This window comes from Lactuca sativa, chromosome 3, assembly GCF_002870075.4.
Source record: "Lactuca sativa cultivar Salinas chromosome 3, Lsat_Salinas_v11, whole genome shotgun sequence".
NCBI lineage: Eukaryota > Viridiplantae > Streptophyta > Magnoliopsida > Asterales > Asteraceae > Lactuca > Lactuca sativa.
In genome coordinates, this window is record NC_056625.2 from 166,425,631 (window position 1) to 166,497,719 (window position 72,089).

General features: G+C 39.6%; 4 protein-coding genes and 1 pseudogene across 4 annotated transcripts; all 5 read left to right on the forward strand.

Moving 5' to 3' along the window:
* The first annotated feature begins 20,020 nt into the window (after positions 1-20,020).
* LOC111889987 (elongation factor 2-like) lies at positions 20,021-24,363 on the forward strand (annotated as a pseudogene).
* Positions 24,364-26,942: 2,579 nt separating this feature from the next.
* Positions 26,943-27,782, forward strand: LOC128132854 (glutathione S-transferase T3-like). Its single transcript, XM_052769849.1, has one exon. It carries the CDS (start codon positions 26,943-26,945, stop codon positions 27,780-27,782), a length of 840 nt encoding a protein of 279 aa, XP_052625809.1.
* Positions 27,783-41,503: 13,721 nt separating this feature from the next.
* Positions 41,504-45,842, forward strand: LOC128132658 (elongation factor 2-like). Its single transcript, XM_052769439.1, has 3 exons — positions 41,504-42,268; positions 42,824-42,982; positions 43,077-45,842. Exons 1-3 carry the CDS (start codon positions 42,232-42,234, stop codon positions 45,533-45,535), a joined length of 2,655 nt encoding a protein of 884 aa, XP_052625399.1. The 5' UTR covers positions 41,504-42,231; the 3' UTR covers positions 45,536-45,842.
* Positions 45,843-48,462: 2,620 nt separating this feature from the next.
* Positions 48,463-49,260, forward strand: LOC111879744 (glutathione S-transferase T3-like). The gene has a single exon (XM_023876179.2). The coding sequence runs from the start codon at positions 48,463-48,465 to the stop codon at positions 49,258-49,260; it is 798 nt and encodes a 265-aa protein (XP_023731947.2).
* Positions 49,261-63,403: 14,143 nt separating this feature from the next.
* Positions 63,404-67,322, forward strand: LOC111879760 (elongation factor 2). The gene is made up of 3 exons (XM_023876195.3): positions 63,404-63,748; positions 64,304-64,462; positions 64,557-67,322. Exons 1-3 carry the CDS (start codon positions 63,712-63,714, stop codon positions 67,013-67,015), a joined length of 2,655 nt encoding a protein of 884 aa, XP_023731963.1. The 5' UTR covers positions 63,404-63,711; the 3' UTR covers positions 67,016-67,322.
* Positions 67,323-72,089: the final 4,767 nt, after the last annotated feature.

Here is a 72,089-nt window from a genome sequence, read left to right on the forward strand (position 1 = left end):
ACTTGGGGTTCTAACTACTACACACTACCCCTCACAGTCGATCATGGCACCGAATCGACTGAGCCAATCCATGCCTACAATCATGCATACCTCCCCCATGGGAATCGGAATCAAATCTATCGGAAATGACACCTTGAAAATCTCCAAGTCACACCCTCGATAAACTGAATAAGAAGAAACCCCGTGTTCGTTGGCGATAGACACTCGCAACGGACACTCTAACTCGCCCACTGGTGCACTGAACCCCCTACTAAATGTCTAAGATACGAAGGACCGACTCGCCCCCGAGTCAAATAAGACCAAAGCAGGTAAGGAGTTCACTAAAAACGTACCCAACCATAGGTGCAATAGATAAGAATGCAACAGATATAGAAAAACGAGATAAGGATAGAAACATACCAGCAACCACATCTGGTGCTACTCTGGCCTACTCCGCTGTAAGCTGGAAGGCACGACCCTGAGCCTTGGAGGCTCTGCCCTGACTAGTCTCCCATCCGTGATCCTCAAATTAGTCGGCGTTGGAGCCTGCGCCGACTTGGCGGCGAGTAACGGGCAGTTGGCCTTCAAATGGCCAACCTTATCACAATGGTAACATAACCTCATACTCTGAACTGGAGCGGCCTGGCGACAGTCCCTCGCGTAATTCCCCTCCTTGCCACACTTGTGGCATCCACTACCAGCTCGACACACGCCCGAATGACCCTTGCCACACTTTCCACACGTGCGGCTCTGCTGACCCCCAGTCCTAATATCAGCGGTCTTATACCGCTTCGGCGCCAGATGAGAATGTGTCGGGGCCTGCCGCTGTTCTCTCAACTGTTGTTCAATCTCCAACTCACACCGTCTGGCGGCCTCCTGCTACTATAGAAGAGTATCACATCGCTGGGTAGACACAAACTGACGGATATCCGTCTTGAGCATGCTTAGATAACGGGTCATCTGAGCCTGCTCTGAAGCAAACTCCGGGCAAAACATCGCCCTCTTAGTGAACATCTGGGTGATCTCCGTCACCGACTCCCTATCCTATCTCAAACTCAAAAACTCCTGTGACAATCTCTCCCGTTCAACCTGTGGAATGTAACGGGCACGGAACATATCCCTGAACTACTCCCAAGTAACAGCAACTCTTTGATCATTAGAGTATGCCCCAGTCGCAAGTCTCCACCAGTCCTTGGCCCCAGAACTAAGCAGGTTCAGAGCACACCTGACCTTCTAGTCAGCAGGACACGAGCAGGTGAAGAAACACCCCTCCACATCTGAAATCCACCTCATAGCCTTGATGGGATCCTGCGTCCCATCAAAAGTAGGGGGCTTCGTGTTATCGAAGTCCCTATACTGAAAACCTCTACCAACTCCTCCCCCGTCGCTGATGCAGCTACTGCGGCAGCTATCTCCACAAGGGCTGCATAGCGTTCATCAAAATACTCCACCATGGCGGTCTTAATCGATCCGAACATCTCCGGTAAATGAGCCCGGAATGCAGCAGCGACCTCATCATGCAGGATTTCCCGAATCCTAGCATCCAACTCCTCTGTACCCATCTGCACCACTGGCTCAGGTGCTGTCGACCCCTCCTGGCCTCCATCCCATGATCCTGATCCCGAACCGGATCCAGCCACGAAGCGTCTCGTCATCACCATTCTGAAACATATCACAAGATATTAGATAATTCATATAAATCTTTGGGAGCCAACTCCCTACTAACCCTAGGGATTGCGACTTACTTGGCACGCGTATAGGTTCTGTGCTTTCAGTAGCATGGGCCCCTACTACCTTCCACACCTACCCATATTCGTCCTAAGTATCCCCACAACACCCTAACAATATGCACAACATGGCGAGCGCTCAACCCTCACTCCTAGAGGAATGCTAAATATCTCATAACTGACCTCCCGGTCTCACTCAATCCCTCCTATCCATGAAACTTCCGCCAACCCTGCAGCACTAATGTATGCTAGCCATACATAACGTTGGATCCTATAGACTTTCGAATATCTAATCCTACCCCAAGCTCCCAATCAAACAAGAACATAACATAACGCCAAATCAAACATTCTCAGGCTATAAGATCTTAATTAGGTACAACTGTGATGCATACATTAGATAACTACAATAATGATGTTAATCTCACATAAGGAAACCCTAGGCTATCAGGCATCATATAATCAGGCAATTCTATCATGCAATTCCTGAAGATCCCTAGCCTAGTACTAGCATGTTGTTCTAACATATCACGATATCAAATAATTGTATGGTATTTTGGGGTCTACTTACTGGCTCCGGCTGATCGTACACCCTGCATCCTCCTTTACTTATTTTGAAAACCATTTAAAAATCATTTTGAAAATCTTTCCTTGATTTGAGACTGGATTCACACGAATGTTCCTCCAATTCACTCAAACCAAGGCTCTGTTACCAACTTGTAACACTCGAAAATTTAAGCCAAATTCTTAATTTTTAAAACACGTCAAATTCATCAAAACATTACAACTTTGTTTCCAAAATACATTTATATCAGAGTTTTACCAGAAACATAACATAATAGGAGGAGTTGTACGATCATGTCTTCGCCTTGCCGCGATCCCCAGAGGTACCTGAAACAATAAACTGAAACTGTAAGCCCGAGAGCTTAGTGAGTTACCCCCAAAATAACGATACACATACAATCTGTATAACCATGTCACACCATAACATATCATAACAAACTGAGCAGAATAGTACATAACGAGTCCACAGCTTTACAGACTGGAATACCCTTGGGCCCACAGTATGAGTCTGGAATGCCTACCGGGACCTCAACTCACATTTGGATTGCCACCGAGCCCTCAGTACGAGTCTGGAATGCCTACCGGACCCTCAGCTCATATCTGGAATGCCACCGAGCCATCAGTACGAGTCTGGAATACCTACCGGGCCCTCAGCTCATATCTGGAATGCCCCTAAGTCCTCAGTATGAGTCTGGAATGCCTATCAGGCGCTCAGCTCATATCTGGAATACTCTAGGGTTTGTTGGCTACTGCACAGATCAGTACAACCTCAACCCATCACAAATAACATATCACATGTAACAGATAATGCACATACAGGAAATCAATCAATATCATAGGTAGTCCTACAAACCTACCCTCAAGTGTATCAAACTAGCATGCATAACTAACTCATACTCAACATAATACAACTACTAGGATATCATATCCAATGGGTTGGCCTTGGTGCCTTAGACCCCTTAGTATAGTGAGGATAACTCACCTCGCAACTATCGTCGGAAATAAGAAAGCTCAACTCCCGGGTCCAACACGAACTCCACCACCTTCCAGAGAGTGATGACTAATGAAATCCCTCAGCTTCCCACGAGCTCCTTCCCTTGCTTCTTCAAGTGCTTCCTTCTCCAAGGTTACTCCTTCAAGCTTGGACACACCAAAGAACACACACACACACGATTTAGGGTTTGAGAGGGACAAGAAGCAGTAAGGGGAGGCTGGTGGAGGCCAATGATCCTTTAAATATGGTGTAAAACCCCCAGAATTTAGGGTTTCATCTGTCAAATCCTACTTGCCGAGTCCCTTAGTGGACTCGCCGAGTAGGTCACTAAACATGCATTCCATTCCCACTGGTACTCGACAAGTAAGGCAACCAACTTGCCGAGTAGGATATAAGACCAATTATTCTTTAATTAAATTCATACCTGGAATCGGGAGGTTACACAAATACACCCACACCCACCCCCACAAACATACCCACAACCATAAACACACACACACACCCACAAACTCACAACCACCCCACCCCTACCCCCATACACACATACATACACACACACCCAACACCACTACCACAATCACCAACCTACCATCACCATCACCACCACCACTACCCCATCATAAACACCACTACCCCAAAATACGACCCAAAAATTTTTGTTTTAATATTACTAAAAATCACAACATCAAACGTTATATATAATAAAACCATGGAACGAGTAACTCAAAGTCATAGTAACAGGATTCAAAATAAGGACTGTATCAATCATATCAAAATATCAGAGTAAATTCCTAGGCTAAACTGAAGCTGTGGTGTGTGCCATGTCATCATCCCGAGCTCTTCCCCTTACGCGCAGAACTACCTAAAACCAAAACTGAAACTGTAAGCACAAAGCTTAGTGAGCTCCCCCAAACTACCACATACCATACACTAACATATAAAGCACATATTGGGACTTGCCCACTGCATCGGACCGAAGTCTGGAAACTGCATCGGACCAAAGTCCGGAAACTAACCAGGGCCTTTCCCTCTGCATCGGATTGAAGTCCGGAAACTAACTACATCGGATCGAAGTCCGGAACTGACTGGGACCTCGTCCCCTGCATCGGACCGAAGTCCGGAACTAACTGCATCGGACTAAAGTTCGGAACTGACTAAATCATAACATGGCATAAACATATCAACTAGCATGAACACATATATTGCATACTGCATCGGACCAGAGTCTGGGACACATAACACAAAACATGCTTGAATCACAAAGACATCAAGCAATCTAACTACTGCCTCGGACCGAGGTCCTGAACTACTGCTATCTAAACCGGCCGGTATTGTGGCCGTAAACCAGTTCCTACTGGAAGGAAACTCACCTCGGAATGTTGACTGCTGAAAAATCAAGTGAAAGATCCCCGACTGCTGTCCCGGCTGCTCTCCGACTATCATGACAAATCAAACACTAAATCAAAGGGGAATCTTTGGATGGGTAAAATGACTATTTTACCCTTACTATGGTGTGGGTCATAATCATGGCCCAAACCCTTTAATTCTTTCTAAGTGCTCCACTGGCCCATTAAAGGCCCACTAATGACCCAGTTATACTGAATTGGGCCTACTTCACATATGGCCCTTCATAAGCCCAAAACTGGCCTTGGCCCATAATCTGACTCCCGCTAGCCCACTAAGGCCCTAGGTCCAAAATACAGCCCACACTGAGGGACTCACATAAGCTCAAACTTCTAAAAAAACCCATCTATTTCCAAGAAGATGGCTAGATCTCATGCATGGCTTCATGAAAGCCTCAAAGATTAAAACTTTACTGCCATAGGGACACTTTGAGCTTCAAGGATAGCAATCCCAAGCTCCAAAACGAAGTTGCATGATAAAGGTCCTTCCTTTGGACCTAAAAGGTCCAAACTTCCAAAAACTCCTAGATCTAAGCTTACAAGAGGAAAATTGGGAGCTTTATACCTCTTTTGGATGCCAAATGAAAGAATGATCCCAGATCCTTGAGCTCAAGGTACTCAAGTTCTTCTTCCACTTCTATTTTCTTCTTCCAAGCTCTAGGGTTGATTGTTACAAATCTACCCCACTTGAATCAGACTTCATCCTTGAAGTCCGCTGCTACTGAATCTGAAAACAATTCCGGATAGTGCTCCTGCATCTCCTTCTTGGATTCCCACGTCCACTCTGAACCCTTCCGGTGTTGCCACTGCACCTTCACTAGTTGAACCACCTTATTCCTCAAGGTCCTTGTCTTCCTATCCAAATCGCAACCGGTCTCTCAATATAATTCAGGTTGCTATTAACCTGTATATCCTCTAAGGGTACAACTGCTAACTCATCCACCAAACACTTCCTCAACTGGGAAACATGGAAAGTGTTGTGGATCTGGCTAAGCTCTGCCTGAAGATCCAACCGATAAGCGACTCGACCCACCCGGGCTAAAACCCTAAAAGGACCGATGAACATGGGGACAACCTGCCCCTCTTTCAGAACCTGATAACACCCTTCCAGGGTGACACCTTCAGGACGACCATATCGCCCACCTGAAACTCCAAGTCTGAATGCCTCGTATCGGCTTAACTCTTTTGCCGACTCTGTGCAGTCTGCAGTCTGCTACGGACCTGCTGGATCAACTCCGTGGTCTTGAGCACCACTTCGGTGCTACCAATGACTCGATGACCGACCTCACCCCAATAAATAGGGGTCCTGCACTTGCTCCCGTAGAGCATCTAAAAAGGAGGGCGGTCAATACTCGCATGATACGTATCCCAACTGCCACCGAAGTCTAGGACACATGCTCGAAGCATGTCCTTGAGAGTCTGAATCGTCCTCTCGCTCTGCCCGTCCATATAAGGGTGGAAAGCGGTGCTGAAATGGAGACGATTACCCATCTCTTCGTGGAACCACTTCCAGAATCTGGAAGTAAAACGGACGTCTCGGTCTGACACTACCGAAACAGGCACTCCATGCCGTGCCACAACTTCTTGCACATAAATATCGGCTAGCTTCTCAGCCGATATGCTCTCCTGAATCGGTATAAAATAAGCACTCTTCGTTAACTGATCCACAATAACCCAAATCGAATCTACTCCATGTGCGGTCCTGGGAAGCTTAATGATGAAATCCATGGTGATATCCTCCCATTTCCACACTGGAATGTCTAACGGCTGCATTGTAACAACGTAATTTTTCAAAATAATTTTTCATTTCTTAAAACATATTTTCATCCAAATCCAACCATAAAAATCCCATGTATCATAATCATAATACAAAACATGTCAAATCCCAAGATCAAATAAATCCAAATCCGATTGCGTGTGTGTGTACGAGTCATGTCGGCGCCTTCCCACGGTCCTCGCTAGTACCTAAAACACATAACACAACAATTGTAAGCATAAATGCTTAGTGAGTTCCCCAATATAACACTTACACACATACGCCCTTCCGGTCCATGTGTCTCAGGGGACTTCCGTCTTGACCCGGTAAACCTTCCGGTCCCACCCATGTCGACCTTCCGGTCCATAACTCCCTGACCTTCCAGTCTACATCATAATGCCTTCCGACCCATAACATAATGCCTTCCGGACCCAATCAAGCATAGGATACATATCGTATACAAACAGGAAACTCATAACATACAATGCATATATCTTATAGCATACCAAACCTTCTGGTCACACATAGGTACCCTTCCAGGTACAGTATAGTGAAAAGACTCACCTCGTATGATGTCTAAGTCTCACGTGCTTAATATCTCTGAATCTCGTAACCTCGACCTAGCCTCGCCTAATCACATCAAATAATCATTCTAAACCATTAACAGCTCTCAAGGCTATACTATATGCCTTCTAAAATTCCACAAAAGGGTAAAAGACCATTTTACCCCTCCCTGACCTAAAAAGTCCACATGTTGACTAAAACCCTAAAAGTCAACAAAAGTCAACAGCAAGCAGTACGTGGGGCATACCAGCTCCTGTACGCTGGGCGTACTCTTGCCTTCCAGAAACGGGGTACGCAACCCCTTACACGGCGCGTACAGGGATTACACCCAACATAATGCCCAGTTTCTTTGTTCAGCATATTCAGGTATTAGACGGTTAAGACTTGCATCCAAACTTCAGATCTGACCCCTCTAATATGTCTTAAACCATAAAGTTGGAACCTTTAAGCCTTTGCATGGCTATAAAGATCACTTTGAGCTCAAAACACCTTTCCTCTTTCCATAATGAGACTATAACTCATGCATGCCACAAGATCCACGTCTAAGACTCGATTTTTCTGACTCCTCAACACATTTTACACTAGAAAAGGTCAGATCTAAGCTTACGGAGACTCTTTGCACATAAAGTCTCCAACTTTGAACCAAAACCCTAACAAATGTTCCTTTTATAGTGCAAGGCCACAATTTAGGGTTTTACATCTGGGCCTACATGTTCCTTTTATAGTGCAAGGCCACAATTTAGGGTTTTACATCTGGGCCGGTTACCCCCGACGTAACCTTGGGTACGCCCAGCGTACCCGAATGAACACGCGTATGAATGAAGCGCATGAGTACATGCGGTGTACGCCCCAGTACGCCCAGCGTACTCACCAAATCATCTTTTCAATTTCAAGGGACTAAATGCCAACTCTCTAAAATAGAAGGGCCATAAAGCTAACCTGGAATTCGGGCTGTTACATGCATCTTGCCGTGGGGCCTTTGGTCCTCTGCCTTGACCTTCCTGCAGGTCAGGCACCTCTCCACGTACCAGGCGACATCCCGCTTCATGCAGGGCCACCAATAATCGGGTCGAAGATCTCTATACATCTTTGTTGCCCTGGGTGGATGGAAAATCGAGACTTATGGACCTCTTCCATCAACACTTGCCGCACACTGCCCCAGTACGGTACCCAGACTCTCCCATGAAGGGTCAGCAGTCCTCGATTGTCATAGTCAAAGGAAGCTATTCGACCCATAATCCTCGCACACTTCCGCCTCTCCTCCTTGAGGCCCTCGGCCTGTGCCTCTCTGATCTGTTCCAATAATGGAGTAATCACTGTCATTCTCAGACATATATCCCTAATCGGGGCTGCTGCCGCCCTGCGGCTCATGGCGTCGGCCACTACGTTGGCCTTCCCTGGATGATAAAGGATCTCACAATCGTAATCCTTCACCACATCTAACCACCAACGCTGCCTCATGTTAAGGTTCAGCTGATCCATGAGGTATCTCAAGCTTTTGTGATCCGTGTAGATGGTACAACGGACCCCATAGAGGTAATGTCTCCAAATCTTGAGAGCAAACACTACTGCCCCCAGCTCTAAATCATGCGTCGGATAATTAGCCTCGTGAGGCTTCAACTGTCTCAAGGCGTAAGCTATCACATGGCCTCGCTGCATCAACATTGCTCCCATACCGGTGATCGAAGCATCTCAGTAGACTACGAAATCATCTACTCCCTCTGGTAGGGTAAGAATCGGTGCCTCGCACAATCTCTGCCTGGGGGTCTCGAATGCTGCCTGCTGCTCAGGCCCCCAGCAAAACACCACCGACCTCTTAGTTAGTCGGGTGAGCGGTACAACTATCTTGGAGAAATCTTGGATGAATCTCCTGTAGTACCCTGCCAAACCTAAGAAGCTCCGAATCTCAGATGGAGACCTCGGGACCTCCCACTGCATCATGGCCTCTATCTTAGCCGAATCTACTAGTATACCCTTCTGATTGACGAGATGCCCAAGAAACTGCACCTCACGCAACCAGAACTCGCACTTGGAGAACTTCACGAAAAGTCTCTCCATCCTCAAGGTCTATAGCACCTCCCTCATGTGCTCCTCGTGCTGCTCCTAAGTCTTGGAATAAACCAAGATGCCATCTATGAATACTATCACAGACCGATCTAGCATCGGCCTGCATACGCGGTTCATGAGGTCCATGAATGCGGCTGGAGCGTTGGTAAGCCCAAACGGCATCACTACGAACTCATAATGACAATAGCGGGTCCTGAAAGCAGTCTTCTGCACATCCTCATCCCTTACCCGCATCTGATGATACCCTGAGCGCAAATCAATCTTGGAGAACCAAGATGCTCCCTGAAGTTGATCAAACAAGTCATGTATCCTCGGGAGTTGGTAACGGTTCTTCACTGTTACCTTATTCAACTCCCGGTAATCTATACACATATGGTGCGACGCATCCTTCTTCTTCACGAAAAAAATCGGTGCTCCCCAAGGCGATCTGCTCGGCCTAATAAAACCCTTGTCTAGCAGCTCTTGCAGCTGCATAGACAACTCCTGCATCTCTGGGGGAGCCAACCGATAGGGTGCCTTGGCTGTTGGAGCCGCACCTAGAATCAGATCAGTCCTAAACTCAACTTGTCTCTCGAGAGGTATTCCAGGAAAATCCTCTGGAAATACATCCGGGTAGTCTCGCACTACCGGAACATCGTCAGCTGTTGTCTTGCCCTTCTCCCGGGCATCCAAAACATAGGCAATGTAACCGACGCAACCCTACTGGAAGTAGCGCCTCGCTCTCACTGCTGAACAAAGAACTGGTACGCGTTGTGGCGTCTCGCCCTAAATCACTAAGTCTCCCCCACTGGGAGTGCGAACCCTCACTAACTGTATCTCACAATCAATCATCGCCCCATTGGGGCTCAGCCAATCCATGCCTACTATGACCTTATTCCCTCGCACGGGAATAGGGACCAAGTCCACCGAAAAATGCTCATCGAATAACTGAAGAGAACATCCTCTATGTACTATCGCGACCCTAAAAATCCTATCATCTGCGATCTCGACCTCAAGTGGGCAATCCAGCTCCCCTGGAGCTCTGCTAAACCTCTTGCTAAGCGCAAGCGAAACGAATGATCGGGTAGCCCCCGAATCAAACAATATTGTGGTTGATATGTCGTTCACTAGGAACGACCCTATATAAAACATATAATCATAAGAAACAATCAATAATAAATGCATAGATAAGGGAAAAAGACGTACCCATCACCACATCAGGAGTCGCTCACGCCTCCTCTGCCATCAGCTGAAAAGCCCTACTCTTTGCCACCAGCATCTCAACTTTGCCCTGTCGACCGTCTATAACCATCAAGGTAGCAGGGGCAGGTGCTGACACCTTCCTTGCTGCAGCTAAACTCAGACACTGGGACTTTTTGTGTCCCCTCTGATTGCAATGGAAGCAAATAAGATCTGATGTCATGGTGGCGGTCACAGTAGTTGTACAATCCCTGCTCAGATGCGCAGTCTGACCGCACTTTTAGCAGCCGGCACTCCCTGCCTTGCACGCCCCATCGTGAAATCTCCTATACTTGCTACACCGACCGTGGCTCTGCTAACTCCTGGATCTGTGATCTGAAACCTTGGGCTTTTTTCCTGAACTCCCTATACCCGAAGCTGTCTCCGGCTTCCTCTTCCTTTCCAACTCAAGGTCTATTTCTCTTTCCCGAGCCCTATCGATCATGTAATCCAGCGTTTTACAGCTGGATCGGCTCACAAATTGGCAGATATCACTCTGCAACATCTCATGATAACGGTTCTTCTTCATTTCCTCATCATCTGCGTGTTGAGGATCGGGAAGTGACCTATCCATAAACTTGGCGGTAATCTCCACCACTGTCTCTGTCGTCTGGGTGAGGTCCTGAAACCCCTTGGCTAATTGCTGCACCTCTATAACCGGTGCGAACTCAACTCTGAACCTGGCAGTGAAGTCAGTCCTGGACATAGTATCCAAAGCTGCGTCATCTCCAATGACATGTCCAACCTCCTCCCACCAATCACGTGCCCTATCCTTCAAAATACAGGACGTTAATATGATCTTGTCCCCCTCAGGACACCTACTAGTGCGGAATGCGTTGGCCACATCCGCCAACTATCTGGTACTCGCCATGGGGTCCCGCGCCCCGTGATAATCTAGAGCTCCACATGCCCGAAACTCCCTGAAAGTAAGTGTGCGCGACCCCATCATGACCGCCACCACAGCACGAAATGTGCCCAACTTCTCCTCCATCAACTCTAGTATACCCTCCTTGATCGAACCAAAGATCACGGGAGTTTGTTCAAGAATGATACGGGTCACATCTGAGGTGAAGAATTCTCTAGTCTGCTCATCCACATGCTCGGCCCCCGAGGTGGATCCTGATCCCTCGCCGGCTCCTGAACAGCCGACTGCTGGCCTAGGTCGCAAAACCACCATACTGAAACACATCATAACAAACATCAGAAACACTGATATATCTCGAGGGATCGCTACTACTACAGGTTTCCCGGTCTCGTCTAAGCCTTCCTTGATTCGAGTACAGATCCTCTGCTTCCAGTAGTATGAGCCCCTACTACCTTCCACATCTATCTGTACCTTCCTCAAGGACCGCCTCAACTCCACCAAGCCACTATTACTGCTGCTGATCTCTTATACTCTCATCCTAGGCTTGCCCTAGGGAAATCTCTGACTCAACCAAACCATTCCTCAGCCGCTGAAGGTCTCCTTGTAACGCCAATTAGTCATCACCTGAATACCATCACATGTGACGAGGCTCAGATAATCCTTCAAGTAAAAGACTCATCCCTACAACGGTTAGAATCAAACGAGAGCTGCGCAATAGGGCCAAATCCAACACTCTGAGATTATTCAACCATGATCACATGTGACGTGACGTATTCACCTAATGGCTAACTCCCATTATTCGGAGTCCCACAAAGCACAAAGCAAGCAGCATTCAGACATAGGAAACTACTCAAGAAAATCTATCCTCAAAACAAGAAACTATACTAGCATACAATGCTAAGCTCATGCTATCAGGCATAATCTAAACAGTCTATTCTATTGCTATCTACTCAATACTAGCATGCAATTCTCATAAAGCTGAAACACATAAAGCATGCACATAAGGCATCATCCTAGATCCTTAGTCCTATTCTAGCATGTTGTTCTACTGAATCTGAAACAGATAATCATAATGTAAACTTATATGGGTAATTTGGGAGTACTTACTTGAGCTCGGCTGATCGCATATACCACACCCTTTTTATGGTTTCAAAACTCTTTTCTTTTTAAGTTTCTTTCTCAAAAATTCTTTTGAAAGCATTTTTCTTTAAAAAAATCTTTTACTATTTCCTTAGTTTGATTTCAGTCACACCCGAAAGTGTATCCGAATCCCTCAAACCAAGGCTCTGATACCAACTTGTAAGGACCCAAAATACGACCCAAAATTTTTTGTTTTAATATGACTAAAAATCACAACATCAAACGTTATATATAATAAAACCATGGAACTAGTAACTCAAAGTAATAGTCACATGATTCAAAATAAGGACTGTATTAATCATATCAAAATATCAGAGTAAATTCCCAGGCTAAACTGAAGCTGTAGTGTGTGCCATGCCATCATCCCGAGCTCTTCCCCTTACTGGCAGAAGTACGTAAAACCAAAACAGAAACTGTAAGCACAAAGCTTAGTGAGCTCCCCCAAACTACCACATACCATACACTAACATATAAAGCACATATTGGGCCTTGCCCATTGCATCGGACCGAAGTCTGGAAACTGCATCGGACCGAAGTTCGGAAACTAACCAGGGTCTTTCCCTCTGCATCAGATCGAAGTCCGGAAACTAACTGCATCTGACCGAAGTCTGGAACTAACTACATCAGACCGAAATCTGAAACTGACTGGGACCTCGTCCCATGCATCGGACCGAAGTCTGGAACTAACTGCATCGGACTGAAGTCTGGAACTGACTGAATCATAACATAGCATAAACATATCAACTAGAATGACCACATATACTGCATACTGCATCGGACCAGAGTCTGGGACACATAACACAAAACATGCTTGAATCACAAAGACATCAAGCAATCTAACTACTGCTTCGGACCGAGGTCTGGAACTACTGCTATCTAAACGGACCGGCATTATGGTCGTAGACTCGTTCCTACTGGAAGGAAACTCACCTCGGAATGCTGACTGCTGAAAACTCAAGTGAAAGATCCCTGACTGCTATCCCAGCTGATTTCCGGCTATCATGACAAATCAAACACTAAATCAAAGGGGAATCTTTCGATGGGTAAAATGACTATTTTACCCCTACTATGGTGAGGGTCATAATCATATCCCAAACCCTTTAATTCTTTCTAAGTGCTCCACTGGCCCATTAAAGCCCCACCAATGACCCAGTTATACTAAATTGGGCCTACTTCACATATGGCCCTTCATAAGCCCAAAACTGCCCTTGGCACATAACCTGACTCCCGCTAGCCCATTAAGGCCCTAGGTCCAAAATACATCCCACACCGAGGCCCAATACTCAAGGTCCAAACTCACTTTGTTACCCGGGGCGTACTCCAGAGTACGCTTAGCGTAATTGCTTGATGGCGAGTACGCTGGGCGTACCTACACGTACGCACAGCGTAATACCCTGATAAGCTCTTTCTCTATTAAGTGCTTAATATTCCGAGTCAGAAGCTACAATCTTAGAGCCAGGTCTTATTCCATGTCTTAAACCATAAATATGCTTACTTAATGGCTTACAAGACTCACATAAGTTCAAACTTCTAAAAACACCCACCTATTTCCAAGGAGATGGCTAGATCTCATGCACGGCTTCATGAAAGCCTCAAAGATTAAAAATTTACTACCATAGGGACACTTTGAGCTTCAAGGATAGCAATCTCAAGCTCCAAAACGAAGTTGCATGATAAAGGTCCTTCCTTTGGACCTAAAAGGTCCAAACTTCCAAAAACTCCTAGATCTAAGCTTACAAGAGGAAAGTTGGGAGCTTTATACCTCTTTTGGATGCCAAATGAAAGAATGATCCCAGATCCTTGAGCTCAAGGTACTCAAGTTCTCCTTCTTCCACTTCTCTTTTCTTCTTCCAAGCTCTAGGGTTGATCATGACACTAACCATCTTCATTGAATAAGCATTACCAAAAAGGGGGATAACTTAGATGTGTTTGTTTTAAATTGGCTTTGATTCTGATTGTACGATGGTCGAGAGTTTTAGAGGTAGATGGTGCTGACAAAGGCAGATGTATGGTGGCTTGCAGTGAAAACAACGAATTGGAGATGGTGGGAGGTATGATGATAGATTGTAGTGCATTGTGATAGAGTTGCATAAATGGTTATGGCTGGTGGGGGGAGGTTGCTTGTTGGGGTTGAAGTTAGGGTTTTCTAGAGAGTGTAATATTTTGAAAGGAAATGGTTTCAATTACACCGTTGATGGAACAATGTATAGATAAAGATGCATAGGATTTTTTGTTTATGTCTTATCATAAGTGTGTTTGTTTGTGCTTAAAAAGTAGTACTTTTATGGTATTTGTTTCTAATTGGTTTCATGTATTTACTGTAACATCCGGGAATTCAGAGTATATTTTTAACCTTGCTTCTCCTTCCAATTGTCAAGTATAATCCATAAAAGAGAAATTGTCACAGATGAGTACGCTGGGCGTAGAAGGGAGTACGCTGCGCGTACTCATGTGATTAAGTTGGACGCGGTATCCACACGGTACGCTGGGCGTAGTGTTCCCAGACTCAAAAACCCTAATTAAGAGAGAGGCCTTATATATAGAATGAGAGGGTCTCATTTCCAGCCACATTCTTCAGTCAAAAACCCTCTCAAACCCTTATACACCTGTTCTCAAGCTTGCTATGGCCTTGATGAGCTTATATGTGTTCTTGTGGACTCTTGGGAGTTAAGAAGGAGCATGGAAGAGAATGGAATTGAAGTCTAGGCTTTGGATCTGAGCTTTCCTGAGGCTAGAGCACCAGTTGAAGGTATAAAGTTCCAAGCTTTCCCTTTCTTTTGTGTTGTGTATATTAGGGTCCATTTTAGGGTTTTTGGTCCCAAAGTTTGAAGCTTTGCGAGTTGTTAAACTCCAGAGCCCTTTTAGCCGTCCTTTTGAGTGATTTTGATGGAGTTGTTTCACAAAAATAAGATCTTGAAGGTTAAGATCAGATCATGCATGCATAGAGAGCTTAATGAGTAAAGAAAAGGAGTATTGTGTGTGTTGTGATCACTTCAGCCATGCAAAGGCTAAAAGTTTACGACTTTATGGAATAAGGACTGTTAGGAAGCCTAGATCCAAGATATGAGCTACGGTCTTAACGGATTAAGACCCATAAAATGGATTTAGCATAAAGGAGGTTACGCGCCGCGTAATATCAGTACGCCCCGCGTACTGGATTGAAGCCCCCGATCAGTCCTTGGGCGTTTGAGCGTACGCTGAGCGTACCAAGGAGGTACGCCCCGCGTAACCCCTCTGTGGGATTTTGGACTAGACTTGATATTTGGGCTTTGAGTATTGGGCTTGAATCCTTGAGCCTGCATAGTTGAGCATATGAGCAGAGAATTAATCGATGTTTTGGGCCTCATGTTGGGCTTATCTTGTAGGGTGAGATTAGGCCTTGGGGAAAACCCATTTATTATTGGACCTTGGTGGGCCCAATGGGTTATGGCAAGAATGGGCCGGTATATGGTCTATCTTTAGACCTAGTAAGCGAAAGGTTGGACTCAGTTCCTAATTAGGTTAATTGTGGGAGTTGACACAGAGTTAGAGATTGGTGTTTAGCAGCAGCGTGACTAGAGGTGGATTCTTCATGCAAGGTGAGTTTTCTCACTATACTATACCCGGAAGGGGATTTTTATTGTGTGACCGGAAGGTCGGATATGTTATGAGTTATATGCATTGTGAAGGTCGGAAATGTTATGAGATGTATGCATTGTATGTGATAAGTCAATCGTTTATATGTGTTATGTATGATATGCTTGATATGGGCTGGAAGGCATTATGATATGGGCCTGGAAAGGCGTATGTGCGTAAGTAGTATTTTGGGGAACTCACTAAGCACTTATGCTTACAGTTGTTGTGTTATATGTTTCAGGTACTAGTGAGGACCGTGGGAAGGCGCCGACGTGATCTGTACACACTGACAGAAGAATTGTTTTATGATCTTGGGATGTATTTTTGTTACGATGGAATTTGTTAAACATGGGATTTTCCAATATTAAATGATGGTTTATGTTGTTTGAAAAATGAAAAATTGTTTTGAAAAATCTGAGCATTACATTTACATGCATCACTATTAAATAAATTTACACCATCCAAATTAGATCCAATGGTTATAATTTTACCTTCTTATTTTTAAGACTATGTCCTTAAAATTTGATGGACCCCATTATTATATATGCATTATAAAGTAGTAATATATATATATATATATATATATATATATATATATATATATATATATATATATATATATATATATATATAGGGAAAACTACAATAAAGTCCCTACATATTGGCCTCATAATCGATTTAGCTCTTATATATTTTTTTATTCAATGAAGTTCCAAATACCGGTAATCGTATTCAACTTAACCCTTTGACCCGATCAACAGGTCATCCAACTTTCAAAAATTATATTTTCGGCCCAGATTTCAAAATTTATTACAAATTTGGTCCAAATTTTACATTTTTGGCCCATATTTTATATTTTTTTACAAATTTGGTCCAAAATTTACACTTTTTGCCCAAATTTTAGAATTTTATTATGAATTCATCATAACTTTAGTCTTTTTTACAACTTTTTTTTCTCAAAAGTTTGTTTCTAATTTGTTTTTTCTTTAAAACTCATATTTATACAAAAAAAACATATTTTCACATAAAAATCTTATTTTTTCTATATAAATTTTTTAAAAAAAACTTTTTTGCATATGAAATATCTAATTATAAAAATAGGTTTGGATTATTTGTGTGATTTCTCTTAAAAATCAATTAAGAAATTAAAAGTAACCCTAAATTATACTATTAAATTATAGTTTGTCAAAAACTAGTTACACTAGTTACCCTAAATTAAAAGTAACCCTAAATTATACTATTAATATACATATTTTAATATGTGTTCTATTTAATGTGTATTCTTTTTTCTATGAGATTTTAATATAGTTGTTTATATGTATTTTTCAATCTGTTGCATCTTCGTAAATTAAATCATACCTTCGATCACATATATATGACAAAAGGTATGTAAAGTTGTTCTAATCTCATATATGACAATCCATATTGATTTCAGTAGGAGTTGTAACTATCAATGTTTGTAATACTTTTTTACATTTGTTAAATGTCATTTTCTGCCAAAAACCTCCTTATCGACAAATGACAATTGCTCCATTCTAGATAGTTATTTTTTGTTATTACAACAAACAAAATTGACACATGAATCTGATTTTACAAAGAAGTTTAAATAAAGAAATCCAAAGTGATGATGAACTATATGTATGAACATGTATTCAGGGATAAACAAAAAAATATGAAGTTTTCAATATGTAGCATCTTCTATTATTTAAACGTTTCCTATAAATGTGATTAAAGAACAAATAAATAATATTAAAATGAGTGTAACTAGTTTTTGACAAACTATAACTTAATAGTATAATTTAGGGTTACTTTTAATTTCTTAATTGATTTTTTAAGAGAAATCACACAAATAATCCACACCTATTTTTATAATTAGATATTTCATATACAACAAAGTTTTTATATAGAAAAAATAAGATTTTTATGTGAAAATATGTTTTTTTTTGTATAAATATGAGTTTAAAGAAAAAACATATTAGAAACAAACTTTTGAAAAAAAAAGTTGTAAAGAAAACTAAAGTTAGGATGAATTCATAATAAAAATCCTAAAATTTGGGCAAAAGGGTAAATTTTGGACAAAATTAGTAAAAAAAATTTAAAATCTGGGCCAAAAATGTAAATTTTGGACCAAATTTGTAATAAATTTTGAAATCTAGGCTGAAAATGTAATTTTTGAAAGTTGGATGACCTGTTGACCGGGTCAAAGGGTTAAATTGAATACGATTACCGGCATTTGGGACTTAATTGAGTAAAAAATATATATATAAGAGCTAAATCGATTATAAGATCAATATGTATGGACTTTATTGCAGTTTTCACTTTAAACTTTGTATAAATGTTTTTCACATTTAACATATTTTTGCAACTACTATTTAAAATACGAACAAAATGTCAAAAAAATTAATTTAGTTGGAGTTAATTTTAAAAAATTAAAAAATTAAAAAAAAAAAAAAAAAAAAAAACCTCTCTCTCATCTACTTTTCTCCACCATCATTTCCTTTGAATATAAAAACAAACATCACTTCCCCATTCTGCCACAATTCTATAATCTTTTCTCTCTTTCTCATCCACTTCTATATTCTGCTGAAACCACCGCTCAACACCGCCACCACCACCACAAGAGCTAGAGTTTTTAGAACACTTTATGCCGCTGTCAACCCCTCCTTCACTGGTCCACACCACCACCTCCTTATTCAACAGCTTCATTGCTTTGATTCTTCAACAATCAACTTCGAACAAGATTAAATAAAAAGACTATAAAAGATGCATGACATTGGCACTTTGCTTCTTGAAACTCTTTGATTCAGTAGCCTTCCCCTTTAGGAACGGATAAACGGTTGAGATTTGGGAGCCTCCGATTCAGCAGTCATCGACATTCTTATTAATAACGACATCAAATTTGCATCAATTTGATTGAACCCACTATGTTACTTTCAAGGTTCATCTCCCAGTCTTCTTAGAAAAACTACATTTTTTATCTATGTGGTGATTGTAATCTTTGTTTCTTGAATTACTATGAATATTTGTACATTGAATGTACTATGAGCCTATGAATATTTACTTTTAGTTATGAATCTGCGATGAATTATTGTTTTTGGTCTTGAATGTGTTATGAATATTTGTTTCATGAAATGCTATGAATTTTGTTTCTTGAAAATACTATGTTTTTTTTAACTACTATGTCCATTTGAATTTCCCTTGTAAACATGAATCTTTTGTGAACCTATATAATATGTAATATGCTTTGAAGCATGCATTTTTTTCCCTCATTATTGCCAATTTCATTTATCTCATCATTTGCAATTTCATTGATCTTCGTCTCGATATCTCTCTAAACTTTGAAGATCCTCTTGCTCTGTCAACATCTCTATCCGATGTTTTGACCTCTACACTCACATCATCTCATCCCCAAATTCTTAACTATTAAGTATGTTTAAGTTATTTAACCTAACTTTGTTGTCTATATTTGTAAATCATAAATTACTTTTATGAAATTTTTTGGGATATATTATATATTTACGAAAATGTGACAGAGTTCTTTTATGGAATAAGCATCTCTAATAAATAAAAAAACTTTTTACCATTTGTCACATTTATATTGATTTGATCACATATCATTTTGTGGTTGTTTTCAATTAAAAAAATTTCACATGGCAGTTTGTGATTGTTTCATTTTTATTAAATGTATCAATTGCAATAAATATAATAATAAAGATATTTTAATTTCATTAATTGACTTTCCTGCTAATTTTAAATTTTCTTAATCAAAACTCATTAGTTTTCTTTGTTTATTTATTTAAATTATTTGTTTAAATTTAAAAAAGAAAAACACTTTAATTTTAATAATTCAATATTTTTTATTTTTCTTATAAATTCAACTATGTAAGACATGAATCTTACACCTAATAAGTATAATAGAGACAAGTTGTGTGGAATATTATAGGAGTGGTATGAAATTGTTCGTTTATTGCGGTGAGGAAGCAGTGGATATATATAATTATAGTCTTATAAACCGTTTTATTTCATTTTAAAAGCTTCTTAATATTATTTTCTTATAGTTTAGAGGATTAAAGTTAATTTTTACATGTTCATTTTTTTTTTCACTTGAAATTAAAGTTAATATTTTTCCACAATCTTTATTCGATCTGAAAGCAGCGAAAACAAAGCTTACACCGTAAAACAGAACGACCAGAAGATAGATTGAGAGGGAGAGAGGGATATCGATTAAGAAGTCAGATTGAAAGACAGAGATCAACAATAGAGAGTTGCGGGAGAGATCCGATTGAAATATGGGTTGTTGTTCATCCGTATTCCATATCCAAGCGATACAAATGGGTAAAATTGGCGATCTCAGGGCTTCGATTCCGAACTCTTAAGTCGATTTCCAAAATTGTGTGGTGTAATCTTGATGAAACGATGTGAATGACTCATTTTCTATAAGATTCAACCCCTGAAATGCAGATACACTTACATGGGATCACAATGGCGTTAAATTCAAGCTTTTTTGCTGTTTTGAAGCATTTGAATGAAGCAAATCGAATTATTGCTGTTACGATTGATAGAAATTAATCATTGAGTTGTTTTATGGACCAAGATTTTAAGGAAATTATGAATTAGAAGGGAGAGTCTTCGTTTTATTTCATAGAAGCACGAAAGAAACCCATAAAAGCTGTGACATTTTTCCTGAAATCACTTTCTTTTATTCTGTGTTTTGACTGTTTTCAACCATTGGGTTTTTTAAGGATGGAGGTGGTTGAAGAAGGCGAAAGGTAAGGGACTATGGTGAAGGTGGTGGTGGAAGGTTGACGGTGGTGGTGACTGGAGGTAGATTATATTGGAGGTGGTGGTGGAAGAAGATCAATTATGCATTTCTGGCAGTCATTGATGACAAGGCTAAGGGGTAATCGATTACACCTTCATTTTTATGAAAATGATCATTTTAACCCAAAAAAATCTAGTTTATGCCACTAAACTACAAAAAAGACATAAGTGACATTTTAAACCAAAACATGATATATGATAGTTCATAGGGCCTCATTGACATTTTCCTTTTAGAAAACAAACTCGATGTAGTTGAAACCTGCTATAAGTGACATTATGGTTCTTTAGGAAGGTTATATGAGGAATTAGCTTAATAGATTTATACTAAATGCTCAAAACAATACATAATATGCATACAACCATACAGCATGTGTAGCAAATAGCAATAGCAATAGCTCCTAATCCTTAGTTAATACATGGGATTGTTTTTAACTTCCACGATTATGTTTTTTCGAAAGAGAGCTTCCAAGATTATGTTTGTATATTTCACAATGAAACTTGGGATTATTTGTAACTTCAAGATAAAGAAAAGTATAATTCTCAAGTCCACTAATTACCTCGTGTAACCTATTTATATGTGTATTAGCAAAATTGCTTTGGATAACTAATTCAACCTTTGCTATTTTTCTTGCAGGATTTATGTTACAAGCATTCCAAAAAAGTGCACCCCCTTATAAAATGGCTTGCAACCCATCGCAACAACCGATAAAGTTTAATGTTGATGATCTTCATAGGGCTATGGACTTGAAGGATAACATCCGTAACATGTCTGTTGTTGGACAACTTGGACATGGTAGTATAACATCTCAAGTCATTTTTTGTTACACCTATTTCATTTTTGTTAACTTTATTAATTATCATTCATCTTTTAATGTTAACATCAACAGGAAAATCCACTTTGATTGATTCTCTTGCGACTGCTGCGGGCATCATCCCATGTGATGACGATATCCACATGACCTACACCCGTGAGGACGAGGCACAACGTGGTATGACCATAAAGTCATCCGGGATTTCCCTCTACTATAAAATGACCGATGTAGCCCTTGAAGCCTTCAAAGGAGAACGTAATGGAAATGAGTACCTCATCAATCTCATTGACTCACCCGGGCACGTTGACTTTTCATCCGAACTCACCGCTGCCCTCCGTATCACCGACGGCGCTCTTGTCGTTGTCGACTGTATCGATGGCGTTTGCATCCAAACAAGAAACGCGCTTCGCCTCGCACTCGGTGAGAGAATCCCACCTGTATTGGCCCTCAACAAAATGGATCGTTGTTTCCTTGAACTCCAAGTTGGTGGTGAAGAAGCCTATCAAACTTTCCTAAATGTCATTGAATAGTTTAATGAGTACATGAAGCCCTTTGAGGACAAGGTTTTAGGTGATGTCAAGGTGTGCCCAACGAAAGGTAATGTCGTGTTTTCATCTGGGCTCTACGGATGGGGATTTACATTGTCAAATATCGCGAAAATATACGCGTCTATATCTGGTGTCGATGAGTCGACGTGGATGAGAAAACTTTGGGGTGAGAACTATTATGACTCGAAAACCAAAGCGTGGACCACAAAGAGTACAGGATCTGCAACTTGCACACGTGGGTTTGTTAAGTTCTGTTATGAACCCATTAAGAAGGTAATTGAGGCAATTATGAATGACCAGAAGGATCAATTACGTGGTATGTTGACTCAAATCGGTGTCACGATGAATAATGAAGAGGATGAGTTGATGGGTGAGGCATTGATGAAATGCATCATGCAGAAATGGCTTCCGATTGCAACTCCTTTACTTGAAATGATGATATTTCATTTGCCTTCACCCCAGACTGCTCAAAGATACCGGGTTGAAAATCTATATAAAGGCCCTTTGGATGATCCGTATGCTACTGCTATAAGAAATTGTGATCCCGATGGCCCTCTCATGCTCTATGTATCGAAAATGATTCCTACATCCGATGACAAGAGTCGGTTTTTTGCTTTAGGTCGGGTTTTCGCAGGTCGGATTTCAGCTGGTTTGAATGTCAGGATCATGGGTTCTAGGCCTTCTGGCTATGTCGACGGTGAAGACAAGGATATGTATGTTGAAAGTGTTGAAAGAACCGCTATTTGTATGGGGAAAAAACAAGAAACCATTAAAGATGTTCCATGTGGAAATACAGTCGCGTTGTTTGGTTTGGATGAATTCATCACCACCGGAAGTGCAACACTAACACATGAGAAAGAAACCGAGGCGTACCCGATTTGCGGCATGAAGTTCTCGGTGTCCCCGGTTGTCCGTGTTATAGTACAGTGTAAGGTTGAATCCGAACTCCCAAAACTTCTTAAGGGTTTAAGGAGTCTGGCCAAATCCGACCCTTTGGTTGGGTACACGCGTGAAGAATCTGGCGATTATACTATTGGTGTTGTGGGGGAAATGAATTTGGCAATATGTTCGAAGGATTTGGCGGAAGATTATATGGGTGGGGTGGAAATCCTTGTTTCCGACCCTTTTGTGTCGTTATATGAAACTGTTGTTGAGAAATCCTCACATCTGGTTATGACTAAGTCTCGAAATGGAAATAACCAATTGTTCATGAAAGCAAGATCACTTGATGATAGTTTAGGTTACGCGATAGAAATTGGGGAAGTTGGTCCGTTTGACGACCCAGACGTTCGTGGAAGGATTCTCTCTGAAGAATACGGTTTGGAAAAATATCTCGGAAAGAATATCTGGTGTTTCGGTCCCGAAACAAATGGGCAAAACATGGTTGTCGATATGTGTAAGGAAGATAAGTCCTTGAAAGAAATTGAAGATTATATTGTTGCTGGTTTTCAGGAGGCATCTAAAAAAGGTGCTTTAGCTAATGAGCCAATGAAGTGTATATCTTTTGAGGTGCGTGATGCGGTACTTCATGATGATGCGTCCCACCTTGATGGAAGCGAGATGGTCGAGGCTGCCAAGCGTGCGATATACGCGTCTCAACTGACTGCGCAACCGCGGTTTATGCAACCGTATTACGTGGTTGAGTTTCAAGCATCATCTGAAGAAGAGGTTGACAAGAGCTGCAAATTGGTGAGAAAAAGGGGTGGATTTGTGCATGAAAAGAAAAAAGTTAATAGGCCGGGGAAAATGGTGTATGACATATGGGCATATGTTCCTGTGCTAAAGTCCTTTGGATTTTCAGCTGATTTGGAGGAGGCTACTTCGGTGAAGCTTATCCCACAATGTGTGTTCGAATTTTGGTCTGTGATGCGTTCGGACCCGTTGGAGGTTGGTTCATATGCGCATGCGCTTATGACCCAAATTCGCAAGAGGAAAGGACTAAACGAGCAGATGACACCGTTGTCTGACTTTGAGGACAAGTTGTAAGCAGGCGTGAACCCTTGCAGTAGCATATCGGGTTTAAATTTTTTTAAAAATCATCGTTTATTTATTTGTTTGTTTTAGCATCCTACTTTCATTTTTCTATTTATTACTAGATTATTAAAGCATTATACTTTGAACGATTTACCTAGTTATAGCCGTGAAAATTACTTTATGTTTGAATGACATTTGTTATAATTGGTTAGATTTAAGTTTGTATACACTCAAAAAATTGGTTGCTACTTTTGTTGTTTTCTCTAATTACTTGATTGCTATTATATATGTGGATGGTTCCTGTTAAAAATTGGTGTTACTTCACTCTCATTTCTCCTTTGGTCAGGTGTTCATTCACTTATGTTTCATTTATCTGAATTTTTCTTTCTTTATTTTGTACTTTGATTAATATTATAGAGTAAGAAAGATGAAAATATGAACTGATTTCGTTAGACTGAAAGTTTACACCATCTAACATCTTTATAAAACTTGTGTAAGTAACAGAGAAGACAACAAACTGTAATAACAAATTCTAACTAACTGATTTTTTATAATCCAATCGTATCTCGTGTGACAAAGGACTATATTTTGTAGATATTAATGTTAAAACAATGTTTTATATCCTTGAATTTTAGAAGATTTTTTCATTTTGTTCAAAACAAATAACATGTTTATTAGTTTAGGTTGTTCAAATAACAACTTATATGTATCAAGAGTTTGATGATCATTCAACTTTATCCATGATTTACTATGACATTTTTGGTCCAGTTAGAAAAATAGAATACCCTGTAATCAGAAAAGAAACAAAAAATACACATTGCTATTTTCATTTTTGGTCCTTCTTAAGTGTTACAACTCCATGGTTACTTAAACAAGGTCTATATCAGTTAATTCTTTTAGATAAGGATACAAAACAAATTTTCATTGTAGTTGTTGGTTATAATTTTCAAACTAGAATGTCACTGTAAGAAAATAAGTGAAAGTACAATGTCATGATTGGATGCATTTTGCAACTTTGTGTCCTTATTTTGTTATTTCATAATGATTTTGATCTATGAATGAAAATATGATCTTGTATTCAGAAAATATATATTAAAGTACATTGCTGTCATTATAAAAACATACTTTCATTTAGTGGTTGATTATAACACTGTACTTTCATGTGTATGTCTTTTGCTGAAAAATGACTAAATACTTGCAAATCTATGTTGTATTTAGCATGAAAACGGTGCTGGAACACGTAATAAGGACCAAAAATGCGAATCTTTTTTCTATACCGGCAAATTTTCAGTTGCAACCCTTGGAATATTTGTAGGTATTCTCTTTTTAAATAGTCCTTATAAAAAAAATTACAACATATTTTTTTTCGTGTTTCAGTTCTCTAGCAAAACTGGCAAGTTCTATGTTCTCGGGTAAAAAATGATCAAAACGGTTGTCAAAACTCGTGGAAAGAAAAAAGTCCACAAGAGAACTAAAATTCGAAAAAAATGTCCAAATCGGCAATTGCTACTTTTCTGTTTTCTGAAGAAAAAAATGACACATTTCAGTTATCTACAAAAAAGACCAACTTGCCCCTTTTTGTTTTTGGAAAAATGACCAAATTGCTACTTTTCTATTTGCTTTTTGACAAAAGCACCAAATAAACACTTTATTTCAAGATTTTTTAAGTAGGTTACTATTTTTGATAGATTTTGAAGTTGGAAATCTGTTAAATAGCATCCTACTTTGAGATTGTGAGTTTCACATGTATTTACCATTTTCCAGTTTTACATGTTTTTGTCATTATCCATTTTTACTATTTTTTCTGTTTTCATTTTCATCATGATAAGGATAAAGAGGATATTCACGTCTTTTCCGCATATTAGAGATAGAGAGCAAGTTGCCTCACCTTTTGAGTGAGAAATATTGTAAATATTTTTCTCTTCACATAAGTCCCGATCTCAGTCCAATAACGTTTGTACAACTATCATTGCATGATGTACACACCACCAAAGAAATATTATTGTAAGATATATATTTTTTACTTATGTATTTTTGTTCATTTTTTAGATTTAGTTGTCTACAAAGAAGTGCTTGCAAGGTTATGGTTAACTGTTTATTATTATTATTATTATTATTATTATTATTATTATTATTATTATTATTATCTATGTTATTTTAACTTGTCACCCGTATAGTACATGAGTTTTAACATAGTTTTTTAATGTATAAAGATCTAAATGTTTGGATCTGTTCAAAAACTTTTTGTATCTTGTCTTTTTGTAAATTGACATATCATCTATTAGAAGTTTAAACGTTTTTTATTACGCAAAAGTTCATATGTTTAAAAAAATGGAATGTCATTTAAGGTTGGAAAAGTTTTTTTTTCACATAATAAATAAGACGCTTCGGTGTGGGCAACGCGGAGAACGCGTTATATGACGTGGCACGCGCCATAACGCGGAACACTGCCCCAACTAGTCGTTATGGGGCGTTACGCCATAAGCCATGACCATGGTAACGAGTTGTAACACGATTATTTTGACCGTTGTGAATTACTTCCGTTGAAAAACGGTAATATTACCGTTGATTTGAAAAAAAAAATTACTACTTTAAAAAGTTAAACTATATAACTATATACTTCTATTTCTCTATATTTATCTCTATTTCTCTATATCTCTATCTATTTCTCTATATCTATCTCTACTTTATTCAAAACAAAAAATACCACTATGGATCAAAATCCGAATACCCCTCCTCCGAAGACAAACACATCCACTCCATTAGGTTTTGTGGGATATGAGGGATACATGAACCTTCTAACCTCCCAAAACTCACCACAAATTCCATATTCCGACAATTTTTTCAATCCCGTCTGACCCCCACTACAATTCCCTACCTCGCCATTTATGCAACAAAATGCAAACATTCAACAAAACCTTTTTACCACATTCGGTCCCATGCGCCAAACAGTCACACAACCCACACCCACGCAAGAACCCGTTGTCGAGACACAAGCTGGTGGTAGTAAGAGAGCATCGGGAAAAAAAAGGGAGACCAAAAAAGAAAGGGAAAGAGGTCGTTGTCGGGACGGACGAAACGGAAACACCTCCAACATGGTGGACACCGGAGGAAGAGCATGCGTTGGCGACGGCTTGGTGCGGTACTTCAAAACAACCAACTATGGGGAACGATATGAAGAGAGTTGCTTTTTGGGATGCTGTAATCGTCAAATTCCGCACAATTTTGAACAAGGGTGACACGTATCGCAATAATGATATGCTTAGGGGCAAATGGACTCAAATTAGCCGGAAGTGCACCAAATTCAATTCCATATACAACAAACTTTCTTCGCAACGTCAGAGTGGTGCCAATGATTTCGATGTGTTTAGAGTCGCGATGGAGGAATATCACGTGCAAATGGGGCACGTATTTAAGTATGAAAAAGTATGGGAGTTAGTGAGGAAAGATCCAAAATGGATGAAAACGCCAACATCATCGGAACAACAATCCAAAAGGTCTCGTGGTTCGGGTTCGGTTGATGTTTCCGACGGACGCACGAACATCGACCTCAACGCGGACACCGATGAGATCCAGGACAAGTTTGACGACATCGAGGAAATCTCTCCGCCACGACGACCTATGGGGCGCGAAAAAGCGAAACGCGCTCAACGACATGCGGAGAAGAATGAAAGTCGTCTTCGAGAGCACGAGGAAATGAAAAAAAAAATTCGACGCCCACACGGAAATCGCAAATAGAAGATACGAATTGCAACGGGAGCATTTGGATTTCCTTCGTCAAGAAGCCCAAGAAGATCGCATGTCGTAGGATTTGGCAATTCTTACAACAAACGAAGAAAATTTACCACCGAGACGAGCTGAAGTAATACTGTCACAACTGTAAATTTTGAGCCATGTAATCTATATATTCAAGTTAATGTGAATCAAAAACTTCAATCAAATACATCATGCAAGTACCACAAATAGTCATCAAACAATTGGAGACCCTAGAAGTTCTTGTTAAGTCTATTTTAGACTAGAACTTCCTCATTGGATCCCAATGGACCAATAAGCTTCCAATTGGACTATCATGGGCTTAGAACCCTAATTGGGCTCTAATTGGAACCACACTTATTTATTTTAACATTTTGGGCCATATTGGGCCTAGAATTAAATGAATTAAAAGCCTTGATACATGAATAACCTAAACTAGTCCAATAAAAATATAAAAATCCTACTACATTCTTTTAAGCATAAAACACACTCTAACTAACTCAAATTTTGGGCTTAAGGGAAAAAGCCCAAATTTTTCTTTTCCCTTTCAAAAATCTCGGCCCAAAGGCCCAAACCCAAAGAGAAATGGAAGTGTTGACTTAATGCATGCCACCTCATTATTATCCAAAGGATATCCATGCAATATTTCCCATTCCTCCATGCACATCACCTCAAATATCACTTCTCTTCTCTCCTCTCTCTCACTCTCGGCCATACACACATACACACACCAAAAATATCTCAAATTCTCTCTAGATTCACTCAAGAACACTCCCTTCTTCCCTCTCCAAAATCTCGAAAAATAGGAAGCATTCAAGGAAGTTCTTCCACAAAAATCATCATCTAAGGTAAGGTTTTGTTTGGATCTATGACTTGTATTCCTTATTTATCAAACATCTCTTCCTAATCCATGCAAAAATCATGATCTTGCACTCTAGAAACCCCATAATCTCGAAAAGTTCATCAAGGAGTGCAAAGGCCAAAAATCACTTCATTTCTTCCAATCTTTCTTCAAAAACCGAATCAACACCCCAAGGTGAGCTTCATACCCCCTATTTTCTGTTTTTATGAGTTTTGTGGGGGGGGAATACAAGTGAAAGTGTAGATCTATATGTGTTTGTATGCCTTGTATGATTTCCATGCTTATATGTATGCTTTTATGTGTTTTAAATGTTGGATCTAGCCATAAAACCCATCAAAACCGAGATATAACTTGTGTTAAATGATTTTAGCTTCAAATATATTTCTAAACACAAAGTGTTTCAAGAAAAATGGCTAAGTGGTTTAGTAATAATTTTCTTTGGGTTAAAAACACAAATTTTGGGCCTAAAATGTGAAAAATACAAAAATAAGGGCTCAAATTGACATTTCACAGATTCTGATGGATGAAGTGTGTCAAAACAGTTTCCATAAAACTATTTCTGGAATTACACTTAATTAGAGGACTAAAAACATGAATTTCAAGCTTAATGGGCTAAAAATGAAAATTTCGGCCCAATGAGGCCCATTATGCGAATTTTTCTGTTTTGGAGGGCCAAAACTGTAACTTTCTGTAAAACAGTGGACTATAAGTGCTCCAAATCCTTTTCAAAGGTTTAAAATGCTTTTTAAATTTAAAAAGGACCAAAGTTGCAAAAAAAATTTCCCATTTGGGCCAAAATTGTCAAATTTGCGAAAAGAAGGGATTAAAACCAAGAAAACTGCATTTTCAGGGTCTTAAGCTGTTTTCTATGGAAAATATGCTGGAAAATGATTATTTCAATAATTTTTGGTGTTAAAATGTCAAGAAAATTGATTTAAATACCAAACCGGAAAATATTTTAAATAAAGGGTTGAAAAGGTAAATTTTACAAAAGAGGAGGGGCTGAAATCAGAAAATTTCCAAGACTAATTCTATACAGGCAATATGATCAAATAATGGTACTACTACTATCGACAAAATACAATACACTACAATACCAAAAGTCGTTGTCAAACGAATTGGTTCGGTCTCGAACCAATAAAAATCCGAAACCACAAATACAACGATACTATGATACTACAATACTATGATTCATACAAATAACGATTCGGAATACATTATACATGTGCACAGACGTCTACGCACTATCTTTGGGCCCCACAAGTGTAAAATCTTGTTCGTTGAGCCTAGCTAGCCCGACGACCTGATCTTAAGGCCCAAAGACTTCATCTTACGAGGTGTTGGGTTTTACCATCCCGACACAACGTAACCGGACTTTCAATGGCTGTAGACTACTGGTCCCCAAGGGTCCTTTAGTGTCGCTAGTAAAGTCTGCCTTTTTTTGCGAGGCGGGTCTGGGACCCCTCGTACCTTTTTATCCCCAACCGGCTAATGGAGTCGTCGAGGCCTTCGTGTCCTCCTTCTCTTCGGATGTGGGACAACAGGACGGTTGGATAGCGTGACTAGTACGGACGACGCCTTCGGGATCGTTGGTATTGCTATAGACTAGTCGTTTGTGTAACACGTGTCTGTGGCGGATAGTCATGCTCATCAATGATCCAATGTCGTCTGGAATAACAACTTCATGCGTTGCAATGGTCTCAAGTAATTTTCATGGAATTCAAAGAATTAGGAAGACATCGGGTCTTCCTAGGGTTTTCAATACATACAAATTCGGAACACATACGATTTCAATAAACAATATTTTACAAGTATAGAAAACAAACAGGCATACTTATGGATCATCACACCTTTTTGACTATACTATTTTCAGAAAATATCGGATTTTCTGGTGGTTTTCAAACGATACAAAGCATTGTTTTCAAATACAACTTATGAACTCACCAACATTTCATATGTTGACGTTTTTCAAAATACTTGTATTCTCAGGGAACCAGTGAATCAAGGGAAATCATATTCAGTGACGGTTGCAGTTTATTTTTGTATGAATTGAACAAATTAATTTTTGGGGGAATGTAATGTTTAAACAATGTATGATATGTAAACACTACTGGTTGTACTATGTTGATGAATGGTGACGAATGTTGTTATGTTTCATATATATTCAATGTTATGGTATTCAATTGAGTCACGACAGCCCCCGGACGTTTCCGCCGTCTGGTTCGGGGGTGTGACAGGTTGGTATCAGAGCTTTGTTTATAGTGAACTAGCATGTCGAGCCATACATTGATATGCAACTATAAACCAAAAAGAGGGACTAACATAACTCTGAACAGAACAAGTAAATAAAACACACTTACTTGCATTAGGAATAAAGATCCAACGCTGAATCAAACACAATAACACTGGTATCTCGGTTAATTCGGGACTGTTCTTAGTGATACCAAGGAGTGAATGTAGCCTGATCAACTACATTCTCTCCAAGGTGAAATTAACACACGTCTTGATGAGATCGGGATAGCCAGGGCACCTAACACTATACCTTTTATCACCCAAAAAGAGAATGTTTGCTTAGTATGTATGATAGACATAGCATCCTAGGATAATGTAGCATATTTACGTACTCGCGCAGACAGCATGGCTGGCTTTCATCACCCGGGAGACCCCTACTTCCCTAATCAGGGAAACAACGGCTGGCTAGAGGAGGAGGAGGAGCCTGAGGAAGAGCCTGAAGAAGAACCTGAGGAGGACCCCGAAGAGGAATCTGACGGGGAACCGGAGGCGGAGGTCGAGGGAGAGCCTGTCGAACCCGAAGAAGACGAAGAACCTTTCGAAGAGGAGCTCGATGACAGCGAAGGGGGTGATTCGGATGCAGAGTCCGAGGTCATCGACCCCCCTTACCCGATCAGGGTGCCTGCATATCGTGTGGGACCCACTGGACCTACCCCTCCTTGGGGCATTGATCTTTGGAGATGGAGCAGACATCAGGGACAGCGACCCCCGTTTGGCATGTCACGTGAGTTCTTCGACTTGAGGGATGGAGGACCGGCCGACCGAGCTCTACCAGTCATGGTGAGACGACTACGGGACACCGGCGACCTTGCTCAGGGCACTGCTGATCAAGTACGCCAGTTGTGGACTAGAGTCGAGCGTGCGGAGCAGGAGACGCGTGACGTCCTCCGGGAGTTTCACATGAGGCAGGTAAGGTGGGAATCTCGACTTCAGGATGCAGAACGCCTAGTGGCTCGTCTTCAGGGAGCATCCACATCTTCGGCACCACCTCCTGACGCAGCTCATCGCGGCTAGGAATAGACTTATCATAGTAGGTTATTAGGAACTATATTATGTACTCCGGCTCTATGTTTAAGTGACTACACTACTCATGGAGCCGTTATGCTGTCGGAATAGTGTATGCTCCTACGAGCAAATTTTCTTGTGCTAAATGCGGATAATATTAATAAACTTTTGGGTGTTTTGCTAAATTATTCTCAGTTGCTATGTGTTGAGACATTATGATTGCATGCTTGATGATAGTAATGTTTAGGTTCGCACCATACACCTAGTTAGTAGAGTCGCCACCTCACGGAAACCACGTACACTCAACATCTTTCCGTTTCGTGACAGAAAGATGCCTCGCCCAGCTACTCGCGGAAATCCCGAACCAACCCCGCCGGAAGTTGACTCCACTGCTTTCCAGGCAGCCGTGTCTGCTGCAGTCACAGCGGCTATGGCACAACTTCACCGAGGGAACAACGGAGGAGGTAACGGGCAAGGATCCGGAAGTTCGAACAACGGGACGAACCAAGGACTCACTAAAACGTGCACCTACAAGGATTTTGCGAACGCTAAACCCCGAACTTTCAACGGTACCGGAGGAGTGATCGCCCTAAAGCGATGGATCGAGAAGGTAGAGTCGGTATTCGAGATATGCGAGTGCCCCGAGCAGATGAAAGTGAAGTTCGCGGCCTGCACTTTTATGGACCAAGAACTCACTTGGTGGAATGGTCATGTGGAAGCTATGACACTCCCTGTCGCCAACTCTATTCCCTGGGCAGAGATGAAAGAGATGTTGACGGCTGAGTACTGCCCCCGAGGCGAAATACAGAAGATGGAGCAGGAACTATGGAATCTCACGGTGCAGAATGGGAACATCGATGCTTACATATCGAGATTCAGCGAACTATCTCTGTTGTGCCCGGGTATGATCACATCAGAGGGAAAGAAGATTGAACGATTCATCTGGGGACTGACATCCCCCATTCAAGGGAATGTGATAGCTGCGAACCCTGAAACTTTTGACAGTGCGAAGAGATTGGCAAAGAGGCTATATGATCATAACCACAAAAAGGGCGAGAAACCGGTAGAGACTGAGAAGAAGAAGGAGAGTGATGGTAAGAAAGGATGGAACAACAAGAGGAAGGGGCGCCAGGGTCCCGAGACCTCTAAAAAGCAGCAAACGGTGGCAGTTCACGCTGTCACTGCGCCGGTACCAGTCACATCACATGCTCCAGCCTCAGCTGCTTCAAATACTTCAAGACCCTATTCCGGCAATCATCCCAAATGCAACAAGTGCGGTTTCCATCACCAAGGAGAATGTAGGGAGTTCCATTGCACCAGTTGCAACCGAAGGGGACACACTGCAAGGTTCTGTAGGACTTATCCTTCTCAGAACCAGAGTCAGGGAAACAACCAGAACAACAATAACAACCACCGCAATACCAACAACACCAATGCCGGCGGCAACAACGCAGGGCCTAGCCACACCTGTTTCGGGTGTGGAAGGACGGGACATTTCCGTCGAGACTGCCCTAACAACAACAACAACTCAGGAAACAGAGGAGCAGGAAGAATGCTGACTATGGGACAGAGTGATGCAGTTCAGGACCCCGCAGTTGTGACCGGTACGTTCCTCCTAAACCACACTTATGCATGCATCTTATTTGATACCGGAGCGGAGCGAAGTTTCGTAAGCGAGAAGTTTAAACATTTATTAAAACAACAACCCCAAAAGCTAAATGAAACCTATACGGTGGAAATGGCCAATGGGAAGACCGAATCCACTAGGGAAATCTACACTGGATGTACCCTAACCCTTAACCAACACGTATTACGAATAGATCTGATGTCAGTGTCAATTAGGAGTTTCGATGTGATTATCGGCATGGATTGGTTAAGCCCCCACCATGCTGAGATTATGTGCCACGAGAAGGCCGTTCGCCTTCGTCTCCCGAATCACGAAACCCTAGTAATTTACGGAGACAAACCTAGCACGAATCTTCGTCTTATCTCGTGCATCAAAGCACAAAAACATCTGCGAAAGAACAACTTAGCGTTCTTGGCCCACATAGTGGACAAGGCCAAAGAAGAAATTAACATCCAAGACATTCCGGTAGCGTGTGAATTCCCGGACGTGTTTCCTGAAGATCTTCCAGGAGTACCCCCAGAGAGACAGGTTGAGTTCCGAATCGACCTCGTCCCAGGAGCAACTCCTCTCGCTAAATCACCATATCGATTGGCACCTGCTGAAATGCAGGAATTGTCCAGCCAACTCAGTGAGCTTCTGGACAAGGGATTTATCCGACCTAGCTACTCGCCATGGGGAGCTCCGGTGCTCTTTGTCAAGAAGAAGGACGGATCTTTCAGAATGTGCATCGATTACAGAGAATTGAATAAACTCACTGTTAAAAACCGCTACCCACTCCCACGAATCGATGATCTATTCGACCAGCTCCAAGGAGCTAGCTATTTTTCTAAAATAGATTTACGGTCCGGATACCATCAACTCAAGGTCCGAGAAGAAGATATTCCTAAAACCGCTTTCCGAACCCGCTATGGACATTATGAATTCGTCGTAATGCCCTTCGGTCTAACAAATGCACCCGCCGCATTTATGGACCTAATGAACCGAATCTGTCGACCGTTCTTGGACAACTTCGTCATTGTGTTTATCGATGACATCCTCGTCTATTCTCGAAGCAAAGAGGAGCATGGCCAACATCTCCGACAAGTCCTAGAAACGCTGCAATCGGAAAGGCTTTACGCCAAACTCTCTAAGTGTGAGTTTTGGCTACGGAGCGTGAATTTTCTAGGGCACGTAGTTAGCCAAGATGGAATTCATGTGGATCCCTCTAAGGTCAAAGCTGTGGAAGGATGGGCAACTCCGACTACGCCCACCGAAATTCGTCAGTTCTTAGGCCTAGCAGGCTACTATAGGAGATTCATCCAAAACTTCTCAAAAATCGCCAAGCCACTTACCTTGCTTACGCAAAAGAGTGTGCCATTCAAGTGGACAGATCGACAAGAGATTGCGTTTCGAGCCTTGAAGCAAGCTCTTTGTAGCGCTCCTGTACTATCTCTACCCGAAGGAACGGAAGATTTTGTAGTTTACTGTGACGCGTCAAATCAAGGCTTAGGTTGCGTTCTCATGCAACGTGGAAGAGTGATAGCATATGCGTCCCGTCAACTAAAGACGCACGAAGTAAATTACACAACCCACGACCTAGAACTGGGAGCTGTGGTCTTCGCTCTAAAAATTTGGAGGCACTACCTGTACGGTACAAAGTGCACCATCTTCACAGACCACAAAAGCCTCCAGCACATCTTGAATCAGAAGGAGCTGAACATGAGACAACGAAGATGGGTGGAGTTGTTAAACGACTACGAATGCGAGATCAAGTACCATCCAGGCAAGGCCAACGTGGTAGCTGACGCATTAAGTCGGAAGGAGTACACAAACCGCCGTACGAAAACGCACTCGATAACCATTCAGTCTCATCTGACCGCTCAAATTGCATTAGTCCAGGCAGAGGCTATGAAAGCGGAAAATAGAACTAGCGAGGCATTACGCGGAATGGAGAAGAACCTGGAAGTCAAAGAGAATGGGGTATACTACTTCATGAACCGTATTTGGGTTCCAAAAATCGGAGGATTCAGGGAGATCGTTATGAAGGAAGCCCACAAGACACGATACTCCATTCATCCTGGTTCGGACAAGATGTATTTGGACATTAAGCAGCACTATTGGTGGCCTAACATGAAGGCGGAAATCGCAACTTATGTTAGTAAGTGCCTGACGTGTGCCAAAGTAAAAGTGGAATACCAGAAACCTTCCGGATTGTTACAGCAACCGGCAATCCCTGAGTGGAAATGGGAGGGGATTTCTATGGACTTCGTGACCAAGCTGCCCAAGACGTCGGACGGTCTGGACACCATATGGGTAATAATCGACCGACTGACGAAATCTGCCCATTTCCTGCCGATCAAAGAGTCCTACAAGATGGAGAGGCTGACGCGTCTGTACCTACGAGAGATTGTAAGACTGCATGGAGTGCCAAAATCTATCATCTCGGATAGGGACAGTAGGTTCACGTCACGCTTTTGGCAGTCGCTCCACAAGGCCATGGGAACTCATCTTGATATGAGCACCGCGTATCACCCACAAACGGACGGTCAAAGCGAACGAACCATTCAGACGCTTGAAGACATGCTTCGTGCATGTGTGATAGACTTCGGAAAGTCTTGGGATACCCACCTACCGTTGATCGAGTTTTCATATAACAATAGTTATCATTCGAGCATTAAGGTGGCCCCTTTCGAAGCACTGTACGGGCGTAAATGTAGATCACCGTTATGTTGGGCTGAAGTAGGTGACACCCAGCTAGCAAGAACGCATACGTCGAATAGGGCAATGACAGGACCGGAAATCATTCGCGAGACCACAGAAAAGATTGTCCAGATCAAAGCTCGATTACAGGCATCGCGTGACCGGCAAAAGAGCTACGCTGATAAACGGCGAAAGCCCTTAGAATTCCAGGTCGGTGATCGAGTATTGTTGAAGGTCTCACCCTGGAAAGGGGTTATACGTTTCGGAAAACGGGGAAAGCTGAACCCGCGATACATTGGACCTTTCGAAATTGTCGCCCGAATAGGTCCAGTAGCATACAGACTACAACTACCCGCGGAGCTAAACGGTGTACACCCCGTGTTTCATGTTTCTAATCTGAAAAAGTGCCTATCAGATGAAACCCTTGTCATTCCTCTTGACGAAATCGAAATCAATGAGAATCTCCTGTTCGTCGAAGAGCCAATCGAAATCATGGACAAGGAGGTGAAGCGTACTAAGCAGAGTCGCATCCCGATCGTGAAGGTACGGTGGAACGCAAAGCGTGGGCCAGAATTCACGTGGGAACGCGAAGATCAAATGAAGCAAAAGTACCCTCACCTATTCTAGCATTCTCAAATCTAGCTTTCAAACAAAATTTCGGGACGAAATTCCCTCTAACGGGGGGATGATGTCACAACTGTAAATTTTGAGCCATGTAATCTATATATTCAAGTTAATGTGAATCAAAAACTTCAATCAAATACATCATGCAAGTACCACAAATAGTCATCAAACAATTGGAGACCCTAGAAGTTCTTGTTAAGTCTATTTTAGACTAGAACTTCCTCATTGGATCCCAATGGACCAATAAGCTTCCAATTGGACTATCATGGGCTTAGAACCCTAATTGGGCTCTAATTGGAACCACACTTATTTATTTTAACATTTTGGGCCATATTGGGCCTAGAATTAAATGAATTAAAAGCCTTGATACATGAATAACCTAAACTAGTCCAATAAAAATATAAAAATCCTACTACATTCTTTTAAGCATAAAACACACTCTAACTAACTCAAATTTTGGGCTTAAGGGAAAAAGCCCAAATTTTTCTTTTCCCTTTCAAAAATCTCGGCCCAAAGGCCCAAACCCAAAGAGAAATGGAAGTGTTGACTTAATGCATGCCACCTCATTATTATCCAAAGGATATCCATGCAATATTTCCCATTCCTCCATGCACATCACCTCAAATATCACTTCTCTTCTCTCCTCTCTCTCACTCTCGGCCATACACACATACACACACCAAAAATATCTCAAATTCTCTCTAGATTCACTCAAGAACACTCCCTTCTTCCCTCTCCAAAATCTCGAAAAATAGGAAGCATTCAAGGAAGTTCTTCCACAAAAATCATCATCTAAGGTAAGGTTTTGTTTGGATCTATGACTTGTATTCCTTATTTATCAAACATCTCTTCCTAATCCATGCAAAAATCATGATCTTGCACTCTAGAAACCCCATAATCTCGAAAAGTTCATCAAGGAGTGCAAAGGCCAAAAATCACTTCATTTCTTCCAATCTTTCTTCAAAAACCGAATCAACACCCCAAGGTGAGCTTCATACCCCCTATTTTCTGTTTTTATGAGTTTTGTGGGGGGGGAATACAAGTGAAAGTGTAGATCTATATGTGTTTGTATGCCTTGTATGATTTCCATGCTTATATGTATGCTTTTATGTGTTTTAAATGTTGGATCTAGCCATAAAACCCATCAAAACCGAGATATAACTTGTGTTAAATGATTTTAGCTTCAAATATATTTCTAAACACAAAGTGTTTCAAGAAAAATGGCTAAGTGGTTTAGTAATAATTTTCTTTGGGTTAAAAACACAAATTTTGGGCCTAAAATGTGAAAAATACAAAAATAAGGGCTCAAATTGACATTTCACAGATTCTGATGGATGAAGTGTGTCAAAACAGTTTCCATAAAACTATTTCTGGAATTACACTTAATTAGAGGACTAAAAACATGAATTTCAAGCTTAATGGGCTAAAAATGAAAATTTCGGCCCAATGAGGCCCATTATGCGAATTTTTCTGTTTTGGAGGGCCAAAACTGTAACTTTCTGTAAAACAGTGGACTATAAGTGTTCCAAATCCTTTTCAAAGGTTTAAAATGCTTTTTAAATTTAAAAAGGACCAAAGTTGCAAAAAAATTTTCCCATTTGGGCCAAAATTGTCAAATTTGCGAAAAGAAGGGATTAAAACCAAGAAAACTGCATTTTCAGGGTCTTAAGCTGTTTTCTATGGAAAATATGCTGGAAAATGATTATTTCAATAATTTTTGGTGTTAAAATGTCAAGAAAATTGATTTAAATACCAAACCGGAAAATATTTTAAATAAAGGGTTGAAAAGGTAAATTTTACAAAAGAGGAGGGGCTGAAATCAGAAAATTTCCAAGACTAATTCTATACAGGCAATATGATCAAATAATGGTACTACTACTATCGACAAAATACAATACACTACAATACCAAAAGTCGTTGTCAAACGAATTGGTTCGGTCTCGAACCAATAAAAATCCGAAACCACAAATACAACGATACTATGATACTACAATACTATGATTCATACAAATAACGATTCGGAATACATTATACATGTGCACAGACGTCTACGCACTATCTTTGGGCCCCACAAGTGTAAAATCTTGTTCGTTGAGCCTAGCTAGCCCGACGACCTGATCTTAAGGCCCAAAGACTTCATCTTACGAGGTGTTGGGTTTTACCATCCCGACACAACGTAACCGGACTTTCAATGGCTGTAGACTACTGGTCCCCAAGGGTCCTTTAGTGTCGCTAGTAAAGTCTGCCTTTTTTTGCGAGGCGGGTCTGGGACCCCTCGTACCTTTTTATCCCCAACCGGCTAATGGAGTCGTCGAGGCCTTCGTGTCCTCCTTCTCTTCGGATGTGGGACAACAGGACGGTTGGATAGCGTGACTAGTACGGACGACGCCTTCGGGATCGTTGGTATTGCTATAGACTAGTCGTTTGTGTAACACGTGTCTGTGGCGGATAGTCATGCTCATCAATGATCCAATGTCGTCTGGAATAACAACTTCATGCGTTGCAATGGTCTCAAGTAATTTTCATGGAATTCAAAGAATTAGGAAGACATCGGGTCTTCCTAGGGTTTTCAATACATACAAATTCGGAACACATACGATTTCAATAAACAATATTTTACAAGTATAGAAAACAAACAGGCATACTTATGGATCATCACACCTTTTTGACTATACTATTTTCAGAAAATATCGGATTTTCTGGTGGTTTTCAAACGATACAAAGCATTGTTTTCAAATACAACTTATGAACTCACCAACATTTCATATGTTGACGTTTTTCAAAATACTTGTATTCTCAGGGAACCAGTGAATCAAGGGAAATCATATTCAGTGACGGTTGCAGTTTATTTTTGTATGAATTGAACAAATTAATTTTTGGGGGAATGTAATGTTTAAACAATGTATGATATGTAAACACTACTGGTTGTACTATGTTGATGAATGGTGACGAATGTTGTTATGTTTCATATATATTCAATGTTATGGTATTCAATTGAGTCACGACAGCCCCCGGACGTTTCCGCCGTCTGGTTCGGGGGTGTGACAAATACGGAGGATAAAGGCACAGATTGAGAAAAAATACTTGGGCGAAGAATAGTTTGTCGGTGTTTTTTTTTAGAACACTTTATGCCACTGTCAACCCCTCCTTCACCGGTCCACACCACCACCTCCTTATTCAACAGCTTCATTGCTTTGATTCTTCAACAATCAACTTCGAACAAGATTAAATAAAAAGACTATAAAAGATGCATGACATTGGCACTTTGCTTCTTGAAACTCTTTGATTCAGTAGCCTTCCCTTTAGGAACGGATAAACAGTTGAGATTTGGGAGCCTCCGATTCAGCAGTCATCGACATTCTTATTAATAACGACATCAAATTTGCATCAATTTGATTGAACCCACTATGTTACTTTCAAGGTTCATCTCCCAGTCTTCTTAGAAAAACTACATTTTTTATCTATGTGGTGATTGTAATCTTTGTTTCTTGAATTACTATGAATATTTGTACATTGAATGTACTATGAGCCTATGAATATTTACTTTTAGTTATGAATCTGCGATGAATTATTGTTTTTGGTCTTGAATGTGTTATGAATATTTGTTTCATGAAATGCTATGAATTTTGTTTCTTGAAAATACTATGTTTTTTTTAACTACTATGTCCATTTGAATTTCCCTTGTAAACATGAATCTTTTGTGAACCTATATAATATGTAATATGCTTTGAAGCATGCATTTTTTCCCTCATTATTGCCGATTTCATTTATCTCATCATTTGCAATTTCATTGATCTTCGTCTCAATATCTCTCTAAACTTTGAAGATCCTCTTGCTCTGTCAACATCTCTATCCGATGTTTTGACCTCTACACTCACATCATCTCATCCCCAAATTCTTAACTATTAAGTATGTTTAAGTTATTTAACCTAACTTTGTTGTCTATATTTGTAAATCATAAATTACTTTTATGAAATTTTTTGGGATATATTATATATTTACGAAAATGTGACAGAGTTCTTTTATGGAATAAGCATCTCTAATAAATAAAAAAACTTTTTACCATTTGTCACATTTATATTGATTTGATCACATATCATTTTGTGGTTGTTTTCAATTAAAAAAATTTCACATGGCAGTTTGTGATTGTTTCATTTTTATTAAATGTATCAATTGCAATAAATATAATAATAAAGATATTTTAATTTCATTAATTGACTTTCCTGCTAATTTTAAATTTTCTTAATCAAAACTCATTAGTTTTCTTTGTTTATTTATTTAAATTATTTGTTTAAATTTAAAAAAGAAAAACACTTTAATTTTAATAATTCAATATTTTTTATTTTTCTTATAAATTCAACTATGTAAGACATGAATCTTACACCTAATAAGTATAATAGAGACAAGTTGTGTGGAATATTATAGGAGTGGTATGAAATTGTTCGTTTATTGCGGTGAGGAAGCAGTGGATATATATAATTATAGTCTTATAAACCGTTTTATTTCATTTTAAAAGCTTCTTAATATTATTTTCTTATAGTTTAGAGGATTAAAGTTAATTTTTACATGTTCATTTTTTTTTTCACTTGAAATTAAAGTTAATATTTTTCCACAATCTTTATTCGATCTGAAAGCAGCGAAAACAAAGCTTACACCGTAAAACAGAACGACCAGAAGATAGATTGAGAGGGAGAGAGGGATATCGATTAAGAAGTCAGATTGAAAGACAGAGATCAACAATAGAGAGTTGCGGGAGAGATCCGATTGAAATATGGGTTGTTGTTCATCCGTATTCCATATCCAAGCGATACAAATGGGTAAAATTGGCGATCTCAGGGCTTCGATTCCGAACTCTTAAGTCGATTTCCAAAATTGTGTGGTGTAATCTTGATGAAACGATGTGAATGACTCATTTTCTATAAGATTCAACCCCTGAAATGCAGATACACTTACATGGGATCACAATGGCGTTAAATTCAAGCTTTTTTGCTGTTTTGAAGCATTTGAATGAAGCAAATCGAATTATTGCTGTTACGATTGATAGAAATTAATCATTGAGTTGTTTTATGGACCAAGATTTTAAGGAAATTATGAATTAGAAGGGAGAGTCTTCGTTTTATTTCATAGAAGCACGAAAGAAACCCATAAAAGCTGTGACATTTTTCCTGAAATCACTTTCTTTTATTCTGTGTTTTGACTGTTTTCAACCATTGGGTTTTTTAAGGATGGAGGTGGTTGAAGAAGGCGAAAGGTAAGGGACTATGGTGAAGGTGGTGGTGGAAGGTTGACGGTGGTGGTGACTGGAGGTAGATTATATTGGAGGTGGTGGTGGAAGAAGATCAATTATGCATTTCTGGCAGTCATTGATGACAAGGCTAAGGGGTAATCGATTACACCTTCATTTTTATGAAAATGATCATTTTAACCCAAAAAAATCTAGTTTATGCCACTAAACTACAAAAAAGACATAAGTGACATTTTAAACCAAAACATGATATATGATAGTTCATAGGGCCTCATTGACATTTTCCTTTTAGAAAACAAACTCGATGTAGTTGAAACCTGCTATAAGTGACATTATGGTTCTTTAGGAAGGTTATATGAGGAATTAACTTAATAGATTTATACTAAATGCTCAAAACAATACATAATATGCATACAACCATACAGCATGTGTAGCAAATAGCAATAGCAATAGCTCCTAATCCTTAGTTAATACATGGGATTGTTTTTAACTTCCACGATTATGTTTTTTCGAAAGAGAGCTTCCAAGATTATGTTTGTATATTTCACAATGAAACTTGGGATTATTTGTAACTTCAAGATAAAGAAAAGTATAATTCTCAAGTCCACTAATTACCTCGTGTAACCTATTTATATGTGTATTAGCAAAATTGCTTTGGATAACTAATTCAACCTTTGCTATTTTTCTTGCAGGATTTATGTTACAAGCATTCCAAAAAAGTGCACCCCCTTATAAAATGGCTTGCAACCCATCGCAACAACCGATAAAGTTTAATGTTGATGATCTTCATAGGGCTATGGACTTGAAGGATAACATCCGTAACATGTCTGTTGTTGGACAACTTGGACATGGTAGTATAACATCTCAAGTCATTTTTTGTTACACCTATTTCATTTTTGTTAACTTTATTAATTATCATTCATCTTTTAATGTTAACATCAACAGGAAAATCCACTTTGATTGATTCTCTTGCGACTGCTGCGGGCATCATCCCATGTGATGACGATATCCACATGACCTACACCCGTGAGGACGAGGCACAACGTGGTATGACCATAAAGTCATCCGGGATTTCCCTCTACTATAAAATGACCGATGTAGCCCTTGAAGCCTTCAAAGGAGAACGTAATGGAAATGAGTACCTCATCAATCTCATTGACTCACCCGGGCACGTTGACTTTTCATCCGAACTCACCGCTGCCCTCCGTATCACCGACGGCGCTCTTGTCGTTGTCGACTGTATCGATGGCGTTTGCATCCAAACAAGAAACGCGCTTCGCCTCGCACTCGGTGAGAGAATCCCACCTGTATTGGCCCTCAACAAAATGGATCGTTGTTTCCTTGAACTCCAAGTTGGTGGTGAAGAAGCCTATCAAACTTTCCTAAATGTCATTGAAGAGTTTAATGAGTACATGAAGCCCTTTGAGGACAAGGTTTTAGGTGATGTCAAGGTGTGCCCAACGAAAGGTAATGTCGTGTTTTCATCTGGGCTCTACGGATGGGGATTTACATTGTCAAATATCGCGAAAATATACGCGTCTATATCTGGTGTCGATGAGTCGACGTGGATGAGAAAACTTTGGGGTGAGAACTATTATGACTCGAAAACCAAAGCGTGGACCACAAAGAGTACAGGATCTGCAACTTGCACACGTGGGTTTGTTAAGTTCTGTTATGAACCCATTAAGAAGGTAATTGAGGCAATTATGAATGACCAGAAGGATCAATTACGTGGTATGTTGACTCAAATCGGTGTCACGATGAATAATGAAGAGGATGAGTTGATGGGTGAGGCATTGATGAAATGCATCATGCAGAAATGGCTTCCGATTGCAACTCCTTTACTTGAAATGATGATATTTCATTTGCCTTCACCCCAGACTGCTCAAAGATACCGGGTTGAAAATCTATATAAAGGCCCTTTGGATGATCCGTATGCTACTGCTATAAGAAATTGTGATCCCGATGGCCCTCTCATGCTCTATGTATCGAAAATGATTCCTACATCCGATGACAAGAGTCGGTTTTTTGCTTTAGGTCGGGTTTTCGCAGGTCGGATTTCAGCTGGTTTGAATGTCAGGATCATGGGTTCTAGGCCTTCTGGCTATGTCGACGGTGAAGACAAGGATATGTATGTTGAAAGTGTTGAAAGAACCGCTATTTGTATGGGGAAAAAACAAGAAACCATTAAAGATGTTCCATGTGGAAATACAGTCGCGTTGTTTGGTTTGGATGAATTCATCACCACCGGAAGTGCAACACTAACACATGAGAAAGAAACCGAGGCGTACCCGATTTGCGGCATGAAGTTCTCGGTGTCCCCGGTTGTCCGTGTTATAGTACAGTGTAAGGTTGAATCCGAACTCCCAAAACTTCTTAAGGGTTTAAGGAGTCTGGCCAAATCCGACCCTTTGGTTGGGTACACGCGTGAAGAATCTGGCGATTATACTATTGGTGTTGTGGGGGAAATGAATTTGGCAATATGTTCGAAGGATTTGGCGGAAGATTATATGGGTGGGGTGGAAATCCTTGTTTCCGACCCTTTTGTGTCGTTATATGAAACTGTTGTTGAGAAATCCTCACATCTGGTTATGACTAAGTCTCGAAATGGAAATAACCAATTGTTCATGAAAGCAAGATCACTTGATGATAGTTTAGGTTACGCGATAGAAATTGGGGAAGTTGGTCCGTTTGACGACCCAGACGTTCGTGGAAGGATTCTCTCTGAAGAATACGGTTTGGAAAAATATCTCGGAAAGAATATCTGGTGTTTCGGTCCCGAAACAAATGGGCAAAACATGGTTGTCGATATGTGTAAGGAAGATAAGTCCTTGAAAGAAATTGAAGATTATATTGTTGCTGGTTTTCAGGAGGCATCTAAAAAAGGTGCTTTAGCTAATGAGCCAATGAAGTGTATATCTTTTGAGGTGCGTGATGCGGTACTTCATGATGATGCGTCCCACCTTGATGGAAGCGAGATGGTCGAGGCTGCCAAGCGTGCGATATACGCGTCTCAACTGACTGCGCAACCGCGGTTTATGCAACCGTATTACGTGGTTGAGTTTCAAGCATCATCTGAAGAAGAGGTTGACAAGAGCTGCAAATTGGTGAGAAAAAGGGGTGGATTTGTGCATGAAAAGAAAAAAGTTAATAGGCCGGGGAAAATGGTGTATGACATATGGGCATATGTTCCTGTGCTAAAGTCCTTTGGATTTTCAGCTGATTTGGAGGAGGCTACTTCGGTGAAGCTTATCCCACAATGTGTGTTCGAATTTTGGTCTGTGATGCGTTCGGACCCGTTGGAGGTTGGTTCATATGCGCATGCGCTTATGACCCAAATTCGCAAGAGGAAAGGACTAAACGAGCAGATGACACCGTTGTCTGACTTTGAGGACAAGTTGTAAGCAGGCGTGAACCCTTGCAGTAGCATATCGGGTTTAAATTTTTTTAAAAATCATCGTTTATTTATTTGTTTGTTTTAGCATCCTACTTTCATTTTTCTATTTATTACTAGATTATTAAAGCATTATACTTTGAACGATTTACCTAGTTATAGCCGTGAAAATTACTTTATGTTTGAATGACATTTGTTATAATTGGTTAGATTTAAGTTTGTATACACTCAAAAAATTGGTTGCTACTTTTGTTGTTTTCTCTAATTACTTGATTGCTATTATATATGTGGATGGTTCCTGTTAAAAATTGGTGTTACTTCACTCTCATTTCTCCTTTGGTCAGGTGTTCATTCACTTATGTTTCATTTATCTGAATTTTTCTTTCTTTATTTTGTACTTTGATTAATATTATAGAGTAAGAAAGATGAAAATATGAACTGATTTCGTTAGACTGAAAGTTTACACCATCTAACATCTTTATAAAACTTGTGTAAGTAACAGAGAAGACAACAAACTGTAATAACAAATTCTAACTAACTGATTTTTTATAATCCAATCGTATCTCGTGTGACAAAGGACTATATTTTGTAGATATTAATGTTAAAACAATGTTTTATATCCTTGAATTTTAGAAGATTTTTTCATTTTGTTCAAAACAAATAACATGTTTATTAGTTTAGGTTGTTCAAATAACAACTTATATGTATCAAGAGTTTGATGATCATTCAACTTTATCCATGATTTACTATGACATTTTTGGTCCAGTTAGAAAAATAGAATACCCTGTAATCAGAAAAGAAACAAAAAATACACATTGCTATTTTCATTTTTGGTCCTTCTTAAGTGTTACAACTCCATGGTTACTTAAACAAGGTCTATATCAGTTAATTCTTTTAGATAAGGATACAAAACAAATTTTCATTGTAGTTGTTGGTTATAATTTTCAAACTAGAATGTCACTGTAAGAAAATAAGTGAAAGTACAATGTCATGATTGGATGCATTTTGCAACTTTGTGTCCTTATTTTGTTATTTCATAATGATTTTGATCTATGAATGAAAATATGATCTTGTATTCAGAAAATATATATTAAAGTACATTGCTGTCATTATAAAAACATACTTTCATTTAGTGGTTGATTATAACACTGTACTTTCATGTGTATGTCTTTTGCTGAAAAATGACTAAATACTTGCAAATCTATGTTGTATTTAGCATGAAAACGGTGCTGGAACACGTAATAAGGACCAAAAATGCGAATCTTTTTTCTATACCGGCAAATTTTCAGTTGCAACCCTTGGAATATTTGTAGGTATTCTCTTTTTAAATAGTCCTTATAAAAAAAATTACAACATATTTTTTTTCGTGTTTCAGTTCTCTAGCAAAACTGGCAAGTTCTATGTTCTCGGGTAAAAAATGATCAAAACGGTTGTCAAAACTCGTGGAAAGAAAAAAGTCCACAAGAGAACTAAAATTCGAAAAAAATGTCCAAATCGGCAATTGCTACTTTTCTGTTTTCTGAAGAAAAAAATGACACATTTCAGTTATCTACAAAAAAGACCAACTTGCCACTTTTTGTTTTTGGAAAAATGACCAAATTGCTACTTTTCTATTTGCTTTTTGACAAAAGCACCAAATAAACACTTTATTTCAAGATTTTTTAAGTAGGTTACTATTTTTGATAGATTTTGAAGTTGGAAATCTGTTAAATAGCATCCTACTTTGAGAATGTGAGTTTCACATGTATTTACCATTTTCCAGTTTTACATGTTTTTGTCATTATCCATTTTTACTATTTTTTCTGTTTTCATTTTCATCATGATAAGGATAAAGAGGATATTCACGTCTTTTCCGCATATTAGAGATAGAGAGCAAGTTGCCTCACCTTTTGAGTGAGAAATATTGTAAATATTTTTCTCTTCACATAAGTCCCGATCTCAGTCCAATAACGTTTGTACAACTATCATTGCATGATGTACACACCACCAAAGAAATATTATTGTAAGATATATATTTTTTACTTATGTATTTTTGTTCATTTTTTAGATTTAGTTGTCTACAAAGAAGTGCTTGCAAGGTTATGGTTAACTGTTTATTATTATTATTATTATTATTATTATTATTATTATTATTATTATTATTATCTATGTTATTTTAACTTGTCACCCGTATAGTACATGAGTTTTAACATAGTTTTTTAATGTATAAAGATCTAAATGTTTGGATCTGTTCAAAAACTTTTTGTATCTTGTCTTTTTGTAAATTGACATATCATCTATTAGAAGTTTAAACGTTTTTTATTACGCAAAAGTTCATATGTTTAAAAAAATGGAATGTCATTTAAGGTTGGAAAAGTTTTTTTTTCACATAATAAATAAGACGCTTCGGTGTGGGCAACGCGGAGAACGCGTTATATGACGTGGCACGCGCCATAACGCGGAACACTGCCCCAACTAGTCGTTATGGGGCGTTACGCCATAAGCCATGACCATGGTAACGAGTTGTAACACGATTATTTTGACCGTTGTGAATTACTTCCGTAGAAAAACGGTAATATTACCGTTGATTTGAAAAAAAAAATTACTACTTTAAAAAATTAAACTATATAACTATATACTTCTATTTCTCTATATTTATCTCTATTTCTCTATATCTCTATCTATTTCTCTATATCTATCTCTACTTTATTCAAAACAAAAAATACCACTATGGATCAAAATCCGAATACCCCTCCTCCGAAGACAAACACATCCACTCCATTAGGTTTTGTGGGATATGAGGGATACATGAACCTTCTAACCTCCCAAAACTCACCACAAATTCCATATTCCGACAATTTTTTCAATCCCGTCTGACCCCCACTACAATTCCCTACCTCGCCATTTATGCAACAAAATGCAAACATTCAACAAAACCTTTTTACCACATTCGGTCCCATGCGCCAAACAGTCACACAACCCACACCCACGCAAGAACCCGTTGTCGAGACACAAGCTGGTGGTAGTAAGAGAGCATCGGGAAAAAAAGGGAGACCAAAAAAGAAAGGGAAAGAGGTCGTTGTCGGGACGGACGAAACGGAAACACCTCCAACATGGTGGACACCGGAGGAAGAGCATGCGTTGGCGACGGCTTGGTGCGGTACTTCAAAACAACCAACTATGGGGAACGATATGAAGAGAGTTGCTTTTTGGGATGCTGTAATCGTCAAATTCCGCACAATTTTGAACAAGGGTGACACGTATCGCAATAATGATATGCTTAGGGGCAAATGGACTCAAATTAGCCGGAAGTGCACCAAATTCAATTCCATATACAACAAACTTTCGTCGCAACGTCAGAGTGGTGCCAATGATTTCGATGTGTTTAGAGTCGCGATGGAGGAATATCACGTGCAAATGGGGCACGTATTTAAGTATGAAAAAGTATGGGAGTTAGTGAGGAAAGATCCAAAATGGATGAAAACGCCAACATCATCGGAACAACAATCCAAAAGGTCTCGTGGTTCGGGTTCGGTTGATGTTTCCGACGGACGCACGAACATCGACCTCAACGCGGACACCGATGAGATCCAGGACAAGTTTGACGACATCGAGGAAATCTCTCCGCCACGACGACCTATGGGGCGCGAAAAAGCGAAACGCGCTCAACGACATGCGGAGAAGAATGAAAGTCGTCTTCGAGAGCACGAGGAAATGAAAAAAAAAATTCGACGCCCACACGGAAATCGCAAATAGAAGATACGAATTGCAACGGGAGCATTTGGATTTCCTTCGTCAAGAAGCCCAAGAAGATCGCATGTCGTAGGATTTGGCAATTCTTACAACAAACGAAGAAAATTTACCACCGAGACGAGCTGAAGTAATACTGTCACAACTGTAAATTTTGAGCCATGTAATCTATATATTCAAGTTAATGTGAATCAAAAACTTCAATCAAATACATCATGCAAGTACCACAAATAGTCATCAAACAATTGGAGACCCTAGAAGTTCTTGTTAAGTCTATTTTAGACTAGAACTTCCTCATTGGATCCCAATGGACCAATAAGCTTCCAATTGGACTATCATGGGCTTAGAACCCTAATTGGGCTCTAATTGGAACCACACTTATTTATTTTAACATTTTGGGCCATATTGGGCCTAGAATTAAATGAATTAAAAGCCTTGATACATGAATAACCTAAACTAGTCCAATAAAAATATAAAAATCCTACTACATTCTTTTAAGCATAAAACACACTCTAACTAACTCAAATTTTGGGCTTAAGGGAAAAAGCCCAAATTTTTCTTTTCCCTTTCAAAAATCTCGGCCCAAAGGCCCAAACCCAAAGAGAAATGGAAGTGTTGACTTAATGCATGCCACCTCATTATTATCCAAAGGATATCCATGCAATATTTCCCATTCCTCCATGCACATCACCTCAAATATCACTTCTCTTCTCTCCTCTCTCTCACTCTCGGCCATACACACATACACACACCAAAAATATCTCAAATTCTCTCTAGATTCACTCAAGAACACTCCCTTCTTCCCTCTCCAAAATCTCGAAAAATAGGAAGCATTCAAGGAAGTTCTTCCACAAAAATCATCATCTAAGGTAAGGTTTTGTTTGGATCTATGACTTGTATTCCTTATTTATCAAACATCTCTTCCTAATCCATGCAAAAATCATGATCTTGCACTCTAGAAACCCCATAATCTCGAAAAGTTCATCAAGGAGTGCAAAGGCCAAAAATCACTTCATTTCTTCCAATCTTTCTTCAAAAACCGAATCAACACCCCAAGGTGAGCTTCATACCCCCTATTTTCTGTTTTTATGAGTTTTGTGGGGGGGGGGAATACAAGTGAAAGTGTAGATCTATATGTGTTTGTATGCCTTGTATGATTTCCATGCTTATATGTATGCTTTTATGTGTTTTAAATGTTGGATCTAGCCATAAAACCCATCAAAACCGAGATATAACTTGTGTTAAATGATTTTAGCTTCAAATATATTTCTAAACACAAAGTGTTTCAAGAAAAATGGCTAAGTGGTTTAGTAATAATTTTCTTTGGGTTAAAAACACAAATTTTGGGCCTAAAATGTGAAAAATACAAAAATAAGGGCTCAAATTGACATTTCACAGATTCTGATGGATGAAGTGTGTCAAAACAGTTTCCATAAAACTATTTCTGGAATTACACTTAATTAGAGGACTAAAAACATGAATTTCAAGCTTAATGGGCTAAAAATGAAAATTTCGGCCCAATGAGGCCCATTATGCGAATTTTTCTGTTTTGGAGGGCCAAAACTGTAACTTTCTGTAAAACAGTGGACTATAAGTGCTCCAAATCCTTTTCAAAGGTTTAAAATGCTTTTTAAATTTAAAAAGGACCAAAGTTGCAAAAAAAATTTCCCATTTGGGCCAAAATTGTCAAATTTGCGAAAAGAAGGGATTAAAACCAAGAAAACTGCATTTTCAGGGTCTTAAGCTGTTTTCTATGGAAAATATGCTGGAAAATGATTATTTCAATAATTTTTGGTGTTAAAATGTCAAGAAAATTGATTTAAATACCAAACCGGAAAATATTTTAAATAAAGGGTTGAAAAGGTAAATTTTACAAAAGAGGAGGGGCTGAAATCAGAAAATTTCCAAGACTAATTCTATACAGGCAATATGATCAAATAATGGTACTACTACTATCGACAAAATACAATACACTACAATACCAAAAGTCGTTGTCAAACGAATTGGTTCGGTCTCGAACCAATAAAAATCCGAAACCACAAATACAACGATACTATGATACTACAATACTATGATTCATACAAATAACGATTCGGAATACATTATACATGTGCACAGACGTCTACGCACTATCTTTGGGCCCCACAAGTGTAAAATCTTGTTCGTTGAGCCTAGCTAGCCCGACGACCTGATCTTAAGGCCCAAAGACTTCATCTTACGAGGTGTTGGGTTTTACCATCCCGACACAACGTAACCGGACTTTCAATGGCTGTAGACTACTGGTCCCCAAGGGTCCTTTAGTGTCGCTAGTAAAGTCTGCCTTTTTTTGCGAGGCGGGTCTGGGACCCCTCGTACCTTTTTATCCCCAACCGGCTAATGGAGTCGTCGAGGCCTTCGTGTCCTCCTTCTCTTCGGATGTGGGACAACAGGACGGTTGGATAGCGTGACTAGTACGGACGACGCCTTCGGGATCGTTGGTATTGCTATAGACTAGTCGTTTGTGTAACACGTGTCTGTGGCGGATAGTCATGCTCATCAATGATCCAATGTCGTCTGGAATAACAACTTCATGCGTTGCAATGGTCTCAAGTAATTTTCATGGAATTCAAAGAATTAGGAAGACATCGGGTCTTCCTAGGGTTTTCAATACATACAAATTCGGAACACATACGATTTCAATAAACAATATTTTACAAGTATAGAAAACAAACAGGCATACTTATGGATCATCACACCTTTTTGACTATACTATTTTCAGAAAATATCGGATTTTCTGGTGGTTTTCAAACGATACAAAGCATTGTTTTCAAATACAACTTATGAACTCACCAACATTTCATATGTTGACGTTTTTCAAAATACTTGTATTCTCAGGGAACCAGTGAATCAAGGGAAATCATATTCAGTGACGGTTGCAGTTTATTTTTGTATGAATTGAACAAATTAATTTTTGGGGGAATGTAATGTTTAAACAATGTATGATATGTAAACACTACTGGTTGTACTATGTTGATGAATGGTGACGAATGTTGTTATGTTTCATATATATTCAATGTTATGGTATTCAATTGAGTCACGACAGCCCCCGGACGTTTCCGCCGTCTGGTTCGGGGGTGTGACAGGTTGGTATCAGAGCTTTGTTTATAGTGAACTAGCATGTCGAGCCATACATTGATATGCAACTATAAACCAAAAAGAGGGACTAACATAACTCTGAACAGAACAAGTAAATAAAACACACTTACTTGCATTAGGAATAAAGATCCAACGCTGAATCAAACACAATAACACTGGTATCTCGGTTAATTCGGGACTGTTCTTAGTGATACCAAGGAGTGAATGTAGCCTGATCAACTACATTCTCTCCAAGGTGAAATTAACACACGTCTTGATGAGATCGGGATAGCCAGGGCACCTAACACTATACCTTTTATCACCCAAAAAGAGAATGTTTGCTTAGTATGTATGATAGACATAGCATCCTAGGATAATGTAGCATATTTACGTACTCGCGCAGACAGCATGGCTGGCTTTCATCACCCGGGAGACCCCTACTTCCCTAATCAGGGAAACAACGGCTGGCTAGAGGAGGAGGAGGAGCCTGAGGAAGAGCCTGAAGAAGAACCTGAGGAGGACCCCGAAGAGGAATCTGACGGGGAACCGGAGGCGGAGGTCGAGGGAGAGCCTGTCGAACCCGAAGAAGACGAAGAACCTTTCGAAGAGGAGCTCGATGACAGCGAAGGGGGTGATTCGGATGCAGAGTCCGAGGTCATCGACCCCCCTTACCCGATCAGGGTGCCTGCATATCGTGTGGGACCCACTGGACCTACCCCTCCTTGGGGCATTGATCTTTGGAGATGGAGCAGACATCAGGGACAGCGACCCCCGTTTGGCATGTCACGTGAGTTCTTCGACTTGAGGGATGGAGGACCGGCCGACCGAGCTCTACCAGTCATGGTGAGACGACTACGGGACACCGGCGACCTTGCTCAGGGCACTGCTGATCAAGTACGCCAGTTGTGGACTAGAGTCGAGCGTGCGGAGCAGGAGACGCGTGACGTCCTCCGGGAGTTTCACATGAGGCAGGTAAGGTGGGAATCTCGACTTCAGGATGCAGAACGCCTAGTGGCTCGTCTTCAGGGAGCATCCACATCTTCGGCACCACCTCCTGACGCAGCTCATCGCGGCTAGGAATAGACTTATCATAGTAGGTTATTAGGAACTATATTATGTACTCCGGCTCTATGTTTAAGTGACTACACTACTCATGGAGCCGTTATGCTGTCGGAATAGTGTATGCTCCTACGAGCAAATTTTCTTGTGCTAAATGCGGATAATATTAATAAACTTTTGGGTGTTTTGCTAAATTATTCTCAGTTGCTATGTGTTGAGACATTATGATTGCATGCTTGATGATAGTAATGTTTAGGTTCGCACCATACACCTAGTTAGTAGAGTCGCCACCTCACGGAAACCACGTACACTCAACATCTTTCCGTTTCGTGACAGAAAGATGCCTCGCCCAGCTACTCGCGGAAATCCCGAACCAACCCCGCCGGAAGTTGACTCCACTGCTTTCCAGGCAGCCGTGTCTGCTGCAGTCACAGCGGCTATGGCACAACTTCACCGAGGGAACAACGGAGGAGGTAACGGGCAAGGATCCGGAAGTTCGAACAACGGGACGAACCAAGGACTCACTAAAACGTGCACCTACAAGGATTTTGCGAACGCTAAACCCCGAACTTTCAACGGTACCGGAGGAGTGATCGCCCTAAAGCGATGGATCGAGAAGGTAGAGTCGGTATTCGAGATATGCGAGTGCCCCGAGCAGATGAAAGTGAAGTTCGCGGCCTGCACTTTTGTGGACCAAGAACTCACTTGGTGGAATGGTCATGTGGAAGCTATGACACTCCCTGTCGCCAACTCTATTCCCTGGGCAGAGATGAAAGAGATGTTGACGGCTGAGTACTGCCCCCGAGGCGAAATACAGAAGATGGAGCAGGAACTATGGAATCTCACGGTGCAGAATGGGAACATCGATGCTTACATATCGAGATTCAGCGAACTATCTCTGTTGTGCCCGGGTATGATCACATCAGAGGGAAAGAAGATTGAACGATTCATCTGGGGACTGACATCCCCCATTCAAGGGAATGTGATAGCTGCGAACCCTGAAACTTTTGACAGTGCGAAGAGATTGGCAAAGAGGCTATATGATCATAACCACAAAAAGGGCGAGAAACCGGTAGAGACTGAGAAGAAGAAGGAGAGTGATGGTAAGAAAGGATGGAACAACAAGAGGAAGGGGCGCCAGGGTCCCGAGACCTCTAAAAAGCAGCAAACGGTGGCAGTTCACGCTGTCACTGCGCCGGTACCAGTCACATCACATGCTCCAGCCTCAGCTGCTTCAAATACTTCAAGACCCTATTCCGGCAATCATCCCAAATGCAACAAGTGCGGTTTCCATCACCAAGGAGAATGTAGGGAGTTCCATTGCACCAGTTGCAACCGAAGGGGACACACTGCAAGGTTCTGCAGGACTTATCCTTCTCAGAACCAGAGTCAGGGAAACAACCAGAACAACAATAACAACCACCGCAATACCAACAACACCAATGCCGGCGGCAACAACGCAGGGCCTAGCCACACCTGTTTCGGGTGTGGAAGGACGGGACATTTCCGTCGAGACTGCCCTAACAACAACAACAACTCAGGAAACAGAGGAGCAGGAAGAATGCTGACTATGGGACAGAGTGATGCAGTTCAGGACCCCGCAGTTGTGACCGGTACGTTCCTCCTAAACCACACTTATGCATGCATCTTATTTGATACCGGAGCGGAGCGAAGTTTCGTAAGCGAGAAGTTTAAACATTTATTAAAACAACAACCCCAAAAGCTAAATGGAACCTATACGGTGGAAATGGCCAATGGGAAGACCGAATCCACTAGGGAAATCTACACTGGATGTACCCTAACCCTTAACCAACACGTATTACGAATAGATCTGATGCCAGTGTCAATTAGGAGTTTCGATGTGATTATCGGCATGGATTGGTTAAGCCCCCACCATGCTGAGATTATGTGCCACGAGAAGGCCGTTCGCCTTCGTCTCCCGAATCACGAAACCCTAGTAATTTACGGAGACAAACCTAGCACGAATCTTCGTCTTATCTCGTGCATCAAAGCACAAAAACATCTGCGAAAGAACAACTTAGCGTTCTTGGCCCACATAGTGGACAAGGCCAAAGAAGAAATTAACATCCAAGACATTCCGGTAGCGTGTGAATTCCCGGACGTGTTTCCTGAAGATCTTCCAGGAGTACCCCCAGAGAGACAGGTTGAGTTCCGAATCGACCTCGTCCCAGGAGCAACTCCTCTCGCTAAATCACCATATCGATTGGCACCTGCTGAAATGCAGGAATTGTCCAGCCAACTCAGTGAGCTTCTGGACAAGGGATTTATCCGACCTAGCTACTCGCCATGGGGAGCTCCGGTGCTCTTTGTCAAGAAGAAGGACGGATCTTTCAGAATGTGCATCGATTACAGAGAATTGAATAAACTCACTGTTAAAAACCGCTACCCACTCCCACGAATCGATGATCTATTCGACCAGCTCCAAGGAGCTAGCTATTTTTCTAAGATAGATTTACGGTCCGGATACCATCAACTCAAGGTCCGAGAAGAAGATATTCCTAAAACCGCTTTCCGAACCCGCTATGGACATTATGAATTCGTCGTAATGCCCTTCGGTCTAACAAATGCACCCGCCGCATTTATGGACCTAATGAACCGAATCTGTCGACCGTTCTTGGACAACTTCGTCATTGTGTTTATCGATGACATCCTCGTCTATTCTCGAAGCAAAGAGGAGCATGGCCAACATCTCCGACAAGTCCTAGAAACGCTGCAATCGGAAAGGCTTTACGCCAAACTCTCTAAGTGTGAGTTTTGGCTACGGAGCGTGAATTTTCTAGGGCACGTAGTTAGCCAAGATGGAATTCATGTGGATCCCTCTAAGGTCAAAGCTGTGGAAGGATGGGCAACTCCGACTACGCCCACCGAAATTTGTCAGTTCTTAGGCCTAGCAGGCTACTATAGGAGATTCATCCAAAACTTCTCAAAAATCGCCAAGCCACTTACCTTGCTTACGCAAAAGAGTGTGCCATTCAAGTGGACAGATCGACAAGAGATTGCGTTTCGAGCCTTGAAGCAAGCTCTTTGTAGCGCTCCTGTACTATCTCTACCCGAAGGAACGGAAGATTTTGTAGTTTACTGTGACGCGTCAAATCAAGGCTTAGGTTGCGTTCTCATGCAACGTGGAAGAGTGATAGCATATGCGTCCCGTCAACTAAAGACGCACGAAGTAAATTACACAACCCACGACCTAGAACTAGGAGCTGTGGTCTTCGCTCTAAAAATTTGGAGGCACTACCTGTACGGTACAAAGTGCACCATCTTCACAGACCACAAAAGCCTCCAGCACATCTTGAATCAGAAGGAGCTGAACATGAGACAACGAAGATGGGTGGAGTTGTTAAACGACTACGAATGCGAGATCAAGTACCATCCAGGCAAGGCCAACGTGGTAGCTGACGCATTAAGTCGGAAGGAGTACACAAACCGCCATACGAAAACGCACTCGATAACCATTCAGTCTCATCTGACCGCTCAAATTGCATTAGTCCAGGCAGAGGCTATGAAAGCGGAAAATAGAACTAGCGAGGCATTACGCGGAATGGAGAAGAACCTGGAAGTCAAAGAGAATGGGGTATACTACTTCATGAACCGTATTTGGGTTCCAAAAATCGGAGGATTCAGGGAGATCGTTATGAAGGAAGCCCACAAGACACGATACTCCATTCATCCTGGTTCGGACAAGATGTATTTGGACATTAAGCAGCACTATTGGTGGCCTAACATGAAGGCGGAAATCGCAACTTATGTTAGTAAGTGCCTGACGTGTGCCAAAGTAAAAGTGGAATACCAGAAACCTTCCGGATTGTTACAGCAACCGGCAATCCCTGAGTGGAAATGGGAGGGGATTTCTATGGACTTCGTGACCAAGCTGCCCAAGACGTCGGACGGTCTGGACACCATATGGGTAATAATCGACCGACTGACGAAATCTGCCCATTTCCTGCCGATCAAAGAGTCCTACAAGATGGAGAGGCTGACGCGTCTGTACCTACGAGAGATTGTAAGACTGCATGGAGTGCCAAAATCTATCATCTCGGATAGGGACAGTAGGTTCACGTCACGCTTTTGGCAGTCGCTCCACAAGGCCATGGGAACTCATCTTGATATGAGCACCGCGTATCACCCACAAACGGACGGTCAAAGCGAACGAACCATTCAGACGCTTGAAGACATGCTTCGTGCATGTGTGATAGACTTCGGAAAGTCTTGGGATACCCACCTACCGTTGATCGAGTTTTCATATAACAATAGTTATCATTCGAGCATTAAGGTGGCCCCTTTCGAAGCACTGTACGGGCGTAAATGTAGATCACCGTTATGTTGGGCTGAAGTAGGTGACACCCAGCTAGCAAGAACGCATACGTCGGATAGGGCAATGACAGGACCGGAAATCATTCGCGAGACCACAGAAAAGATTGTCCAGATCAAAGCTCGATTACAGGCATCGCGTGACCGGCAAAAGAGCTACGCTGATAAACGGTGAAAGCCCTTAGAATTCCAGGTCGGTGATCGAGTATTGTTGAAGGTCTCACCCTGGAAAGGGGTTATACGTTTCGGAAAACGGGGAAAGCTGAACCCGCGATACATTGGACCTTTCGAAATCGTCGCCCGAATAGGTCCAGTAGCATACAGACTACAACTACCCGCGGAGCTAAACGGTGTACACCCCGTGTTTCATGTTTCTAATCTGAAAAAGTGCCTATCAGATGAAACCCTTGTCATTCCTCTTGACGAAATCGAAATCAATGAGAATCTCCTGTTCGTCGAAGAGCCAATCGAAATCATGGACAAGGAGGTGAAGCGTACTAAGCAGAGTCGCATCCCGATCGTGAAGGTACGGTGGAACGCAAAGCGTGGGCCAGAATTCACGTGGGAACGCGAAGATCAAATGAAGCAAAAGTACCCTCACCTATTCTAGCATTCTCAAATCTAGCTTTCAAACAGAATTTCGGGACGAAATTCCCTCTAACGGGGGGATGATGTCACAACTGTAAATTTTGAGCCATGTAATCTATATATTCAAGTTAATGTGAATCAAAAACTTCAATCAAATACATCATGCAAGTACCACAAATAGTCATCAAACAATTGGAGACCCTAGAAGTTCTTGTTAAGTCTATTTTAGACTAGAACTTCCTCATTGGATCCCAATGGACCAATAAGCTTCCAATTGGACTATCATGGGCTTAGAACCCTAATTGGGCTCTAATTGGAACCACACTTATTTATTTTAACATTTTGGGCCATATTGGGCCTAGAATTAAATGAATTAAAAGCCTTGATACATGAATAACCTAAACTAGTCCAATAAAAATATAAAAATCCTACTACATTCTTTTAAGCATAAAACACACTCTAACTAACTCAAATTTTGGGCTTAAGGGAAAAAGCCCAAATTTTTCTTTTCCCTTTCAAAAATCTCGGCCCAAAGGCCCAAACCCAAAGAGAAATGGAAGTGTTGACTTAATGCATGCCACCTCATTATTATCCAAAGGATATCCATGCAATATTTCCCATTCCTCCATGCACATCACCTCAAATATCACTTCTCTTCTCTCCTCTCTCTCACTCTCGGCCATACACACATACACACACCAAAAATATCTCAAATTCTCTCTAGATTCACTCAAGAACACTCCCTTCTTCCCTCTCCAAAATCTCGAAAAATAGGAAGCATTCAAGGAAGTTCTTCCACAAAAATCATCATCTAAGGTAAGGTTTTGTTTGGATCTATGACTTGTATTCCTTATTTATCAAACATCTCTTCCTAATCCATGCAAAAATCATGATCTTGCACTCTAGAAACCCCATAATCTCGAAAAGTTCATCAAGGAGTGCAAAGGCCAAAAATCACTTCATTTCTTCCAATCTTTCTTCAAAAACCGAATCAACACCCCAAGGTGAGCTTCATACCCCCTATTTTCTGTTTTTATGAGTTTTGTGGGGGGGGAATACAAGTGAAAGTGTAGATCTATATGTGTTTGTATGCCTTGTATGATTTCCATGCTTATATGTATGCTTTTATGTGTTTTAAATGTTGGATCTAGCCATAAAACCCATCAAAACCGAGATATAACTTGTGTTAAATGATTTTAGCTTCAAATATATTTCTAAACACAAAGTGTTTCAAGAAAAATGGCTAAGTGGTTTAGTAATAATTTTCTTTGGGTTAAAAACACAAATTTTGGGCCTAAAATGTGAAAAATACAAAAATAAGGGCTCAAATTGACATTTCACAGATTCTGATGGATGAAGTGTGTCAAAACAGTTTCCATAAAACTATTTCTGGAATTACACTTAATTAGAGGACTAAAAACATGAATTTCAAGCTTAATGGGCTAAAAATGAAAATTTCGGCCCAATGAGGCCCATTATGCGAATTTTTCTGTTTTGGAGGGCCAAAACTGTAACTTTCTGTAAAACAGTGGACTATAAGTGCTCCAAATCCTTTTCAAAGGTTTAAAATGCTTTTTAAATTTAAAAAGGACCAAAGTTGCAAAAAAAATTTCCCATTTGGGCCAAAATTGTCAAATTTGCGAAAAGAAGGGATTAAAACCAAGAAAACTGCATTTTCAGGGTCTTAAGCTGTTTTCTATGGAAAATATGCTGGAAAATGATTATTTCAATAATTTTTGGTGTTAAAATGTCAAGAAAATTGATTTAAATACCAAACCGGAAAATATTTTAAATAAAGGGTTGAAAAGGTAAATTTTACAAAAGAGGAGGGGCTGAAATCAGAAAATTTCCAAGACTAATTCTATACAGGCAATATGATCAAATAATGGTACTACTACTATCGACAAAATACAATACACTACAATACCAAAAGTCGTTGTCAAACGAATTGGTTCGGTCTCGAACCAATAAAAATCCGAAACCACAAATACAACGATACTATGATACTACAATACTATGATTCATACAAATAACGATTCGGAATACATTATACATGTGCACAGACGTCTACGCACTATCTTTGGGCCCCACAAGTGTAAAATCTTGTTCGTTGAGCCTAGCTAGCCCGACGACCTGATCTTAAGGCCCAAAGACTTCATCTTACGAGGTGTTGGGTTTTACCATCCCGACACAACGTAACCGGACTTTCAATGGCTGTAGACTACTGGTCCCCAAGGGTCCTTTAGTGTCGCTAGTAAAGTCTGCCTTTTTTTGCGAGGCGGGTCTGGGACCCCTCGTACCTTTTTATCCCCAACCGGCTAATGGAGTCGTCGAGGCCTTCGTGTCCTCCTTCTCTTCGGATGTGGGACAACAGGACGGTTGGATAGCGTGACTAGTACGGACGACGCCTTCGGGATCGTTGGTATTGCTATAGACTAGTCGTTTGTGTAACACGTGTCTGTGGCGGATAGTCATGCTCATCAATGATCCAATGTCGTCTGGAATAACAACTTCATGCGTTGCAATGGTCTCAAGTAATTTTCATGGAATTCAAAGAATTAGGAAGACATCGGGTCTTCCTAGGGTTTTCAATACATACAAATTCGGAACACATACGATTTCAATAAACAATATTTTACAAGTATAGAAAACAAACAGGCATACTTATGGATCATCACACCTTTTTGACTATACTATTTTCAGAAAATATCGGATTTTCTGGTGGTTTTCAAACGATACAAAGCATTGTTTTCAAATACAACTTATGAACTCACCAACATTTCATATGTTGACGTTTTTCAAAATACTTGTATTCTCAGGGAACCAGTGAATCAAGGGAAATCATATTCAGTGACGGTTGCAGTTTATTTTTGTATGAATTGAACAAATTAATTTTTGGGGGAATGTAATGTTTAAACAATGTATGATATGTAAACACTACTGGTTGTACTATGTTGATGAATGGTGACGAATGTTGTTATGTTTCATATATATTCAATGTTATGGTATTCAATTGAGTCACGACAGCCCCCGGACGTTTCCGCCGTCTGGTTCGGGGGTGTGACAAATACGGAGGATAAAGGCACAGATTGAGAAAAAATACTTGGGCGAAGAATAGTTTGTCGGTGTTTTTTTTTAGAACACTTTATGCCACTGTCAACCCCTCCTTCACCGGTCCACACCACCACCTCCTTATTCAACAGCTTCATTGCTTTGATTCTTCAACAATCAACTTCGAACAAGATTAAATAAAAAGACTATAAAAGATGCATGACATTGGCACTTTGCTTCTTGAAACTCTTTGATTCAGTAGCCTTCCCTTTAGGAACGGATAAACAGTTGAGATTTGGGAGCCTCCGATTCAGCAGTCATCGACATTCTTATTAATAACGACATCAAATTTGCATCAATTTGATTGAACCCACTATGTTACTTTCAAGGTTCATCTCCCAGTCTTCTTAGAAAAACTACATTTTTTATCTATGTGGTGATTGTAATCTTTGTTTCTTGAATTACTATGAATATTTGTACATTGAATGTACTATGAGCCTATGAATATTTACTTTTAGTTATGAATCTGCGATGAATTATTGTTTTTGGTCTTGAATGTGTTATGAATATTTGTTTCATGAAATGCTATGAATTTTGTTTCTTGAAAATACTATGTTTTTTTTAACTACTATGTCCATTTGAATTTCCCTTGTAAACATGAATCTTTTGTGAACCTATATAATATGTAATATGCTTTGAAGCATGCATTTTTTCCCTCATTATTGCCGATTTCATTTATCTCATCATTTGCAATTTCATTGATCTTCGTCTCAATATCTCTCTAAACTTTGAAGATCCTCTTGCTCTGTCAACATCTCTATCCGATGTTTTGACCTCTACACTCACATCATCTCATCCCCAAATTCTTAACTATTAAGTATGTTTAAGTTATTTAACCTAACTTTGTTGTCTATATTTGTAAATCATAAATTACTTTTATGAAATTTTTTGGGATATATTATATATTTACGAAAATGTGACAGAGTTCTTTTATGGAATAAGCATCTCTAATAAATAAAAAAACTTTTTACCATTTGTCACATTTATATTGATTTGATCACATATCATTTTGTGGTTGTTTTCAATTAAAAAAATTTCACATGGCAGTTTGTGATTGTTTCATTTTTATTAAATGTATCAATTGCAATAAATATAATAATAAAGATATTTTAATTTCATTAATTGACTTTCCTGCTAATTTTAAATTTTCTTAATCAAAACTCATTAGTTTTCTTTGTTTATTTATTTAAATTATTTGTTTAAATTTAAAAAAGAAAAACACTTTAATTTTAATAATTCAATATTTTTTATTTTTCTTATAAATTCAACTATGTAAGACATGAATCTTACACCTAATAAGTATAATAGAGACAAGTTGTGTGGAATATTATAGGAGTGGTATGAAATTGTTCGTTTATTGCGGTGAGGAAGCAGTGGATATATATAATTATAGTCTTATAAACCGTTTTATTTCATTTTAAAAGCTTCTTAATATTATTTTCTTATAGTTTAGAGGATTAAAGTTAATTTTTACATGTTCATTTTTTTTTTCACTTGAAATTAAAGTTAATATTTTTCCACAATCTTTATTCGATCTGAAAGCAGCGAAAACAAAGCTTACACCGTAAAACAGAACGACCAGAAGATAGATTGAGAGGGAGAGAGGGATATCGATTAAGAAGTCAGATTGAAAGACAGAGATCAACAATAGAGAGTTGCGGGAGAGATCCGATTGAAATATGGGTTGTTGTTCATCCGTATTCCATATCCAAGCGATACAAATGGGTAAAATTGGCGATCTCAGGGCTTCGATTCCGAACTCTTAAGTCGATTTCCAAAATTGTGTGGTGTAATCTTGATGAAACGATGTGAATGACTCATTTTCTATAAGATTCAACCCCTGAAATGCAGATACACTTACATGGGATCACAATGGCGTTAAATTCAAGCTTTTTTGCTGTTTTGAAGCATTTGAATGAAGCAAATCGAATTATTGTTGTTACGATTGATAGAAATTAATCATTGAGTTGTTTTATGGACCAAGATTTTAAGGAAATTATGAATTAGAAGGGAGAGTCTTCGTTTTATTTCATAGAAGCACGAAAGAAACCCATAAAAGCTGTGACATTTTTCCTGAAATCACTTTCTTTTATTCTGTGTTTTGACTGTTTTCAACCATTGGGTTTTTTAAGGATGGAGGTGGTTGAAGAAGGCGAAAGGTAAGGGACTATGGTGAAGGTGGTGGTGGAAGGTTGACGGTGGTGGTGACTGGAGGTAGATTATATTGGAGGTGGTGGTGGAAGAAGATCAATTATGCATTTCTGGCAGTCATTGATGACAAGGCTAAGGGGTAATCGATTACACCTTCATTTTTATGAAAATGATCATTTTAACCCAAAAAAATCTAGTTTATGCCACTAAACTACAAAAAAGACATAAGTGACATTTTAAACCAAAACATGATATATGATAGTTCATAGGGCCTCATTGACATTTTCCTTTTAGAAAACAAACTCGATGTAGTTGAAACCTGCTATAAGTGACATTATGGTTCTTTAGGAAGGTTATATGAGGAATTAACTTAATAGATTTATACTAAATGCTCAAAACAATACATAATATGCATACAACCATACAGCATGTGTAGCAAATAGCAATAGCAATAGCTCCTAATCCTTAGTTAATACATGGGATTGTTTTTAACTTCCACGATTATGTTTTTTCGAAAGAGAGCTTCCAAGATTATGTTTGTATATTTCACAATGAAACTTGGGATTATTTGTAACTTCAAGATAAAGAAAAGTATAATTCTCAAGTCCACTAATTACCTCGTGTAACCTATTTATATGTGTATTAGCAAAATTGCTTTGGATAACTAATTCAACCTTTGCTATTTTTCTTGCAGGATTTATGTTACAAGCATTCCAAAAAAGTGCACCCCCTTATAAAATGGCTTGCAACCCATCGCAACAACCGATAAAGTTTAATGTTGATGATCTTCATAGGGCTATGGACTTGAAGGATAACATCCGTAACATGTCTGTTGTTGGACAACTTGGACATGGTAGTATAACATCTCAAGTCATTTTTTGTTACACCTATTTCATTTTTGTTAACTTTATTAATTATCATTCATCTTTTAATGTTAACATCAACAGGAAAATCCACTTTGATTGATTCTCTTGCGACTGCTGCGGGCATCATCCCATGTGATGACGATATCCACATGACCTACACCCGTGAGGACGAGGCACAACGTGGTATGACCATAAAGTCATCCGGGATTTCCCTCTACTATAAAATGACCGATGTAGCCCTTGAAGCCTTCAAAGGAGAACGTAATGGAAATGAGTACCTCATCAATCTCATTGACTCACCCGGGCACGTTGACTTTTCATCCGAACTCACCGCTGCCCTCCGTATCACCGACGGCGCTCTTGTCGTTGTCGACTGTATCGATGGCGTTTGCATCCAAACAAGAAACGCGCTTCGCCTCGCACTCGGTGAGAGAATCCCACCTGTATTGGCCCTCAACAAAATGGATCGTTGTTTCCTTGAACTCCAAGTTGGTGGTGAAGAAGCCTATCAAACTTTCCTAAATGTCATTGAAGAGTTTAATGAGTACATGAAGCCCTTTGAGGACAAGGTTTTAGGTGATGTCAAGGTGTGCCCAACGAAAGGTAATGTCGTGTTTTCATCTGGGCTCTACGGATGGGGATTTACATTGTCAAATATCGCGAAAATATACGCGTCTATATCTGGTGTCGATGAGTCGACGTGGATGAGAAAACTTTGGGGTGAGAACTATTATGACTCGAAAACCAAAGCGTGGACCACAAAGAGTACAGGATCTGCAACTTGCACACGTGGGTTTGTTAAGTTCTGTTATGAACCCATTAAGAAGGTAATTGAGGCAATTATGAATGACCAGAAGGATCAATTACGTGGTATGTTGACTCAAATCGGTGTCACGATGAATAATGAAGAGGATGAGTTGATGGGTGAGGCATTGATGAAATGCATCATGCAGAAATGGCTTCCGATTGCAACTCCTTTACTTGAAATGATGATATTTCATTTGCCTTCACCCCAGACTGCTCAAAGATACCGGGTTGAAAATCTATATAAAGGCCCTTTGGATGATCCGTATGCTACTGCTATAAGAAATTGTGATCCCGATGGCCCTCTCATGCTCTATGTATCGAAAATGATTCCTACATCCGATGACAAGAGTCGGTTTTTTGCTTTAGGTCGGGTTTTCGCAGGTCGGATTTCAGCTGGTTTGAATGTCAGGATCATGGGTTCTAGGCCTTCTGGCTATGTCGACGGTGAAGACAAGGATATGTATGTTGAAAGTGTTGAAAGAACCGCTATTTGTATGGGGAAAAAACAAGAAACCATTAAAGATGTTCCATGTGGAAATACAGTCGCGTTGTTTGGTTTGGATGAATTCATCACCACCGGAAGTGCAACACTAACACATGAGAAAGAAACCGAGGCGTACCCGATTTGCGGCATGAAGTTCTCGGTGTCCCCGGTTGTCCGTGTTATAGTACAGTGTAAGGTTGAATCCGAACTCCCAAAACTTCTTAAGGGTTTAAGGAGTCTGGCCAAATCCGACCCTTTGGTTGGGTACACGCGTGAAGAATCTGGCGATTATACTATTGGTGTTGTGGGGGAAATGAATTTGGCAATATGTTCGAAGGATTTGGCGGAAGATTATATGGGTGGGGTGGAAATCCTTGTTTCCGACCCTTTTGTGTCGTTATATGAAACTGTTGTTGAGAAATCCTCACATCTGGTTATGACTAAGTCTCGAAATGGAAATAACCAATTGTTCATGAAAGCAAGATCACTTGATGATAGTTTAGGTTACGCGATAGAAATTGGGGAAGTTGGTCCGTTTGACGACCCAGACGTTCGTGGAAGGATTCTCTCTGAAGAATACGGTTTGGAAAAATATCTCGGAAAGAATATCTGGTGTTTCGGTCCCGAAACAAATGGGCAAAACATGGTTGTCGATATGTGTAAGGAAGATAAGTCCTTGAAAGAAATTGAAGATTATATTGTTGCTGGTTTTCAGGAGGCATCTAAAAAAGGTGCTTTAGCTAATGAGCCAATGAAGTGTATATCTTTTGAGGTGCGTGATGCGGTACTTCATGATGATGCGTCCCACCTTGATGGAAGCGAGATGGTCGAGGCTGCCAAGCGTGCGATATACGCGTCTCAACTGACTGCGCAACCGCGGTTTATGCAACCGTATTACGTGGTTGAGTTTCAAGCATCATCTGAAGAAGAGGTTGACAAGAGCTGCAAATTGGTGAGAAAAAGGGGTGGATTTGTGCATGAAAAGAAAAAAGTTAATAGGCCGGGGAAAATGGTGTATGACATATGGGCATATGTTCCTGTGCTAAAGTCCTTTGGATTTTCAGCTGATTTGGAGGAGGCTACTTCGGTGAAGCTTATCCCACAATGTGTGTTCGAATTTTGGTCTGTGATGCGTTCGGACCCGTTGGAGGTTGGTTCATATGCGCATGCGCTTATGACCCAAATTCGCAAGAGGAAAGGACTAAACGAGCAGATGACACCGTTGTCTGACTTTGAGGACAAGTTGTAAGCAGGCGTGAACCCTTGCAGTAGCATATCGGGTTTAAATTTTTTTAAAAATCATCGTTTATTTATTTGTTTGTTTTAGCATCCTACTTTCATTTTTCTATTTATTACTAGATTATTAAAGCATTATACTTTGAACGATTTACCTAGTTATAGCCGTGAAAATTACTTTATGTTTGAATGACATTTGTTATAATTGGTTAGATTTAAGTTTGTATACACTCAAAAAATTGGTTGCTACTTTTGTTGTTTTCTCTAATTACTTGATTGCTATTATATATGTGGATGGTTCCTGTTAAAAATTGGTGTTACTTCACTCTCATTTCTCCTTTGGTCAGGTGTTCATTCACTTATGTTTCATTTATCTGAATTTTTCTTTCTTTATTTTGTACTTTGATTAATATTATAGAGTAAGAAAGATGAAAATATGAACTGATTTCGTTAGACTGAAAGTTTACACCATCTAACATCTTTATAAAACTTGTGTAAGTAACAGAGAAGACAACAAACTGTAATAACAAATTCTAACTAACTGATTTTTTATAATCCAATCGTATCTCGTGTGACAAAGGACTATATTTTGTAGATATTAATGTTAAAACAATGTTTTATATCCTTGAATTTTAGAAGATTTTTTCATTTTGTTCAAAACAAATAACATGTTTATTAGTTTAGGTTGTTCAAATAACAACTTATATGTATCAAGAGTTTGATGATCATTCAACTTTATCCATGAATTTTTGGTCCCAGTTAGAAAAATAGGATATCCTGTAATCAGAAAGAAACAAAAAAAATACACATTGCTATTTTCATTTTTGGTCCCTCTTAAGTGTTACAACTCCATAGTTACTTAAACAAGGTCTATATCAGTTAATTCTTTTAGATAGGGATACAAAACAAATTTTCATTGTAGTTGTTGGTTATAATTTTCAAAGTAGAATGTCATTGTAAGAAAATAAGTTAAAGTACAATGCCATGATTGGATGCATTTTGCAATTTGTGTCCTTATTTTGTTATTTCATAAGGATTTTGGTTTATGAATGAAAATAGGATCCTGTAATCAGAAAATAATATTAAAGTACATTGTTGTCATTATAAAAACATACTTTCATTTAGTGGTTGATTATAACACTGTACTTTCATGTGTATGTCTTTTGCTGAAAAATGACTAAATACTTGCAAATGTATGTTGTGTTTAGCATGAAAACGGTGCTGGAACACATAATAAGGACCAAAAATGCGAATCTTTTTTCTATACCAGCAAATTTTCAGTTGCAACCCTTGGAATATTTGTAGGTATTCTCTTTTTAAATAGTCCTTATAAAAAAAATTACAACATATTTTTTTCGTGTTTCAGTTTTCTAGCAAAATTGGCAAGTTCTATGTTCTCAGGTAAAAAATGATCAAAACGGTTCTCAAAACTCATGGAAAGAAAAAAGTCCATAAGAGAACTAAAATTCGAAAAAAAATGTCCAAATCGGCAATTGCTACTTTTCTCTTTTCTGAAAAAAAAATGACACATTTCTGTTATCTACAAAAAAGACCAACTTGCCACTTTTTGTTTTTGGATAAATGACCAAATTGCTACTTTTCTATTTGCTTTTTAACAAAAGCACCAAACAAACACTTTATTTCAAGATTCTTTTAAGTAGGTTACTATTTTTGACAGATTTTGAAGTTGGGAATCTGTTAAATAGCATCCTACTTTGAGATTGTGCAGTTTCACATGTATTTACCATTTTCTAGTTTTACATGTTTTTGTCATTATCCATTTTTACCGTTTTTTGCTTCTATTTTCATTTTCATCATGATAAGGATAAAGAGGGTATTCACATCTTTTCCGCATATTAGAGATAGAGAGCAAGTTGCCTCACCTTTTGAGTGAGAAATATTGTAAATCTTTTTCTCTTCACATAAGTCCCGATCTCAATCCAATAACGCTTGTACAACTATCAATGCATGATGTACACACCACCAAAGAAATATTATTGCGAGATATGTATTTTTTACTTACGTATTTTTGTTCATTTTTTCAGATTTAGTTGTATACAAAGAAGTGCTTGCAAGGTTATGGTTAATTGTTTATTATTATTATTATTATTATTATTATTATTATTATTATTATTATTATTATTATTTTAACTTGTCACCCCGTATAGTGAGTTTTAATATAGTTTTTTAATGTATAAAGATCTAAATGTTTGGATGTGTTCAAAAACTTTTTGTATCTTGTCTTTTTGTAAATTGACATATCATCTATTAGAAGTTTAAACGTTTTTTATTATGCAAAAGTTCATATGTTTAAAAAAAATGGAATGTCATTTAAATTAGGAAAAGTTTTTTTTTTCACATAATAAATAAAGATGAATATTAATTTGGTTGGTGTATTCATTTCTAGGTCGTTAAGCCTTAAAACTATTATAGTACCATTCAAACAAACTACATCCTCAACTTCGTTTTGATTTAGTCGAACATTTTTGGTCAAGTAATGACCACGTGTGAATATCTTATTATTTTAAATATTATAATACATTAGTGCTTAATATATTAATTATGTTTTGTATATTTTACTTTACTTCTATAAAGAAAACTATATATAGTTATAAACTATTTATTATTTTATTTTAGATATAGTAGATTGTTTAATATTAAATTATTTGAAAATTATGATTGAAATTGTGAGACTATAAAAAAAATTATAAGAAGCTTTTTGTGTAGGTGATTGATGATGATCTGACATCAAAACAACACTGAAAAGCTTTATGAAAAATTCTTCATATTATGGGTGATGTAATTATAACTTGACAAAACTTCAAAAATGGTCCTGCGGTTTTCGAAAATATCAAGTTTAGTTCTAATTAAGTTCAAAAAACCTCACAGATGGTTCCTGTGGTTTCAAAACTTTTAACAAATGATCTTTTTTGCTAACTCGGTTAACATTTAGCCATTAATTGAATGGCATTTCTGTCATTTCACAACCACAATGACCATTTATGAAGTTTTGCCTTAATTTTTTAATAAAAAAGAAAAAATAAATATAATTATTTAATATTAAACACCTCTCTCTCTCTCTCTCTTTCTCTTGTGAATCAAATCATTCTTCGTTGCCCCCACCATCGCATCATTCCTCACCGTTTGTCACCACCAAATTCTACCACCGGTTCCTCTGGTAAACACTCTGGTCTGCATCCCATCCTTCTCTTCCTCCCTAAAAGTTCACCAAGAAACGGGTTCTCCGTTTTAGTCACCGGAGCAAACATGAAATCGATTAGCAACCCCAATGAAATCATTCATAAAATCAAGAAACAGGTTCTCCGTTTTAGTCACCGGAGCAACCAGAAGACGAAATGGGGACATCCCTCCTCCACCCCTCCTCATGTTGATCGGAAACAACCAAACACCCCTGAGGATCGTTGCTTCCCTCCGCTGCTACTTCATTGTTTCCTTCCCTTCCTCCTTCGTGTTTTTCCAATGGAACAGATAAGGAACGACCAAGGAGGCCACCAGAGCAACCCCCTTGCTATAACAGTCACCCAACATCATAAGTTGCCTTCGTTTTCTTCCTTCATTTTGGCGATTGTCCAAATCCCCCACCGAACCACCTCTGCTTCCATTCTTCTTTCTCCATTCGATCTAGTGTTTCCCATTCCCCTCGATTTGTGATCGCCGACGACGAGAGAAGAGCCAAGGGGAGTTTGTCGGAAATCGACTCCCTTTTGCGATCTATTTAACCATCAGACCACCATTTGGACTGCTTCCATCCGTGTTCCTTCTTCCCTTTCCCGATCAATGAAGAAGAGGCGTAAACCAACAAGGGGTTATCGGTCTCAACGTACACCCTTTTCCCTCCTCGTGATTTCCCAGCCGCACCGGACCTCCCATCGATCTGCCTTTCGTTCGTCTATTCCTTGCCCAATCTGATGGATACAATGATTATTCAAGGTCAAAGTTGGTTTGGCTTTTTGGAGAAGATGAAGCTATAAGAATACGTATTGTACAAGTCTCAAAGCAATAAGGAGAGAGAGAGAGAGAGAGAGAGAGAGAGAGATCAAATTTCTTTCATTTTTTCTTTTTTTTTATAAAAAAATTAAGATAATAAGAGAAAACCTCATAAATGGTCCCCGGATATTTGAAACCACATGGACCATCTATGAGGTTTTTTGAACTTAGGGACTAAACTTGATATTTTCAGAAACCACAGGGACCATCTTTAAAGTTTTGCTTATAACTTTGGTTCTTTAATAAATACTTTTTGTACCGAGGGAACAAAATATGAAAATTTTAAAACGGTATTTGGGCGTTTTGCGTGAGCTGTTCGAGATGAGTCTCATACTCTCATATACAAAAGTGGGGATTAGAGCTATCTCAATAAAGTCTATGATTGGTTTGAAGAACGTCTTAAGATTTTACAGATGATAAAACTAGTAGATCTGTTCCTCCTCATGTAAATATATTTTATTGTATAGGAGAGGATTACACTTACTTGTTTTTTTTGTCCAACTGGCTACAGGATTTGATATGACCTTTTACTATCGTCCCCAAAAAAGAGACAAGTGTGGGGTGCAAATTTTGGAAACCACCACCTAATTTGGAACTAAACACAAATCAATTTCTTTTATATTTGATTATTTTCATGGTCATAAATACATACTTTTATAGATTATAATTTACTATTTGTTGTTGAATGTAGAAAAAGAATCAAAAATTGGATTGTTTAACATACAAATAACATAATTATAAAAATATTAGACTTTGTTAAACTTCAGGTAAATGGAAAACTTACTTTAAAGCGTAATGAAGTTTCCACAATGTTCAAAAAATGCCGCACTTTTTGTTAACTGCGTTGTTTTCAGATTGTGTAAAACACTGTCAGATCATACACCGTCATATCAGTTCATAACAGTTTTTAAATTTCTTTCATTCCCTCACTAGGTCGTTTTTGTGGTAACATGAGAAGTAAGTGGGTAATAACCTTAGTTAAGGATTATTGCTTCCCGATGACATTATATGCCTCAAACTTAAAACATATATTCGTTATATAGATACATATATTATAAATCAAGGTTAGTCATTCATTA

Bases quoted from the DNA above. Each gene is read 5' to 3' on its own strand.
- LOC128132854 (XM_052769849.1), top strand. From the start codon at position 26,943: ATGCAAACATTCAACAAAACCTTTTTACCACATTCGGTCCCATGCGCC.
- LOC128132658 (XM_052769439.1), top strand. From the start codon at position 42,232: ATGCATTTCTGGCAGTCATTGATGACAAGGCTAAGGG. The intron at 42,269-42,823 runs GTAATCGATTAC...TTTTTCTTGCAG, and splicing joins ATTGATGACAAGGCTAAGGG to GATTTATGTTACAAGCATTC. The intron at 42,983-43,076 runs GTAGTATAACAT...TAACATCAACAG, and splicing joins TGTTGGACAACTTGGACATG to GAAAATCCACTTTGATTGAT.
- LOC111879744 (XM_023876179.2), top strand. From the start codon at position 48,463: ATGCGCCAAACAGTCACACAACCCACACCCACGCAAGAACCCGTTGTC.
- LOC111879760 (XM_023876195.3), top strand. From the start codon at position 63,712: ATGCATTTCTGGCAGTCATTGATGACAAGGCTAAGGG. The intron at 63,749-64,303 runs GTAATCGATTAC...TTTTTCTTGCAG, and splicing joins ATTGATGACAAGGCTAAGGG to GATTTATGTTACAAGCATTC. The intron at 64,463-64,556 runs GTAGTATAACAT...TAACATCAACAG, and splicing joins TGTTGGACAACTTGGACATG to GAAAATCCACTTTGATTGAT.